Source organism: Theobroma cacao, chromosome 7, assembly GCF_053813885.1.
Source record: "Theobroma cacao isolate CCN51 chromosome 7, ASM5381388v1, whole genome shotgun sequence".
Classification (NCBI taxonomy): domain Eukaryota; kingdom Viridiplantae; phylum Streptophyta; class Magnoliopsida; order Malvales; family Malvaceae; genus Theobroma; species Theobroma cacao.
Genome location: NC_142645.1, coordinates 31,030,229 through 31,102,317, shown reverse-complemented (window position 1 = coordinate 31,102,317; position 72,089 = coordinate 31,030,229). Strand labels below are relative to the sequence as shown.

General features: G+C 33.8%; 1 protein-coding gene, 2 long non-coding RNA genes and 1 other non-coding gene across 4 annotated transcripts; 1 reads left to right on the top strand and 3 right to left on the bottom strand.

Annotated features, from left to right (window-relative positions):
• Positions 1-26,821: 26,821 nt before the first annotated feature.
• On the top strand, positions 26,822-26,928 carry LOC148761789 (small nucleolar RNA R71). Its single transcript, XR_016027782.1, has one exon. It is a non-coding gene; the product is annotated as a small nucleolar RNA R71 (small nucleolar RNA).
• A 10,345-nt stretch (positions 26,929-37,273) lies between these two features.
• On the bottom strand, positions 37,274-38,533 carry LOC148761788 (uncharacterized). The gene is made up of 2 exons (XR_016027563.1): positions 37,843-38,533; positions 37,274-37,522 (listed from the first exon to the last, which is right to left on the bottom strand). It is a non-coding gene; the product is annotated as an uncharacterized LOC148761788 (long non-coding RNA).
• Positions 38,534-41,941: 3,408 nt separating this feature from the next.
• On the bottom strand, positions 41,942-43,387 carry LOC18507243 (uncharacterized). Its single transcript, XM_007099625.3, has 3 exons — positions 43,192-43,387; positions 42,405-42,685; positions 41,942-42,314 (listed from the first exon to the last, which is right to left on the bottom strand). The coding sequence occupies exons 1-3, from the start codon at positions 43,228-43,230 to the stop codon at positions 42,269-42,271; spliced, it is 366 nt and encodes a 121-aa protein (XP_007099687.3). The 5' UTR covers positions 43,231-43,387; the 3' UTR covers positions 41,942-42,268.
• Positions 43,388-43,534: 147 nt separating this feature from the next.
• LOC148761787 (uncharacterized) lies at positions 43,535-44,186 on the bottom strand. The gene is made up of 2 exons (XR_016027564.1): positions 44,052-44,186; positions 43,535-43,834 (listed from the first exon to the last, which is right to left on the bottom strand). It is a non-coding gene; the product is annotated as an uncharacterized LOC148761787 (long non-coding RNA).
• Between the last annotated feature and the right edge of the window lie 27,903 nt (positions 44,187-72,089).

The following is a 72,089-nucleotide window of genomic DNA, read 5'->3' as shown; positions in this document are numbered from 1 at the left end:
GTAATTTACAAATTAAGTTCATTCTTTATGATCAATCATGGAAGGATTATGGTAGAATAGTACTTACTTAATGTATGGGAGCATTTCTTCGTAATTCATTAAAACATATAGCTCAGCAGCATAAAACTCATCCTTATTTAAAAATAAAGATTTATCTAGTGGACCAAAAGCTAGTCCAGAATGAGTGAAAATCGAAAGGCGACCACAAAAGTCCACGTCTCCTGCATCATCATTACGTGGCACTCGATTTAATATTGTTCATACAGTAGGTTCAAAATACAATGAGCAAAACAAGGAGATTTCCTTGATCATATAAGCCTCACATATAGATCCTTCAACAAATGTGCGATTTTTCACTTTCTTCTTCAAAGCATGCAAAAACCTAAACATCATAATATTCATGATACTTAATAAGTACCTAAAACTCTTCTAATAAACTATTAGATAATAAACAATAGATATAGTACCTTTCAAATGGATACATCCATCGATACTGGATGGGTCCTCCAACTTCTACCTCATAAGGTAAAGGAATTAGCAAATGCTCCATAGAGTCAAAGAAACCGAGAAGAAATATCTTTTCTAGTTTGTATATAGTTTCACATATTTTTCCTTCCCAAGCTTTCATTTGATGTACATGTAGTTCAATTGAGCATAAATCTCTAAAAAAATGAGATATCTCAGTAATCGCATCCCAAATTAAGTGAGGCACCATATCACAAAAGACAATAGGGAGTAATCGCTGAAAAAAAACATGACAATCATGACTTTTCATCCCATAAAATTTGCAATTGATCTCATTAACACACCGAGATATGTTCGATGCAAAACCATCAAGTAATCTTAATTGTTTCACCCAAGCACAAACAATTTTTCTTTCCTCCTTACTTAAAGTGTATGAAGCCTTAGGCATGAAAATATTTCCATTATTTTCCACTAATTCTAATTCTGGACGCTTGCAATACACCTTCAAATCTTGCTGTGCCTTTAAGTTGTCTTTCATCTTCCCCTTAACATCCATCATTGTGTCGAATATATTCTCAAATACATTACGTTTAATACGTATCACATCTAGATTGTGACGAATAAAAAGCGTATGTGAATAAGGTAATTCCCAGAATATACTTTTTTTCACCCAATTATTACTTACACCGTAATCCAGAATCTTTTGTTCACCACATTTTGTTCCAAATGGGATATCAAGAAGTGAATTCAATTGTGACAATATTTCTTCACCTGATAATCGAGGAATTGAGAGGTCATGCTCAACTCTTTTTCTAAGAAATTTATCTCTCTACCTCTTAAAGGGATGATTAAGTGGCAAAAATTGTCGATGACAATAAAAAAAAGCAAGGTTTCCTACCATGATCCAATATGAATGCCTTAGAGTGTTCCATGCAATAAGGACATGATAATCGTCCATGAGTGCTTCACCCTAACAACATACCATAAGCAGAAAAATCATTAATTGTCCATAATAATGCTGCCCTTAGTTGAAAATTTTGTTTCCTATAGGCATCATATGTGATAGCACCCTCAGTCCACAATACTTTCAACTCATCTATCAAAGGTCTCAAGAAAACATCTATGTTTTGGCTTGGACTTTTCTTCCCTAGAATAACCATATTAAGAAATATATATATGGTTGTTTCATACACATCCATGGGGGTAAATTGTACATAATGAGCATTATAGGCCAAACAGAGTAAGGTTTTGTAGTTGGTCTGAAAGGATTGAAACCATCAGTACATAACCCTAATATGACATTCTGAGGTTCCATTGCAAATAACTCATGTGTACGGTTGAAGTTTTGCTAAGCCTCACCATCAACAAGGTGTCTAAGTACTCCGTCATCACTTTGGTTCTACGCATGCCACGTCATATGTTCAGTAATTTTTCCTGACATATAAAGCCTTTGAAGCCTTGGTGTAAGTGGCAAGTAACGTAAAATCTTATAAGGAATTTTCTTCTGCCTTTTCACACTTGATTTCGCCATTTTATATCGAGGATGACCACATATCATACAATACTCCAAATCAACAGTTTCCTTATAAAACAAGATGCAATTGTTTCTACAAGAATAAATTTTGATATATCCAAGTCCAAGATCTGCCATCGTCTTTTTCATTCTATAGAAGTCACTAGGTAAAGTTTCATCTGATGGCAACATATTCTTTAGCATTTCTAACAAACAATCAAAACATGATTCACTCAAATTAAACTCTGATTTCACATTTAAAATTTGTGAAACAGTTGAAAGTAGTGTGTACTTTGTGCAACCTGACCACAAAGGTTCATCTGCGTTCCTTAACAAAGAGTAAAAGCTACCCGCATTCGGATTTAAATCTTCCTCCACAAATCTTGATTGATTATCATGACTAGAATTGAAAGCAACTTTCGAACCCATAGCATCCATAACGATTCTATCATATAGATTTTCTATTTCCTCTTCATATGTAGGTTCCTCATATTCCCCATATTCCCCATGACTAGCATATGGTTCTCCCTACATGTCATCTCCACTTCTAAATGATTGTCCAACATCATATTCCCTATGTAAACTCCATACTGTGTAGGCACCAGTAAAACCCTTTTTGAAGATGTGATCTGTCACCTTATCGGAATTTAAAAACTTGTTGTTGCTACATTAAGAGCAAGGACATCTAATCTTATTCTCCCACATAAATGTATGATTAGATAATGCAAATTCAATGAATTGTTGAACTCCAATTATAAATTCATCTCTAATGAATCCATTAGAAGTTAGTCGATTGTACATCCAAGATCGATCTCCTACCATTTTGTAACCCTAAGTTTCATAGAATACGACAATCAAGAGAAATTCCTATTGATGTTTACAATTAAAAAGCTGTAAAAACTATTTATCAAGCTAAGATCAAATTAATTTGGTAATTTTAAAGTAGAAAATATCTAACTTAAATGTAACATAAAACCAATCTCAATAAACCAAATAGTCCCATCTCACAATCCAAAAAAACATTATTATTTATATGAAGACCATCAATGTGTAACTGGCACTGATATTAACTTGTTCTCCCTAAATTTATACTAACCTGCAACCAAAGAAGCCTCTATTTGCAGACAAACTAGACAGATGTGTTGCTTTGAGTATGCGATGCTTTGTCTAATCAATCAGCCTGCGATAGATTAAGAGAAGTCTCAACCAAAGTTGTCAAAACATGTGGCCACATGTATGGCAGTTCACATAATTATAGTGAAATATTTAGAGATTTGATTTTAATAGTAATGAATCTTTTTCAATTTATTCAATACTAGTGAAAGATTTAAATATTTGATAAGGATTACAAGTACAATTCCAATTTTGGAAATTTTTTATCCTTAACAGTGATATGATATTTGTCTGAATCAACATTTAGGATGAATAGATAATGCAGAAATTCCAAATAGATCAATATTTAATTTTTGCCTTATATTAATAGTATGAAAAACAACTTGACTCAAAACATGTGGCATCATGTATGGCAGTTCACATGTAAAAAGAATAGACAATCCACATTGACCATATTCCTTATTTGTCAAAACTTTTTATCTTTTATTTAGTTATTATTAGATTTATATTAGTTTAGATAATATTTACACAACAATTTATAAATAAAAATTTTGATTATTTATAAACAATTTATAATTTGTTTGTGTTTGAAAATACATAAAATCATTTATTAATCCAACCGATCCCACCAAGCCTTAAATTTAATAAATCAATTGTTTGATCAAAAACGACAAAAGGGTAATTTTATTTTATTAATAAGTGTTTGAACAAATTTTTTGTCTCCTTTTTAATCATCTTCACCTTGCAGATTGGAAACTAAATTAATGTCCATGTGATTTAACCTGTAAATTCTATTTTTAGAGCGAGCACTACAGTTATTACTTCCCTGACTATATAATATATAATGTATATATATATAAAAAGTATAAAGCAAAAGAAATTTCATTTAATTGGTTGTGGTTATTCTAATTAGGATTAAATTTAAATTTAATTACCCTTTTAATAAAAATATGGAAAAAATTGGTAAAAGTGGGGAGTAAGTGCGGTTTTAAAGATTAGTCTTACCAATAATCATTGGGGAAGCATATATATAATTAAAATGAACAAGACTGTAAAAAAGACACTCTATCTCCCCTCACTGATTTATTTTAGCAGCGGAATATTTATCTTAAGGTCTAAATGCCTTGTTTGCCTAATATCCTTCCATCCATTATCAGTCTGGTTATTCAATGCAAGTAAGTCACCTGGCATTTGCAAATGATATTATTATATTTACTAATGGTGTGAAGTCTACCTTGAAGAGAATTTTATCCTTTCTGCAGGAATATGAGGAAGTTTCGGGGCATAAAATAAATCATCAAAAGAGTTGCTTCATCACTCACAAAAATGTGGCAAACTCAAGAAGACAAATTATCTTTCAGACTACTGGGTTCTCTCATAAATGCTTGCCGGTCACATATTTGGGGGCACTTCTCTACAAAGGGCGAAAAAGGTAATGTTGTTTGATGATCTTGTGGCCAAGATACATGATCGTATAGAAGAATGGGAAAATAAAATCCTATCCCTAGGTGGCCGAATTACTTTATTACGAAGTGTATTATCTTCTATGCCCATCTACTTACTTCAAGCTCTAAAGCCTCCTATTAGTGTAATTGAGAAAATTGAAAGACTATTCAATAATTTTTTATGGGGAGGTTCGATAAATACTCGAAAAATACACTAGGCAGCGTGGCATAAAATAGCTCTTCCATCATCTGAAGGTGGTTTGGATATCCGAGGCTTAGGTGAAGTGTTTGAAGCATTTAGCATGAAACTTTGGTGGAGATTTCAAACCTGTAACAGCATTTGGACAAAATTCATGAAGGCAAAATATTGTGCTGGTCATATTCCAAGGTATACTCAACCGAAACTCCATGATTCTCAAACTTGGAAACAGATGCAAGCTAGCTGCCCGGTTACAAAACAATACATTTTGTAGACGATTGGGAGAGGTGAGTTATTCTTTTGGCATGATTGTTGGATGGGTGATGAACCTTTGATAAATCGTTTGCCTTTCTTTGCCTCATCAATGATAAAAGTTTGTGAATTCTTTACTAATGATGATTAGAATGTGGATAAGTTACTAAATGTTCTGCCGAGGGATATTGTTGATGATATCTTGAATATTCCAATTGATGTAACTAGTGCGGATATGGCATATTGGGTTCCCACTTTGGATGGACAATTTTCTATTAAGTCTACTTGGGATTTAATTCGACAACGGCAGTCCGCAAATGTTATTTTTAGCTTTATCTGGCACAGAAGTATTCCGCTGACTACCTCTTTTTTTCTATGGAGACTTTTTAATGATTGGATTCCAGTAGATATGAGGTTGCAAGCCAAGGGTTCCAGCTAGCGTCTAAATGTCAATCTTGCCACTCAAAAGAATCACTAATTCATCTCTTTTGGAACTGCCCCATAGCTACATAGGTTTGGTCATACTTTGTAAACTTTTTCCAAATCTATATTATTAACCCACAGAATGTTCTTCAGATTTTTGGGCATGGGTAAACTCAGGGGATTATACCAAACAAGGACACATTCGCACGTTATTACCTCTATTCATTTTTTGGTTCCTATGGGTTGAACGAAATGATGCGAAACATAGGAACCTAGGCATGTATTCAAATAGAGTAGTGTGGAGGATTCTGAAACTTATTCATCAGCTATTTCAAGAGAGGCAATTTCAGAGATGGCAATGGAGGGGTGACTTACAGACTGCTCGAATGTGGGGAATGGAATTTCAGAAGGCTTTTTCACCTCCACCAAAGATATTCTCCTGGCAAAAACCACTAACAGGTGAGTTTAAATTAAATGTTGATGGTAGCTCAAAAAAATAATTTTCAGAATGTTACAGGTGGAGGTGAAATACCCCATACTTTGATATGGTGATAAATAAAGTTGATCGAATGCAAATTGAGGTCAATTAAAATGTTTAAAAGTGATAAAAGACGAAAGGAGTAGTTTAGGATAAAATATTCCGAAAGTGAAAAAATAATAATAAAATAATAATAATTTTATCGGAGGAGAATTTGCGAGATAAAAGGCGATTCGGAAGTCAAGTGAGGCATAATAAGGTATTTTGGGTATCAAGGAGACAAGATAAAATTTTTAGAATAAAATAATATTTTATTAATGAAATAATATTAAAATATTAATATTTAGCTGGATGTCAAAATCAGTCATCAAGAAGGATCATATGGTTGATCCAAGTGGGGGAGAAGATGACAAGCCCGACTCTATAAAAATATTTGTCATGACATACATGTGATGGATAGCATGTTTGCATGCTAGGAGAGTCTCGAAGAATTTACAAAAGTCGGTATTGTACCTAGAGGTACAACAAAGTTGATTTAAGCCTCGAACTAGATCAAATAGAGAATTTATGATGAAATTAAGAATTTTAAAGTCCTAGAATGGTTTAATATGGTAATTCGGAGTTCGAAGATCAATTTGGAGACAAACCGAAATTTTCGCTATCTAGGGGCAAAATGGTCATTTGCCACTTGGGACAAAATGGAAATTTTTAGAAAAGATTTTTTTTTGGTCCATTTGACTTATTGGAGTATAATTTGACTTATTGGAGTAAGATTTGAGGTTAAGAAGTGAAATTTTTTAATTTCGGTATAATTTGGAGTAAAAGGGTAAAATGGTAATTTTGCCACCTCCTAGGCAAAATTGTAATTTTCCACCATCAGGACATTTTTCCAGCACATGGTCATCTCTTATCCTCATTTTGACCATTGACTAATTGTGTGGTGGAGATAAAAAAGATTAAAATTTTAAAGTTTTAAAAACGGGCCAATGACATGATGCCACGTGTCATGCCTTTATTAATTTATTATTTTCCTTTTTAAAAGGCACAAAAATCAGTTCATCTTCCACCCCATGGCCGGCCAAACCAGCAAGAAGAAAGAGAAAATAAAAACAAAACCCTAGAGAGAGAAAATGAAAGAAAAAGTATGAATTTTCAAGGAAATTAAGTGAAAAAGGTATGATTTTTCAAGCTTAGCTTAAGATTTATCATTTCCATGCATTTCCCATCATTTTCCATGGTTGAATCATGTGATTTGAGGATGAATTCAATTCTGAAAAAATGGGTTAGGAGAGAGAAACTTGTTAGATTAATTTGATTCTAAGTTATGTTAGTGTTTTAAGTTAGTTTAGCATATTTAGGAACAAAACAATAAGAAAAGAATTTATTTTCCTCCATTACCATTATTGGCCGAATTTTCTAGGGGAATATTGGCTGATGATCTTGATGTTTATTTGAGGAATTATGATGAATAATGATGAATTATGAGTTTAGAAAAATAATGGGAATTTTCGGAGCAAAAATAAGAATTTTTACCCATTAGGGGTATTTTCGTAATTTGCTATCGGGACTGATAATTTGCACCACACTGAGGAACATTAAGTCAATTTGGGTGCAATTGAGATATAGAAACTGAAAAAAATTAATTTGAGATTAAATTGGACGCGTTAGTAATTTAATCGAGTAATAGGCCGAATTAGGTCAGCACCGCATTTAAGCTGTAGTCGGATAAGTTGCATGTCATATCATGCATATACACCAAGCCTGAATTGATTTTATAATGGTCAAGCATTAATGTGGTGAATTATGTATTGTACATTGTGGATAGGTGGTGAGCAAATTACACTGGTAAAAGTACAGAGATTGTGCTTGAAGACTGGGATTAAGAGTACATCGACTCCTAGAACTGTGAGTGGACAATTTATCATCTTAAATATCTGGAGTTATTATACTTGTTTGATGCTTTTATTGAATGGTGAGCTTAAATTATAAAATATTATGTTTTCCAATTCAAATGTTTTTTTTTAATAAAAATGAGATTTATACTAGTTTTGAAAACTAATATTGTTTTGGGAAAATTGAGTATGTGGAGACTGTGTTGAAATTTATGATTTTATATGTTATTGAAATTGTGGCTTATGACACTATGGTAGCATGATGGCTAAATTTTTGAGGTTGGCATGAAATATATGAATAGTTTTGGATTGGTCTCAGTAGACTGAATTACATTTTATTCGCCATATTATGCTACTGAAATTTTTATGGGTCTGGTGGTATATTAAACGGTCACTACAGTGGTGGGGGTTTCTGTGGACTACCTATGAGAGGGGCACGGTAACCCAATTATATATTTACTTTCGGGGGGAGATGTTGGATGAAGTATCTCTTGAGGTAAGATTTGAATGCACCTCACGGTCACTGCAGTGGTGGGGGTTTCCGTGGACTACCTATGAGAGGGGCACGGTAACTCAATTATGTCACGACCCGGTACTCCCTTCGAGCCCGTGACAACCGTCGCTGTGTCCCGGTAGACACTTATTGCTTGGAATGTCAACCCAAAACCCCGCAAGGCTTTACTATCAGTTTCTCTGTTCCCTTGTGAGCAACCATTGTCAAATATCGTGTTCTAAAAGATTTTAAGCTGTTTCCAACTTTAAACAAATAAAATATTAATTTTTCGTCTCACAGGGATATTTTGGTCATTTTTCTCAAAAATTTTGAAACTGGCTAAAACGTAATATACAAGTACAAAACACATAATTTATATTCAAAATGAGTTTTAAAGTCTAAAATCTTCATTTAAAACGAAATTATGGTTATTTGAATATAATAAGAAAATAAAAAAAATATTAAGTAAAATATTCTATTTTCTTATAAAACAATATTTATAGAGTTATGCGTGAATAATTTTGATAGCGTAAAAGCTAAATAAATTTATACATACTTAAATACAGTAAGCCAAAATATTTAATTTAATTTACAATAACAAGAGTGCCCCCGAATAAACAAAAGTAAAGAGGACTGTGAACCTACGGTTTGGAAAATGCAGATCCCACTGTAGTCCTCGATGAGATCAGCTATCTACAGTCTATATTGAACCTGAAATGGGTGGAAAGGAGGGTGGTGAGATTATAAAATCCCAATGAGTAAACAAACGTCATCATAAACATCTAGAGTTGAGTACATGGAGAAAATAAAGTAAATCATCATAAACTGGGTTATACAATTAGAACACGTCTCGTTCAAAATATGTAAAAAGGCTTATGAATCTCATAAAAATCTAGGCTTGTGCCATAAATCCATTCTCGGGGACACCTTGGCCGAGGCATCCTACCGAGACCGCCAAGGCTATTAAAATTCACATTTCACATAAATCATATTTTTGTTTTGAAAACATAGCCGTTCCTTGGCGTTGGCTGAGTTCCCCTTCACGTGGTGGTTTTGCGTGAAGTGAACCCTAAGCTTTACCCCAGGAGATACCCTACGCGCCTCTCCGTTCAAGGTAAGAATATAATGAGGTTTACCGTGCCCCTTTAAAAGGCTGGTCCACAGAAACCCCCTACTGCAGTGATTAATTAATATATAATCCACCATATAATAAAACTCAATAACATGATATGGCAATTTTGTAATTCGCAGTTTTTCAAGGCAACCAAACAATTTGTATTTCAATACAATTGCCAACTAGCCAATCATGCTCGATTTATCATAAGCCAGTCAATTTAAACAATCAAATTGTCACAATTAACAATCTCCTTGTACTCTATTTTTCAAAATCATTATTAATTCCAAAACAATTTATAAATTAATTTCATTAAAACTCATTTATTCATAAAACATGAAAATTTACCTTTTTAAATTCCTTTTTCCATAGAATTCATGAAAGCATCTAAAATCCACCCTAGATAATTAAAATGACAGTAAGTTTACTCACAATGTCTAGAATGCAGACTTTCGAAGCACTCTGTCTACTGGTCCTCGGATGCAATTTCCTTGCCTTTATCGGAGGACTCACCACCTTGACACAGTACAAAATCAAGAATTTCACCAAGTTGGTACTAAATCAAAATTAAACTAATTTAGACTACCAATGCATGATATGGAATGCAAAAATGCACTGGTAACTATCTAAACTTAGTATTGGCCTAATTCGTCTTATCACCCGATTAAATTCCTAACGCGTCCGTTTAAACTCCAATTTAATTCTTTTCAGTTTCTATACCTCAATTGCACCCAAATTAACTTAATGTCCCTCAGTGTGGTGCAAATTATTAGTCTCGATAGTAAATTACGAAAATACCCCTAGTGGGTAAAAATTCATATTTTTGCTCCGAAAATTCCCATTATTTTTCTAGGCTCATAATTCATTATTCCTTAACCAATTCTCCTAGAATAAAATCAAACTCATCCTCACTCACTACATGGTAAAATCAGCCATTAATGGTTGGGGGAGAAAATAAATTCTTTTCTTGTTGTTTTGTTTCTAAATATGCTAAACTAACTAAAAACACTAACATAAATTAAAATCAAATAAATCCAACAACTTTCTCTCTCCTAACCCATTTTTTCAGAATTGAATTCATCATGAAAACATGTAATTTAATCATGGAAAATAAAGAGAAATGCTTGGGAATAAGAAAACTCAAGCTTAATAGAAAAAATCTCACCTTTTTCACTTAATTTCCTTGAAAATTCACACTTTTTCTTTGATTTTCTCTCTCTAGGGTTTTGTTTTTGTTTTCTCTCTCTTCTTGCTGGTTTGGCCGGCCATGGGGTGAAAGATGAGCTGATTTTTGTGCCTTTTAAAAAGGAAAATAATAAATTAATAAAGGCATGACACGTGGCATCATGTCATTGGTCTGTTTTTAAAATTTAAAAAATTTAAACATTTTATCTCCACCACATGTTTAGTCAAGGGTCAAACATGAAGACAAAGGAAGACCATGTGCTGAAAAAATATCCTGGTGGTGGAAAATTACAATTTTGCCTCTGAGGTGGCAAAATTACCATTTTACCCCTATACTCCAAATTATACCGAAATTAAAATTTTTCACTTCTAAACCTCAAATCATACTCCAATAAGTCAAATTATACTCCAATAAGTCAAATGGGGTCAAAAAATCTTTTCTAAAATTCCCATTTTGTCCCTAGGTGGCAAATGACCATTTTGCCCCTAGTTAGTGAAAATTCTGATTTGACTCCAAATTGATCCTCAAACTCCAAATTACCATTTTAAGTCATTCATGAACTGTGAAACTCTTAATCTCACCTTAAAATTCCTATTTGATCTAGTTCGAGGATTAAATAAACTTTGTTGTACCTCTAGGTACAATACCGACTTTTGTAAATTTTTCGGGACTGTCCTAGCATGCAATCATGCTATCATCACATGTATGTCATGAATAGTATTTTATAAGGTCGGGCTTTACAAATTATATACTTACTTCCGGGGGGAGATGTTGGCTGAAGTATCTCCTGAGGTATGATTTGAGTGCACCTCACGTTTGGGCCACCACGTGAGAGTGAGACTCAACCAACGCCAAGGAACGACTGTGTGTCAGATGTGAAAACATGTTTATGGGTATGGGTCATTGAACAGCCTTGGCGGTCTCAGTGGGATACCTTGACGAAGGTACCTGCGAGAATGATTCTGGCAGGGGCCAAGTTTAAAAAATTCATAAGCCGAGAAATTTTGATGAAAAGAAATTATTTGGTATAGATTGAAACGAATTTTGTGTTATGAACATTATTGAGATATAACCTTTTTATATTGTCTCCATCTACTCTGCTTTAGATGTTTTTGATGGTAATTATTTACTCACTGGGATTATTTAATCTCACCCCTCTTCAGATCTATTTTTCAGGCTCAGGACAATTTGTTGATAGTTGATTAATACGAGAATTAATCTTAGAGTTGCATCTTAGAAAGTAAGGGTTCGTAGCCCTACATCTTCTTAGTCAGTTGGGGGCCCACGTGTCACTGTAAAAGTAATTTTATTCTTCAGTTATTTGATTTAAAGTATGTATGAATATATTTAGCTTTTACACCATGTTTTTGGCAAGTTTCGATATTTTTGAAGAAAAATGATGAAAATGTCCTTGTGAGCCAGAAAGTAATATTTTATTGTTTTGATTTGGAAATGACTTATGACTTTTTTGAAGTGTGAGATTTAATAACTGTCGCTCACTAGGGAGATGCAGAAGCTGATGCTAAGCCTTGCGAGGTTTCGATCGGCATTCGGGGTAATGAGTGCCTATCGGGACGTCTCGACGGTTGTCACGGGCTCGATGGGAGTTCCGGGTCGTGATAGGAGGTCTCTTACGAGACCATACAAGGACATTGGTGTTTGGGTTTTCTGAAAAATTTGGAGCAAAAAATTCTATTCTTGCGGAATTATTAGCCTTACATAGAGAACTTATTTTATGCCGAGATTATGGTATTTCGAGGTTTGGATTGACATGGATGCTATGGTAGTAAGTCAAATGCTGAAAAAGGGTCATCATGGATCCCATGATATTAGATATGTATTGGCCGCTATTAACAAACTACTTACACAATTCTCCTATCGGATATCCCATATCCCCTGGGAGGGTAATCAAGCGGCAAATCTTTTAGCCAACCTTGGGCATGATTATTAGAATCTTCATATTTTCGCTGAGGCTTTTAGGATCTTACGAGGTATCTTGAGATTACATAAACTTGGCTTACCATATGTTAGATTTAAATAAATGTAAAGGAGTAGTACTCCTGTTTATTATCATTGCTATTTATTGTTATTTTATTTTTCTCAAAAATTACCGTAGACCTTAGTAAACAGGAAAATTACTCATCAATTGCAACAGAAATCATAGCAAAGATGGTAATCCCTGTATTAGGAATTCTTTCTTTTTTGACTCATGTAATTTTGGAGGTAAGGTTTCAGTCCCCCTCCCTTCTGTACTTATTTTTTATTAATTATTAATAAAACAATTACAAGGTAGTTGGGCCCTGTGGGAATTTTCAGCATTAAAAAAAAAGACTATAAAAAAGACATTGTTTTGATTTATATGACCACTGCCTTCAAAAGATTTAATTTTGGCTTTATTCCACTATGGAATTCCCCTATGTTTATTCTCTGACAAATTTTTATGTCTTTTTTTTTTCCCTAGAACATATATAGAATCTGTACTGGTTTTAAGTACAAAAGGAATATGCTTTGGTTTAAAAAAAAATGGAAACAAAGTTCAGAAGAAGAAGAAGAAAAGAAAAAGATGTATATGCTGTAAATTAGGGCCTCCTGTACTCAGGCATGAATAATGAAAACAATGTGTTTGGGAAAACTTATTTTACTCTTAGATGGGAAAACATATTCCAATTATTCTTCACGTTCATTTGATATGATTTAAACTAAATGAACAAGCATATATTTCCAAGTTCACATTTGATTGAGCCAAGACTTGAATTGTATAATTCCTATGAGATGAATTAATTTTAACAACTATACATATTTTTCCCCCTTTTTTTTACGAATTTTTGTCCATCTCACATTCAAATCACACAATCATTTTTCCATTCAAGAATTTCAAAATCTAAGATAAAATACACTTATTACTAAAACATACATTGTCATCATTTAAAAATTTCTGGATTACTTATTTACTGCATTATTTCTTAATCGTTTCTCGATTTAAATACATTTTATTGTTAATTCTTATGAAGAGAGTAATAATCGATCAAATTCAATTCATTGATTTTTTTTATTTTCTCCATAAATAAAAAAGTTATCAAATATTTCATGTTTTTAACTAATAAATAATTTTTACACAAATAAAAAAGAAAAAAAATCGCAACCCGAAGTCTAAAATCCGCGTAATTCAATCAACAACTTGATTTTATTCAATGAATCATATTATTCACATTACTTAAAAAAAAAAGATAATAATAATTGTTCAAACTTTATATCCAACACACTTTATATGATATATGTGTGTATAAACTTCACAACATGTTATCTTTTCCAGTGCAAAGGGGTTGCTTCCTTTCAAAAATTTAAGTCACCCATAAACTCCAATTGTATGTAGTGGGAGAATTTAATTATTTCTTTGTATTTGTCATACCTTCTGATGATTTTGTAGCTTATAATGATTCGATTATGATGAATTCTGTTTGTAATTGTTTACTTGTATTTGAAATTATTCCAAGAATGAAACGATTGACTGTTTGTTGATTGTTCTATTTGTATCCAATCCTCATACTTTAGCAAAATCATGTTGCTAGTTGGATCTGTAGCTTCATCACCAACAAAATCTTTGCTGAATTAATAACTCCGAAAGACTGGCCTGATAAGCTTAAAACAAAGAGTTGTAATGGCTATTTTTTAGTACTCTTTGCAATTTGCAAAATAGAGGCGCCATTGGTTGAAACTTGGAATTGTTGATGTTGTCATTAACTATTTAAGAAATATGTCATCAAGTAAACAGAAAAGAACTGAGAACAAGTTCTTTAGAGCCAGTCATCATAAGGCAACGACCCTATGCGTTTCTTGTCATTACTAGAGGCTGACATTGTTTCACTATTTGATTTATGTTGGGGACTGTTTCTAAGGTTTAGCCAAGTTCCAAACTTTTTAATGTCGTGACTGGTTATGTCACAGCCCAAATTCCTGGCTATGACAGGCGCATGGGCCCAATGGGCATAGCCCACTAAGCCCAAGCAAGCCTATTTATGCAATCCCAATCATTAATCCCATCCATCATTTCTAAAATCCACATATTGAAATTCTCAACAAAAAATATTTCAGTAACATTTTATAGTGACTCAATACTCACCATTTTATTATGTCAAAATAATGTCACCCATTTGCCAACTCATAGTGGCATCAGTAATCAAATATACATATTCGACTTATAACATGGATTCTAGCGGATTACATTACATATACGTATTCACAGGTAACAGACTCTTGACCGTTAGCGGAGTAACCGTGGGTGAAGGTACAACTACTGAGATACCATAGTACCTACCAAGAAGGTGAGCATACATGGACAACTCAATCTAGGTCCCAATAACCTCCAAATCTAAAACCATGAAGTTTAAAAACGTGAGTATAAAACTCAGTGAGTGAACATAAGAAGGGAACAAGCAATCGATAAGGAGAACTTGGAAATCATGATGCACTTGTTTCAAAAACAATGCAATTGATTTAATTTCTTACTAAAAACCACTCATTTCAAACTTTGATTAATAACCTCATAGTGTTGCAAAAACCCATGATCAATCCATGAAGTTAAATGTGTGACAAATATGTCAAAATCAAGCAAGGTAGCAAGCATGGCAGCAAGTTTCTCACTGCAGCGAGAAATCGTCTCAGTTTGCATATGTTTCAGTTTTTCTAGCATATATCCCACTAAATAAGTCCAGTTTGATGTTTACCACTTTTCCCAATTTGGAAGGGAAGGTGGTCAAAATCTTCGTCGAAGTGAAAGCACTGCACCAAAGCCCGAGAGTTTCTCGCTGCAGCGAAAATGAATCTCGCTGCATCGAGAAACAGAGCATTTTAATTGAAATGGGTCTTGTTACATCAAAAGCCATTTTCTTGTTGAAATGAAAAGCAATTTGAGAGCAATTAACAATGCCAACATTCAACACAATCACAAATATTTTCATAACTTTCTATAACACACACATATATATACATATGCATTCATCATCATGTGTTCACTCTCTACTCGCACACTCTAACATCATCATGTGTGCACTCCCTACTCACACACTTCAACATCCTCACACAACATTATTCATCAATGCACAATGTATATTCATATACATACATACCAACATAATATAGGAGCACATGGATTCATCCTTTTACACATTTCACATTTTCACAACATCAAAACATTTTATCAAGGGCTTGTTCCCATGCATAATCTAATGAAAACCAAGTAAAATCATTTAAATGCTTCATCCCAACACATATGTATTTCCCAAAAACACTTTGATGCAAGTTCACTCACCGGTCTTGTTGATTCTTTTGCTTGACTCTAACCTCAACTAATGCTCCAAATGGACATGTGAGGCCTTGTTGGAACCTATACACACACAACATCACAACCCAATCCAAATTGGCATTAATATAATTCCGAAAGCTCTTTCCTAATCAAGTTTTACTAGTTATTCCTAACTAGCTTCCAATTGCTATTAAGTGGCTAGTTATTCACACTACTTTAGTCACCCTAAGAGTGAATAAACAACCTCAATGATAAAACACTCACAAACCCCATTGTTAGCCATTATCAACAACTAAAGAAATTTAACCTTAACTTATACTCACCTTGATGGTCTTTGTAGTTGAATTCTCTTTCAAAATTCTTTAAGATAACAAGAAGAATCACTCACACACACATTCTCTCTCTCTCTACATGTCTAACTAGTGAGAGGAAGATGGAAGTAAGACCTTTTAAGGGTTTTAAGGTGAGAGAGTGAAAGAGCACAAAAGGTTTTATGAAAAGTGCTCAAAAGCATGAAAATTGAAGCTAGATAGAGAAAGTTATGGAAGGTTTAAGGGAGGCTCCCATGGAGATGAAGAAACGTGAGATGGGAAGGGAAGAAGAAATGGCTGGAAGCTGTTGGAAATTGCTGGAGCTTTAGATATTTATATCTAAAGTTTATCCATTTCTCACATAAATTACCAAAATGCCCTTAACATGGTGACTTTGTCTTCCTCCCATCCTTTGTGTAACCTTTTACTCTTTTGACACTGGGGCAAGGTCCATAATAGTTTGAAAATACTCGAGTTCACAAAAACATAAAAATTTAGACCCAAGATGCAAAATGACCATTTTGCCCTTACCGTGGAAATTATCATTATTTTTATCTTCTTCATTTATTTTACCATCATAAACATTATTCATTCATTCCTTAGGCCTATTTAGACCTTAATAGCATAAAAAAAAACCCACTCGTAAGAGCTCATCAAGAGAAATTACGAAACTACCCCTGGTCCGCATTATTGCGTTTACTTTTAGTTATGTGTTTATGGAGATCGAGATTTCACAGGTTCACTTTCGAATTACCCTTTTTAACTCGGTAATTAACCTCAATTGGCATCCGTAAACTTTATTAGCCATCGTATCAAAATACGAGGTACTACAAGTTATGTTTCTTTTCTTCTGTTTGATTAGCTTAAGTCATTAAGTTGACTGTTGCTTTAGTTTCAACCTTTAACACTTAAGCATAAAGATTAGAAACACTGATGAACCAGATTATAAGTATTTAGTTTCAAAATGACCGACATGATGATATTAGTAACAACATCTTACCTTTGATGATAGTTGATAGATGATATATATATAGTAACATCTTCATTTCATTAAGTAGAAAAGATGCTGAAGATTAATGTGGTATTTCTCTCATGTATTCTCTTTTATATATCTTTGTAATTTTGTACTCTGTTTTCTACTCTTTACTTTTTCTACACTCATTTTAAATTTATATTGTATTGGATTTGGTTTTCCTTTTTTCAAGAATAAACTTAACAAATTTATTGCAGTTTTTGTCACAAGGTATGCAGTTTGACTGTTTATAAGCTAATGAAAAAAGATGCTTCAATGCTTCTCAAGAAAAAGCTCAAAACAGACCAAGTTTTCTGATATAGTTTATTCCTTTTATAGGCTTAGACCGACTTAAAGCATGCATGTTCGAACTAAAGCTTAAAACTCAACTAATCCCACATCTTGTAAACTAAAAAATCATGGAATTCTAGTTGCCCATCAACATAGATATGTTATATAGAACACTGTTGAGCAGGAACACTGGCAACTTAGGACCCATACAATCATCAATAATAAAAAAAAGGAACAAAAAAAAAACAGTATGCAGCTGACCTTGGTAAAGACTTGTAAGGCATTATACATTGATAGCGGCAACCATCACATTTTAGTGGACATGTACTTTGCTTTTTTTTCCCTTGGCTTCAGAATTTGGAAAGAACACATCAGGTTTTCATTGACACTTATCATTGCACCAACATTATCAAATTCACGACAATAGTTATCAAAACATAAATGCACTGTTAGCAGAGTGTCTTATTTAATGTGTTTCACACAATTTTTTGGTTGACCTTAACTCAATGAAATGATTAGGCCCAATATAGAAAATCCAGTGAGACACATTAACCACCTAAATGCATTGAACTTTTTCAATTAGTGTAACTTTTTGAAATTTTCCTTCGGATAGCCAAAGGCCATTAAGTATAGAAGCATTAATCAGATAACTGGTTTAAATGGAATAGCTGTAAATATTCAAACCATTATGTTTGGAAACATGGGAAATACTTCAAGGACGGGAAGAGTTTTCATACAATGCCACCTTCAAGAATAGCAATCATCCGGTCATCACACTTCTGTCCCAAAATCAAAGTCACACCAGACAATGTCCAAATCGAAGGGAGACAAATCCCTATGAAAAGAAAAAGCAAGACACAAGATCACAAACCCTAGAAAACTATGTAATTCAAACCAAAGTAAGCCAAAAAAAAAAGAAAAAATTGAAGCAAAACAATCATACAAAAACAAAATGAAAAAGTTTCAGCCTAGAGTTTGGATGGTTCACAATCGAGCTCGGCTTCAGCTTTTCTTTGGGAGTTGTTGGCTTTGGGTTTTAGCCTCTTTTAGAGCTTCTTTAGACCTCGATCCAAAGAAAATGAGAGGTGAAGGGAGGCCGTTGAAAGGCTGGTGGCAGATAGGGACAACATCAGAGGAGAAGCAATTTGTTTCTAGGTTTTGGAGAGAAGGAAGAGGAATTGATAAACAAAAGAACAAAAGGAAAGGATGAAAGAGAAAGCCAAACACCGTTTAGTATACAAAATGTCCTCTAAAAAAGAAGTAGGCCTCTAGCCCATGAATGCCCAAGGTGGAAAGTCCAAGGGTGTTGGGCTTAAATCCAGCCTATTGAATAAGTTTTTGGATCTTTTTTATATTTTACAGCCCATTTCATTTTCATCCATATAGAAATTTTAGTCCCTATAGTCTCTATATCAATTGAAGTTTAAATAATTTATATTTCATCAAAAATTAAATTAAATTTAAATATAAATAAATGTTAATATATTTATATTAAACTTATTATGTAATGAATAATTACATTACATAATAAGTATTTCTAGAAGCTAACCATTTACAGCCCACAGTCATTTAAAGTATTTCTTTACTGCCTGTGTTCTATTCAATCATAAACTCTAGTGATCCACTTAACATAAAACTTTTTCTTATTAAACCAGAGAGTCATAGTCAAGACTTTACTCAAGATAATTAAACTTGACCTGAATTCTGATACCTACAGTCCTTATCCATCACTAATCACTAATATGTTAATTTTTATAATATATATTTATATGTATTACTTTATTATTATATATATGTTATAAAAAATAAGATAATAATTACTAATCAAGTTAATAAAATATAATCATATGAATAAAGTTAGTAAAGTTACTAATAAAGGTTATAATTACTAATAAACTATTATTAGTTTTTATTTAATATATTATTGAATTTATCACCTATTTTTATGGAAGAAAACATATTTATATTTTTTTATTATACAATCTAGTATGTATATATTTTATTTTATTAATATATTTCCTATAAAAAATTAATAAATTTTTTAAAAAATCTTAATATATTTTAAATAAAAAATTTAAAGAATAGTATTACCGACAGAATCTTCCAACGAAAAATCCCGTTGAAAAATCTAGCGTGGCTTTAAATTTATTTTCTCCTAAAACTTTCCAACGGATTTCCAACGAATTATTTTTCGTTGAAAATTTCTAACAGAAATCCGTTAGAACTTTTGGAGGAAACAAATTTTTTTTGTGCCAAAAAATTTTCCGACGGATTTCTAACGGAATTTATCCGTTGGAAATCTGTCGGTAAAGGTCACATGGAAATTCCGTTGGAAATCCATTGGAACTTTCCAACGAAAATTTTCCAACGGAATTTTTTTCGTCAGAAAAAACAAATTTTCTTGTAGTGATTGTAGCACCCCTTTATGCAATTTTTCATCCCCGAAATATGGCCTAAGCCTTAGTCCATTAAGCATGAATGTGTCTGTATTATCACTATCAATCTCAATTATTCCACAAGGATAAATTTTGGCCACAATGAAAGGACCCAACCATCTTTCTTTATGTTTTGATGAAACAAGCTGGAAGTATGATTGAGAAGGTAAGATTACTTGTTGTCCAACCTCAAAGGACAATTAGATGGTGGTGGAGGATTCTCCTTCAACAACTGTTTGGGTCTAACATGTCAAGGTGGTGGCTTAAACTCAAAGATTGGTGCTTGCTCACTAATAGGTGGAGAAACAGGCTTACCCTTGTCTTCATGAACTAAATCCACTTTATAGCAACAATTTGTATATGGATACTTGATTGCATTGAAAATATTAAACTCGGCTACCTTTTTTCCAACTTTAAAAGTTGTCTTGCCTTTTCTTCCATCAATGATTGTGCTTGCAGTAGCCAAAAATGATCATCCCAAGATCAAAGAAATTTTAACGTCCACTTCCATTTCAAGCACAATGAAGTCCACTGGAATGTAGGGATGCTCAACTTTATCAACACATCCTCAATAATTCCAATAGGGTACCTGATCGTTCTATCTACTAATTGTAAAGAAATAGTTTAAGGTTGTATCTCATCAAGTCCAACTTTCTTAGCAATTGACAAAGCCATAATTGAAACACCAACCCCCAAATCACACAAAGCTTTAGAAATACAAGGGATAGAAAAACTTCTTGAGTCCTTAAGCATTGGTGGAAGCTTATTTTGAATTATCGCACTTCACTCTGCAGTAAGAGCATTTGTTTCAAAGGTTCTAGTTTCTTCTTCTTGGTTAGGATGTCTTTCAAGAACTTAGCATAGCTTGGTATGTTTTCCAAAGCTTCAGTAAAAGGAATATTTATGTGGAGTTTCTTGAAGACATTGAGAAATTTCTTAAACTGGTTATCAAGCTTTTGCTGATAAAACCCTCGTGGGAATGGTGGTAGAGGATAATTTGCTTAAGACTTCACCTGATTTTTAGCTTTCCTATCGTCTTTCTTTTTTGCTACATCTTTTTTTATCAACAATTACCTTTTCATCATCCTCATGCTCTTTTGAAGATTTAGTTGATTTTTCGCGATCCCCTTCAACTTCTTTTCCACTCTTGAGGATAATTGCATTACATTGTTCCTTAACTTTAAGATTGACTTGAGTGCCACTTGGCAAGGCACCTTGTGATAACTCTATTATATAAAGTTATTTTAACACATTTTGGAGGCTTAAGTAGCTAGATCTTTGAGATTTTAGGTTTGGATTGTAGCATTTTAGGTGTCTTTTTTGTTAAAGTTTGATTACATGTTAAGTAGTTAAGTTAAGTTATTTTAGTTAAATTTTATGTTATTTTGCTTTAAATTACTTTAAGAGCAATTATTGCTGGTTTCTTTTATTGCTTTTGTAGGAAATTTGATGAAAAAGGCTTACTTGATGAAAATCCGTGCAAGTATGGTGATGGTTTGATTCGTATATGTTGTAGTATTTTGACCATATCTCTCTCTAACAAACTTCAAATGAAGTGATTCTTAGACCACTAGGCTACAACTTTTATGTTGGCCACTTTTCCTAGTTCGGAGTGGATCGTGGTCAAAATATTTGTCTAAGTTGGAGCACTATAGTAGTATGCATGGACTAAACATGATACGGTATTTGGATTTATCTTTCAATCCCGAAGTCTAATTGACATAATTCTTAAGCCATTGGAAATTTAAGAGACAAGGCTAAAATTTTCATGTTTATCACTTTGCCCAGTTCATACCAGATAAAGGTGAAAATCATATTTGAATTTGATAGACCACCACAGCATTGGGAGAACTAGGCTGCAATGCTGGTGAAAGGAAGCACACCACATTTTCCAGATGGCTTAGTGTTACAGCACTAGGCGATTTTCCAAAAATAAAAGTTGACAAGATTTTGGAAATTTGGTTATTTGGAGCCCATTTAAGAGACCTTTTTCAAAGGTTTTAAGGAAGAGGCAGAAAGTAACTACTCTAGAGATTTGGAGCCAAGAACAAATCAAGAAAAAAAGAGAATTTGAGAGAGAATGGAGATCATAAAGCTTCAATAATTAGTTTCTTTCTCTACTTTTATGCTTTTCTTATTTTCTTGGACTTGGATTCATGGCTAAATTTCTTTGAATGTTGTTTTTATTTGTAATTTTGAGCTAAATTATCTTTCTAGGATTGTGGTGGATTTCGACATGTAGTTTGAATATTAGTTTCTCTTTTATTTATCATGAATGGGTATTGTTTTGCTTATTCAATTATGTTCTTAATGCTTTTGATTGCTTGGCCAGCAATTAACTAATTTGTGAATCTAATTGAGACTCAACAGAGAGACTTTAGATTGGAGTAAGGTTTCAATAGTGTATGTTCACGTCACTTAGGTGATCTGATTCACGATTCAAGTAAACATACGCCAATTGCCATACATAGCCACATTAGGACACTTGTTTAATGAACTTAATTTAATTAATTCCTATAGACATATAGTGAACTAATTAAGTTAGGTATTTGTACAAGCAACTCAATGGAGACTTGTCCATAGCTTTGGATTCTAGGTTAGTAAAACCACCTAGGAAAGATAAATAACAAGAAAAACTGGTCTCAGATGAAATGTTGAATGAACTCATAATCTTAGGTCTTTAATATACTATTGTTCTCAACTTATTTAGTTTGTTAGTTAATTTAGTGTTCATTTTAATTTTGTTTTAATTAATTTTTGTAAATTTTGATTACTTAAATAATAGTGATTTGTTATAAGATTTTAGTACTTAGTAAAAAATTTAAGAACTAATCTTTGTGGAAACAATACTCTACTTCATCACTATATTACTTGTTCGATACGTATACTTGCATGTGCAAATTTGACAACACCTTGGGGTCCATTATTTATGGAACTAGCAATTTGTTCTATTTGAATCTCAAGATTACGAATTTGTGCTGTTTAATTTTGAATGATGGCGTCATTTTTTGTCATAATTGCATGAACATCTCCTCTATAGTAGTCTTTTTCTCAAGGATGTGAGGTATTGCTCATGATATGAAGCTAGGACAATGATTTGTCCTTGGATTCGAAGGTCTTGGGTTATTATTCTATGAGAAGTTTGGATGATTCCTCCAACTAGAATTATAAGTATTGGAGTATGGGTTATTTTCTACCTATTGAAGTTCCCAAAAAACTAAATTGATTTAGGATTAGATGGACATTGATCACTTGAATGGCAATCTTCACACAAATCACAAGTTATAAAGGAGTTTTGGACAAGCATTAACTCCCATTGTGTATAATCTTTTGTCAATACAGCTATTTGTGCAGTGAAGGTGAAATACCCCATACTTTGATATAGTGATAAATAAAGTTGATCGAATGCAAATTGAGGTCAATTAAAATGTTTAAAAGTGATAAAAAACGAAAGGAGTAGTTTAGGGTAAAATATTTCGCAAGTGAGAAAATAATAATAAAATAATAATAATTTTATCAGAGGAGAATTTGTGAGATAAAAGGCGATTTGGAAGTCAAGTGAGGCATAATAAGGTATTTTGGGTACCAAGGAGACAAGATAAAATTTTTAGAATAAAATAATATTTTATTAATAAAATATTATTAAAATATTAATATTTAGCCGGATGTCGAAGTCAATCAAGAAGAAAGATCATATGGTTGATCCAAGTGGGGGAGAAGATGACAAGCTCGACTCTATAAAAATATTTATCATGACATACATGTGATGGATAGTTTGTTTGCATGCTAGGAGAGTTCCGAAAAATTTACAAAAGTCGGTATTGCACCTAGAGGTATAATAAAGTTGATTTAAGCCTCGACTAGATCAAATAGAGAATTTACGATGAAATTAAGAATTTTCAAGTCTCAGAATGGTTTAATATGGTGATTCGGAGTTCGAGGATCAATTTGGAGTCAAACCGGAATTTTCGCTATCTAGGGGTAAAATGGTCATTTGCCACTTCGGGACAAAATGGGAATTTTAGAAAAGATTTTTTTGGCCCCATTTGACTTATTGGAGTATAATTTGACTCATTGGAGTAAGATTTGAGGTTTAAAAGTGAAAAATTTTAATTACGGTATAATTTGGAGTAAAAGGGTAAAATGGTAATTTTACCACCCCAGGGGTAAAATTGTAATTTTGCACCACCAGGACATTTTCCAGCACATGGTCTTCATTTATCCTCATTTTGACCATTGACTAATTGTGTGGTTGAGATAAAAAGGATTAAAATTTTAAAATTTTAAAAACGGGCCAATGACATGATGCCATGTGTCATACCTTTATTAATTTATTATTTTCCTTTTTAAAAGGCATAAAATCAGCCCATCTTCCACCCCATGGCCGGCCAAAGCAGCAAGAAGAGAGAGAAAATAAAAACAAAACCCTAGAGAGAGAAAATCAAAGAAAAAGTGTGAATTTTCAAGGAAATTAGGTGAAAAAGGTGAGATTTTTCTATTAAGCTTGAGTTTTCTTATTCCCAAGCATTTCTCTTTATTTTTCATGATTAAATTACATGTTTTCATGATGAATTCAATTCTGAAAAAATGGGTTAGGAGAGAGAAAGTTGTTAGATTAATTTGATTTTAAGTTATGTTAGTGTTTTAAGTTAGTTTAGCATATTTAGAAACAAAACAACAAGAAAAGAATTTATTTTCTCCCACAACGATTAATGGCTGAATTTATCATGTGTTGAGTGAGGATGAATTTGATTTTCATTTTAGGAGAATTGGTTAAGAAATGATGAATTATGAGCCTAGAAAGTTAATGGAAATTTTCGGAGCAAAAATACGATTTTTACCCACTAAGGGTATTTTTGTAATTTGCTACCGAGACTGATAAATTGAATCTCATTCACAGTCATGGAGGTAATTTAGGTATAATTGGAGTGTAGAAAGTGAGAAGAATTGATTTGGAGTTAAATTGGAGATAATAGGCCGAATTAGGTCAGCACCGTATTTAAGCGGTAGTTTGATAAGTTGTATATCATATCATGCATATATACCGAGCCTGAATTGATTTTATAATGGTCAAGCATTGATGTGATGAATTATGTATTGTACATTGTGGATAGGTGGTGAGCAAAGTACACTGGTAAAAGTACAGAGATTGTGCTTGGAGACTGGGATTAGGAGTACATCGACTCCTAGAATAGTGAGTAAACTTATTATCGTCTTAATTATCTAGAGTAGTTTTATACAACTGTGTGATTTTATGGAAAATGGGTTTAAATGGTAAATTGCTATGTTTTAAGAGAAATTGTGATTTTATAAAATGATTTTATAAATTTTCTGGAAAATCGAATACTGATTTTCAAAATAGAGTAATTGGAGACTGTCTGCTTGTGTTGTAAATTTATGGTTTTAAATTGAATGGCTTATGACAATATATGGGCATGAATGGCTAAACTGATTTTGGTGTTAGAATTATTTGCACTGAGTATTCAGCCTTGAGAGGCTACGTTGCGATAAATTGCCATGTCATGCTAGAATGAATTTTATTGATTGGTGGATTATATATTAATTATTTACTGCAGAGGGGGTTCCGTGGACCAGCCTATTAGAGGGGCACGGTAAACTCCATTATATTATTACCTCGAACGGAGAGGCGCGTAGGATATCTCCTGGGGTAAAGCTTAGGGTTCACTTCACGCCAAACCACCACGTGAAGGGGAACTCAGCCAACGCTAAGGAACGGCTGTATTTTTCTCAAACTAAAAATATATTTTAAGTGTATACAAAATTTTAACAGCCTTGTCGGACTCGGTTTGATGCCCTGCGCAAGGTATCACCGAGTATGAGTTTTGGCACGAGCCAAAGTTTTAAGAAATTCATAAGCCAAGTTGATTACTCGATTTATATGGATTGATTTTATTTGGTTGAAATGAACTGAAAGGTAATGAAATTATAGTATGATGACTTATTTTAATTGTCTCCATTTACTCGGCTTTAGATACTTTAGATGGTATCTGTTTACTCACTGGGATTATAAAATCTCACCCCTTCTTCCTATACATTTTTCAGGCTCAGGACAGTTTGTAGATAGTCGAGTAGGACGAGAACTAAGCTCGGAACTGCATTATAGAAAGTAAGAGTTCACAGTCTTACATCCTCTTGGTCAATTGGAGCCCACGTGTCATTGCAGATCAAAACTTATATTTTGGTTATCTGTTTTCTATTCATACAATTTTTACTTTACTTTCATGTGCGAAAAAATTATTTATGAATATTTCTATAAAAATTTATTTTATGGGAAAATAGAATATTTTATTGATTATTTTTGAATAGTACTAGTTGTTAACAATTTGCTTTCAAATGAATGTTTTAGATACTTATTTTGTTTTTAAATCATTAAATATATATTTTCTACTTACCTACTACATTTTTAGCAAGTTTTGAGATTTTTGACGAAAAATTACGAAAATGCCCCTGAGCCAGAAAATAATATTTTATTATTCTTATTTGAAAATGACTTATGATTTTTTTAAATGCGAGATTTAATAATTGTTGCTCACCGGGGAGATGCGGAAGTTGATGCTAAGCCTTGCGGGGTTTCGATCGGCATTCGGGGTGAAGAATGTCTGTCGAGGCCTCGCGGCGGTTGTCACGGGCTCGATGGGGAGTTCCGGGTCGTGACAGAAGGCATTCAATGCATCAATTTGATAAACATCTGTAACTTTTCTAGAACCAAACCTTTCGAAAGGCCATCGATAATTATTGGATGCCATATCTTCCAACAAATTATAAGCTTCGTCAGGATTTTTACCCATCAATGCTCCACCAGTAATGGCATCAATTGTAGATAAAATTAAACTAACCAACCCATTGTAAAATGTCTAAATTTGAAGCCATTGAGGAAGCCCATGGTGCAAACATCTTTTAAGCAAACCTTTAAATTGTTCCCAAGCCTCATATAAGGATTCACCATCAAATTGTGTGAATGAAGTTGTATCATTCCTCAACTTTCTAGTCTTTGCAGGTGCAAAGAATTTTGCTGAGAATTTTTGAGCTAAGTCTTCTCATGTAGTAATAGATTTAGTGGGTAGTGAATTCAACCAACTCTTTGCCTTATCCCTCAATGAAAACGAAAAGAGTCTAAGTCTAATAGTATCATCAGTCACCCCATTATATTTGAAAGTATTGTAGAATTCCAAGAAATTAACCAAGTGAGAATTAGGATCATTATTAGGTAACTCACCAAACTGAACAGTAAACTGAATCATCTGAATGTAAGTAGGCTTAATCTCAATATTGTTTGCATTGATAAAAGGTCTTCTAATGCTTTGGTATAAGCCTTACAAGAAGGGCACATCATAATTCCACAAAGCTTTGTTCTCTTCAAGAATCTGAATGCCAACTTTGTTACAATGATTATTATTATTATCTTCAGCCATTTTTTGATTTAGAGTTTGAACTTGCAAATTTTCCCCTCGAAGTCTTTTAAAAGGTATTTCTATCTCTGGATCAAAAGGAATATGATTCAAGTTCCTCTTTCACATACGATGACCAAAGATGCCTGAAAACAAGAAAAATAAATAAATAAATAAAATAAGGTTTGAATTAAAACAAAATTTTCTTGGTATTAGTATTAGAAAAAATTCTATAAAACAAATCCTCGACAACGGTGCCAAAAACTTCTCAGTTAAAATTCTATCTACGCAAGTATACGTATGGAACAAATAATATATTGGTAAGTAAAGTATTAATCCCACAAAGAATTCATCTAGAATATTACTAAGTTCTAAAATAAAAACAATTTAATTTTGTTCAAACAATAAAATATTTAATAACTAATTTAACTAAAAACTAATCAACTAAAACTAAACTAATTAACACTAATTAAAGATCTAAGCAAAGATATAATGGAATATAAATCGAATTAGAAAAGCCTAGGATTACAATATCCCTCACACTTCATTTAAATCTTACCTCTCTTTCTTACTTTTACTCTAATGGGTTGAATTGCTAACCTAGAGTCCTCAATTATTTATAATGCTCTCCCGAGTCTCTTATAAAAATATCTACTTTAACCAAAACACTTAGAAATTATAAGCTTAATGGATATTTTTGGAGCTTTTAATATAAAGCGTTGGTGGTCATTTCGTAGTTCCAATAGTCTTTGGGCTAGATTCATGAAACAAAAATATTGTGGTGGACAAGTGCCTATGCAGGTGAATGAAAAAATTCATGATTCTTAGATTTGGAAAAGCTTATAACATGGTTGTCGAATTGCAAAGGAGGATATACATTGGAAAATTGGCAAAGGAGACTTAATTTTTTGGCATGATTGTTGGATGGGAAATACGCCTTTGGTAAATTCTTTCTCTTCCCATTTGCATTTTTCTATTAAAGTTCATTACTTTTATAAAGATGACAAGTGGGATGTGGAGAAATTAAAATGCTATTTACCTAATTGCATGGTAGCAAATCTTATTGAAATCCCAATAGAATATGACAACAATGATGTAGCATACTGGATCCATACTTTTAATGGGATCTTTTCTACTAAAATTACGTGGGAATTAATTTGTCAGAAACAACTTCAAAATAATGCCTATGATTTAATTCAGCATATAAGTATTCCTTTGACTATTTCATTTTCTTTTGAAGAGTTATACATAACTAGTTCCCTATTGATATAAGATTAAAGGCAAATGGCTTCCAAATGGCTTCAAAATGTCAGTGTTGTAGATTTGAAGAGACACCATTACGTGTGCTTTGGGAAAGTCCTGCAGCAAGGCATGTGTGGAAATAATTTTCATAATTTTTTCAAGTGTCGATTGAATGACCACGTAATATTTTGCACATTTTATGGGCTTGGTATTACTCACGAGACTATACAAAGCAGAGACATTTTCGTGTTTTATTACAAACATTTATATGTTGGTTTTTATGGGTTGAAAGGAATGACTCTAAGCATAGGTAATTAGGTGATTATCAACAGCGAGTTATATGGCGGATCATGAAGTTGTTGATGCAACTTTATAAAGGAGATCTTATACGCAGGCACAATGGAAAGGGACATGCAGATTGCGAAGTAGTGGAGTGTTTCCTTGTTGAATTAACCTATCCTTATTCCGCCATAAATAATCACATGGTTGAAACCAGGTAGGTGTGAAATTGAATTAAATATAGATGGGAGTTTGAGAGATAATTGTCAAAATGCAACAGGAGATGGTGTAGTGAGACATAACACAAGTAAACTTAATTTTGCCTTCTCTAAAAATTTTGGTACAAACATTAAATGAAAGCTAAAGTACTTGCTCTTCAAAAAGTTTCTTGTGTCGAGATTATAATGATCATACGTTATGGATTGAAATGGACGCAAAGGTGATTGTCCATATGATAGCCCAAGGTACTCATTGATCTTATGATATTCGGTATATTCTTGCCTCCATTAGAAAATGTTTATAACACTTCAACTACCGAATCACTCATATCCATCATAAGGGTAACGAAGCAGTAGATTTCTTATCTAATCAAGGCCACTCACATAGCGGACACAACGTTTTTCATCAAGCTGAAGGTGAGCTAAATGGCATCTTAAAATTAGATAAAATGAACTTACCATATGTTAGGTTCAAATAAATGTAAGGGAGTAGTTCTCCTTATTTATTTTTTAATGTTGGCTTATTGTAAAAGAGTAATATTATTTCCCATAGCATTATTAAAATTTGCAAGGAAAATAATATCTCTCTTTGGAATTTTATTTTACTTTTGCACATTAGATCATTGTAAAAGAAATGTATCGCTTCTCCTATGCACAAGGAAAATAAATGATAAGAGAGTAATATGTTCTTAGGTTTTTTATACTTCAATTTATTTTCGGAGGTAAGGTTTATGTCCCCCTCCATAATGTACTTTATTTTCTGAATATTAATCAAAGTTAAATAGGGAGCTGGGCTAGAGAGTTATTCTAGCTTTTTTGAAAAAAAAAAAACAAAACACTATATTCTTATGCGAATTAAAATTAAAATAGTCTAACTAAGTTCAGGCTTTAATCAGGCTACATACGACATATAAGTATATTCCTATCCTATACGCAAATCAATTTATTCACCTAATCAAATAAATATGATCATGTGCTATTCCAATTTTAGTCCACACTACACTCCATTTCCCAAGTTTGCTTAGGTTTCTAGATCGATTTAATTAGTGATCAGGCAATTAAAAGGGTTAAAAATAAATTGGAATAAACAATTCTCTCCGACTGGAAATAATCTAGAAAGAGATTAAAAATTTAAATTACATGTGAGTTCAATTGAAATCCTAGAAAAATAAATTTAGCTAGACATAGTTGCAAAAGTAAATAAAAACATATGAAGTTTCGCCATCAAGAGTAACAAGAAAATAAAAGCTAAAGAAGAAGAAAATAAATATTTTTGTAGCCTTGATCTTCAATCTTCACTCTTAACTTCTAACTTCTTGAATCTCTCTCAGGATTTCTCCTCAATGTGTGTGTGATTAACTTCTCCTTAAGCTAACTATTTTTATAGCCTAAATTAACCTAATTATACCAAAACTAAACTATTTTAGCCTAAAACTCCTAATATGGGCTTAGAATAAGTGTAAGGCCCAATATAGACTTAGTCAGCCCGCAGAGCGCTCTTTTTCGCCTTGTTTCTTCAAGTTTTCTAGCTCAACACCGCGGCATACCCCATCTAAGCCCCGATGCTCCATTTGCTTCATGCCTTCTCTTGCTAACTATTACACTCTATCAAATTCAACTGTGGTTTTATCCATCCTCGAGGTAGAAATGGGCAAAGTGATTTTCAAAAAAGTTGTAGCTTTATCTCTTAGCTTTCCAATGGTCGAAGAATAACATTATTTTGAGTTCTGGAATGAGAGTTATGGTTAAAATACCGCGACATGTACATATAGGGCCCAAACTCCTTAAACACCTTTCTTCACCCAATTAATCCTTATTCTTCTAGAATCCTACAAAAATATAAAAACTAATAAATAATAACTAAATTGAGGCAAATAAATATAAAATTAGCATAAAATAAAATAATTTAATAAAAATAAACTAATTACAAAAATAACTAAATGTAACTAAATCCTAACCTAAAGAACTTAGCTAACTTTTAAGAACAATTTGGGATTGGTGATTTAATCTAGGTCTAGTAGATTGATGAATTAGCTACTCATCATATCTTAATACTTAAAAGATTAAATCTCGAGTATTGGATCACCAATTGGATGAAATCTGAGATTAGGGGACAAAATTGACATTAAAGTTAAAACGGTGAAGTCATTTTTTGTCATTAGATGACTATGAAGGTTCATAACATAACGTTTGTAATTAGACAAACCAATATTAAATTTTACATTTTGGATACTTCTCGTAACTTTAGATAATACAAGAGTACAACCATGAATCTATGGTGGATTGATTCCATGGTTAATAAACTAGAATTATTATTAATGAGATTAAAAGATTACTCTATGTTTATTGGAGTTTGAAATATCTACATCTAATGTGATTCCCCACTTAGCTTCGTAGAGTTCAACTCGTTCAAGATGGAATGCATGTGTAATTATTTATGAAAATTAATTTTCAAATTTGGTAACTAAGTGTTGTCTTAATTTAGACAAGGTGCATATAATGTTTTTAATTATAAACATGAGTATATGCGAGTTAATTGAGACAAGAGTTGTCTTAATTATATTATTTTTAGTAAGTCAAAATTATCTTAATATAGAAATATTTTTGTATAGAAAAACATTTATTAACATAATTATTGACTTATAAATAAAATTAATAATGGAATATATTTAATTATAAATATAAGAATTAAAATTGTTAATTCTTTATTTATAATTAATTATAATTATGACATAATTATATTACTCCATGTGTGTTTAGGATTTCCTTATATTATTATTAATTCTTTTTAATTAAAGATTGATAATAATAAATTAGAATAATCCGAATTTGACATGGGCTAGCAATTATAATTAAATAAATAAATGATTATTTAATTATAATTGTAGGTGGAAAATATTAACTTAATTCGAATTAGTCAATTAATTAAATTAAAAGGAGTTTTAAGAGAGAAATATCTCTTTTAATTTTATAGGGTCGAAAATCATACTATAAATATGTGATTTTGGCCAAAACCCTAACCACCCTATTTTGAGATAGCCAAATTCCTCTATCTTTCTCTCTAGGTTTTTTCTTGCTCTAACAATTTTCTACAAGTGTAAAGAAAAATTGCATAGAAGAAATAGAGAGAAAACTTTCTAGTTACCATCTTGAAAAGTATTCCATACCTAGCCCACTTTAAGTTCGAAATTGAAAGATTCTTAAAGAATAAGTGGTAATTCAAACCGGTCAAGAATTCCAACAATTGGTGTGGTGGTGAATTTACTACAATTCACTATGAAAACATAATAAAATATATCCCTATCACAGAGTAGGTAACATCTCTTACTTTTCATTATTTTATATTGATGTGATTATTATTTAATTTTGATGATCTACGATTGTGAATTTCCACTTGTGTAACTTGGATAAATTGCTTCCATAGATAGAAAATTTTTGAAATCCATAAGTTACACAATCACAAGCATACACTACAATCCAAATCTAACACATTATGAGTATGTATCGATATATGTTCATCAAAAACCCTTTCTAGGCTAAATGTATCAATACATCATAAACATGTATCCATACATTTGAGACAAAATACAGTTTCTGAGGTAGATTGCCTATAAAAACCTACACAGCTTATTTATATTAAATACTATTTAAGTAAATGTCCTCATTTTTACTTCTTTTCTTTTTACTCTCCATTTACTTAAGATATTTAATGTATGTAAGTAAACACCCCCTATTTCAATTCAATAAAAATGTAAAAAAAATTCAAAATCCAAAAGAATAAAAATCGAAATTTTGGTTTCAAGAACAAAATCGAAAAAGTTTGATTGAAATTAAATTTGCAGCTCCCATTTACCATAGCAAACATACTCCAAAAATTATGAAAAAATATTTTTGGTCATCTAAATATTGAGGGAATAATTACCACCATTGTTTATTTCTAAAATATTGTCATATAAAAATCACATATTTTGGCCCCTTACAAATTTAGAAAAATTTCTACTTTAGCAGTGACAGCCAACCAAGGCGACAATGAATTCTTTTTTAAGGTCAAAACTAAGTTTAACGTTAACAACATGAAATCTACATGCTCACCTAAGGATTTCCTAACCCATCCTCTTGCTTAATGTATGATTTCACATTTCTTATCTTTCCTTTCCTTTAACAATATTCTTTAGTCTCTTAATTTCTTCTTCTAAACATTCATAATTCCTTTGAAGTGTCTCAACATCAATTTTCAATTGAATGTTTTCTTCCATTAATGATTCATTTTTTATCTTAAGCTTAGAGATTTCTTCTTTTTGGTTAAAGCTAAGATCTTGAAATGTGAGGGTTAAGTCTTCAAACATACTTGCCAATTCACCACCTGTAAAGACATGTGGTTCATAAGAAGAAGAACTTACCTCATAGTTTGGTCTTGAAGTCCAAATTTTGATACTCTCTTCATCATCACTTGATGAGCTCTCATCCAATAGATCATCCTCATCTAGTTCTCTTTCGAGTGGTTGCCTATATAGCTCGTCTAGTTTGTCCCATATCTGTTAGCTTTAAAATTATTATAGTTTTGATTATGACGAAATGATCAAATTTTCTTGAACATTATTAGAGTGATCCTTGATAAGTTCTTGATATGATTTAACTTCCATGCATTTGTTCTTACATAGTTACAAGCTTAACTCTTGAAATTATTAAAGAAAATGTCAAACCCTGCTTTGTAAAATAATTATAATGTCATTTACATGCTCGATAGAATGTTTGTATATTTAGCAAGTTCGAGAAATCGTTAAATGATGATATTGCCCCTAATGGTACCATTGAGTCGATTAAGCCTCGAACTAGTTCAAATAGGAATTTTAAGGTGAAATTAAGAGTTTCACAGTTCAGGGATGACTCAAAATGGTAATTCGGAGTTCGAGGATCAATTCGGAGTCAAATCAGAATTTTCACTATCTAGGGGCAAAATCGTAATTTTTCCACCCGTAGACAAAATTTGAGATTTTGAGAGAATTTAGATCACATTTGAGAAATTGGAGAATGGTATGAGTATAAGGGATGAAAAATATGTCTATGGGCAATTTTTCAGTTTTTGAGGCAAAAATGTAATTTTTCACTTTACGGGGGTAAAAGTGTAATTTTTAAAAATTTACTCCACCAAAACTTTGGAAAAGTCTAGAAATTTCATGGAAGATATGGATAAGTGAAGAGGATTGAGTGGTAGAAAAAGAAAGTCAAAAAGATGGCTAGAAAAAAATAAAATAATAAAATATTCAAAAGGTAAATAAAATAATAATATTTTATTAAGCCTATTAAAAGGCTTGAAAATTCCAGAATTCTTCATTTGGAGGGTCAGCCAAAAGCAGCAGGAGAGAGAGAGAAATAAGAACAAACCTTAGAGTGAGAAAATTCAAAGAAGAAGTGTGATTTTTCAAGGAATCAAGTGTTTAAAGGTATGATTTTTCAAGCTTAGCTTAAGATTTATCATTTCCATGCATTTCTCCTTATTTTCCATGGTTAAATTATGTGTTTTGATGATGCATTCAAATCTGATCATATGGGTTTAGAGAGAGAAAGTTGTTAGATTAATTTGATTTTGAACTATGTTAGTGTTTAGTGTTAGTTTAGCATGTTTATGAGTAAAACAACAAGAAAAATATTCATTTTCTCCATGAATTTCTCTAGGTCGAATCTAGCCAATGGTGTGTGAGGATGAGGTTGACTTTATTTTAAGAGAATTAGATGGAAAAATGATGAATTATGAGGTTGGAAATTAAATGGGAATTTTCGGTGCAAAAAAATTAAAATTTTTACCCACTAGGGGTAAAAGCGTAATTTGTGATCCGAACTGATAAATTGGACCACATTCACAGTCATTGAGGTATTGTGGATATAATTGGATAATTGAAATTGAAATGGATGGGATTGGAGTTGAATTGGAGATTTTAGAAATTTACACCGTGTATAGGCGAGTTAGGTCGGACACTGTGATTAAGCGATTGTCCAAACATTTCACACCCTATCTAGTGCATACGCATGGATAAGAGCCTGAAATAATATATATTGATTTGACACAAATTATTGAATTTTTTGTGTCATGTATTGTGGATAGGTGGTGAGCTATCTGATACGGGGTAAAAGACTACACCCGAGGATCGAGAATAGGAGTATATCTACTCCTAGTACAGTGAGTAAACTTACTATCGTCTTAATTATCTAGAGTAGATTTATTTAATTGTGTGATTTTATGAAAAAATGGTTTAATTGGAAAATTATTGTGTTTTATGGGAAAATGGGATTTTATAAAATAATTTTATAATATTTTTTAAAATTTAATAATGATTTCAAAAATAGAGTAATTGGAGACCTATACTATGATTGTGTTGTTTATTCATGATTTTACATTAAATGGCTTATGATAAATGTGGGTATGACTGGTTATTTTTATGATTTAAAGAATATGTGAACTGCTTTGATTTGCCTTGAATGTGTTAAGTGAGCCATGTCATACTATTGTGATTTTATTAGTTGGTGGATTATAAAGTGGGCACTGTAGTAACGGGGGTTCCGTGGGCCAGCCTAATTAGAGGGGCACGGTTCCCAATTATTGAGCTTACCTCGATTGGAGAGGCGCGTACGATAACTCCGGAGGTAGGATTTGAGTACACTTCACGCTGCCCACCACGTGAAACTAGGACTCAGCCAACGCCAAGGAACGGCTGTGTTGTTAGAGGTGAAATGTGTTTGTGTGTGTGACAATAAATAGCCTTGGCGGTCTTGGTAAGATGCCTCCGCGGGGTATCCCCGAGAATGGATTTTTGGCAAGGGCCAAGTTTTTGAAAAGTGCATAAGCCATGTTGAGTAATTAGATGAAATCCAATTATTTATATGGGTTGGGATGAATTATTTTAATTGTCTCCTATTACTCGGCTTTAGATTATTTTGATGATGTCTGTCTACTCACTGGGATTTTATAATCTCACCCCTTCTTCCTATACATTTTTCAGGCTCAGGACAATTTGTTGATAGTTGATTAAGACGAGAATTAATCTCAGAGTTGCATCTTAGAAAGTAAGGGTTCGTAGCCCTACATCTTCTTAGTTAGTTGAGGGCCCACGTGTCACTGTAAAAGTAATTTTATTCTTCAGTTATTTAATTTAAAATATGTATGAATATATTTAGCTTTTACACCATGTTTTTGGCGAGTTTTGGTATTTTCGAAGAAAAATGACAAAAATGCCCCTGTGAGCCAGAAAGTAATATTTTATTGTTTTGATTTGGAAATGACTTATGATTTTTTTTGAAATGTGAGATTTAATAACTGTCGCTCACTGGGGAGATGCAAAAGCTGATGCTAAGCCTTGCGAGATTTCGATCGGCATTCGGGGTAATGAGTGCCTATCGGGACGTCGCGGCGGTTGTCACGGGATTGATGGGAGTTCCGGGTCGTGACAGAAAATATCCTAATATAAGAACTTTTCAGATATTTTGACCAATCTTAATTCCACCATTTCTTCAATTTAGTGACTGCTTAAACTGAAGGTGTAAATCAAGCTCTCTAACCCTGTTCGATAGCCCATATCATATCCATCCATCCATCAACTCGATAAAAGTCAGCAGATTCTCCACACTTGAGGCAAAATTTATCTACAATCCCAATATGGTGAAAATGAACTCGATCCACAAAATTCATGAAACTATAAATATCCGATTTCCTCCTTTTACAATAATCATGGAAGTTAAGATCAGATATCAAAGAAAAAATCTTACTTCACCAGGTCGATAAAATGGAGGTTCCAACTGTTTTCTTTGTCGAAAGGAATGATAGGATGTGACTTAAAATTGTGTCAGGTAAATTACTTATCTTGTCTACACCTTCCATTCTCGGTTGCTCATGAAGGCCAGAGGAAGTTACTGGAAGCTACACAGGGAAGAATATGAGATTTTTTAAAAGTTGGCAATGATAAATTGTTTTTTCACCTTTAAATAATAGCATGCAGAAGTTGAAGTGGGTTTGTTTTCCAAGTGAATTTGGTGCCTTGACTCTTAGGAGTTTCAGCCATTACGTAACTGCCAGCTCTGGAACCCAAGCGTCCAGAGTCTTCTAATGGGGACTGTTCTGTCACTTTATCAATTAGGAGCTCCTAATTGAGCCATTAAATCTCTTCTTCTTGGAAACTGCCACACAGGGCACCCATAATTCAAGCAGCTTTTATCAATTACTAGATCATATTCATCAATCACCTACATATAGAGAAATTTAGGAAAAGATAAAGCAAATCAATGATCAGCCATTGACATGCCACATTCTGCTTTTATAAGCCCAGCTTAATACAAAAGGGACTTCAAATTTGCTTTAAAAATGTTTGGCTCCATTACTTCAAATGCTGTTCAAGACTTGGGTAGAAGCACGAGGTCAAAATCAATTGGACAGTCCAATTGCTGGCCATTGTTCGTATCTGGAAGAGAAGATAACCCTTTATTTAACATACCATGAAAAGAAGATATAGAAAGAATAATTGTCATAAGCACTGTCAAATATGGAAAATAGATTAACTAATTCCTGTTCAAGTTCAATACATTGTATCAATAAATGAACATCCAAAGATGGAAACCAGAATACTTTGTCAAAACTTTGAAGCTCTTTTATCTATTTTTTTTTTTTTTGAAAGATAGTTTTTATTAATTCCATCAACTGTATGCCATTTTAAATCTCTAACTCGAAAGGCAGAAGACTCTAATGACATAAATAATACAGTGAGTGTGAGAGAATCAGTACATTTGTCAAAAGGACCCAGCCACTTCCAAAATATTTCCATAGCATCAAAAGCTAAACGGTCAAGACTGCATACCTACATCAAAAGATAAAAACGAGAGTTTGCTCATGATCCATCACTATAAGAAAGAAAACAAAAGCTCAGCCTCTCAAAAAAACAGAAAAAAAAAAAAAAAACCACTAGAAGCAGTCCAAGAACCCTTCTATCGAAGAACCAAACTCGCCCAAGCTGCACTTAAAAACCGTACAACAAGGCTAACCCCATGGCGCAAAGAATGATATCAATCACCCGTAAGAAACCTTCAGCAGGAGACCGAGAGCAACAGCGTTCCAAGCAGAAATCATCTCCAGCTCTTTGTCAGCTAGAAAACACATGAAAATCATCCCCGCTACAAGAAGGTGGCAGCACAAGAGACAGGAAAAGGGGAAAACACCACAACATTTTGCAAAAAAAAAAAATAATAATAACCTTCCTGTCACAAGAAGTCCGGACTACAATCCACCCATTCAAAATGAAAAGCAACCTCCCTAACCTCAAAGCGGTTCCAAAATGAAAGAGGAACCATGACCCTTGACACAACCTCCCTTTCTCCATCACCCACATCCTTTCGGCCTGAAAACAGATAAAAAACACTATTCTCAAGCCAAACACCTGCTTAACAAAAGGAAAGAGAGCTTCCCCCTAACCTCCAGACCCCACCAAAACCATCCCCCAAAGCATACAACCACGAGTGAAAGCAGCACTACACCCATCATAAAAAGAGACATTAGAAGTCTCATTTCACATATTCCATATTTTTTTCTTTTTTCCTTTTTTTTTATTCTCCTTTTGTTATGTTTTTTACTTCAAACTCTTTAAATTTCTCTATCTCGAGCGTTGAAAAGTTTTTATTTTTTTTTTACTTGGCATGACGGCTGCAAAGGCTTTTTTAGTTTTTCCATTCCAGCATCAATAAAGATGTGATGTACCATGTGATATCATAAAGATGTGATGTATGACAGAAGCCAGTTTTATGAAAAACTATTGGCAAAATCTATGGTTAACCTAAACTCGCAAAAGTTTCATTGCATTTGAAGCAGGAGAAAATTATAAAATACAAAGGCTTGTCATGCAGGTATTTAGGTAGCAAAAACAGTAAGCGACAACAAAATATTTCTAATGGTAGCCATGGCCCCTTGGCTTTTCCAAATCCTATTTTATAGCCCCTAGATGTTTTTTTTTTTTAATTCAGCCATATGAAAGTTTTCTTAGTTATTTTTATTTGCCTCTTGATTTCCTCACAAGCTTTTTATCTAATCATTACCATTTTAAATCTATTGTACTTAATTCTTGATTGATTACTTAATTATCAACTTTCTATTAGATAATTATATAGTGAATTTTTTACTTCGACAAAATTCTTTTCTACAGGTGCTATGTGATGCATTTTATTTTTTTCCAAATACACGCATACAACATTTAACTTCTCAATGTTGACATTTTTCAACAATAGTGTAAATAAATAAAATAAAATTTTTAATCATAAGTTTGTTGCCAAGAAATTGACAAAAAATTAAAAGCATAAACTCTAATGTTATACAAAAACTTCAATAAAATTTGGTTTAAAATTATTAAAAACAATTAAGTATAGAAAGTTTGTATTTAAACAATATAATGCTATCATATCAAATCAAGCAGTAGACTATCTATCAAATCAGGGCCATTTACACCAAAGACTAAAGGTATTCACTAATGCAGAAGGTGAGTTAAAGGGTATCCCAAAGCTAGATAGATTGACTAAGCATATGTAAGAGAGTAGTACTTCTTATTTATTTATTTTTCTTCTTTAAGCGAATTACTTTCTTTACTTCTTGTTTTCATTGGCCCGACACAAAGAAAGTAGTACTTCCAATGGGTCTTACTTCTTTATTCCATCTTTAGTAAAATCTTAACCGGTGTTCCCTGAGAGTTTATTCTAACATTAAATAATAATAATAATATTAATAATGTATCATTTTTATTCACAATTTTATATAAAGATTTATATGGATCCGCACAGCTTTGGAATCCTGGCTCAATACCTGGAAGGAGGTAAAAAGAATAAAACAAAAATTGATTTGGCAAGTCACTGATGCCTTTGGTAAAGTCAACAAATCATTGTTGAGCTTGAATTGCTCTTTGTGCGTGCATGACTTTGTCATCATAGAATTTTATTACTATTTTGCATTTTCTATAAATTCAATCACACAAATATAAAGATGACACTTGGAACAACCCTCTAGATGTAGGTAATTTTGAGAAGTTTCTGAATAGTATTATTCAATTTTGATTAAAATAACATCGAAAATTGTGGCCCAAGCATATTGGGCTTACATTTTGAGCCTTGTAGACTAATACAATTGAATTTATCTACTTAGAAAGGAAAGTTGGAATTTGACCTTTGAACTAGTGCACGGATGCTTCACTTTGGCCATTATGTCACGAGCTCGGAACTTTAGTCAAGTTCCGTGCGGCACTATAGTCTCGTGTTTGTAACACTAAGCAAGCCTAAACGAGGTTTCTCGATGATCAGGGTAAAAACGTAAAGTAAGCAAATATTAAAAAATAGATTGGTGAGAATAAATAAGTATTATTGCTCAACGAGAGAAGAACAAAGTACCTAAGATCTAAGCACAAAGTAAATTGGTTGATTCGGCAAACTTGATTTGATTGGAAGAATAAAATTCTAAAACTATGCCTCCTTGATGAGCAAGTAATCAACAAGGAAGACTTTATTTTTGGAAAGTATTCTAGTTGCCCTATAATATTTTGCTTGGCTGCCAAGGTGACAGCTGATGGACCTTTGCATGTGGATTGGCTCGGCAGTCCATATGGGCTAAACTAGTCACTGATTTGCAAATCGAGACATTCTCCCCCACTTGCCTTACAATGACTTGATTTATAATAGCCTACTAAACCTAAACTTAGTGTGCAAGTAAAAGTAAATATGGAAGTATCTAGCCTATACTTTCTTGGAGTACAAGAAAAGTAAAGTCCTAAAACTATGCCTCCTTGATGAGCAAGTAATCAACAAGGAAGACTTTATTTTTGGAAAATATTCTAGTTGCCCTAGAATATTTTGCTTTGCTGCTAAGGTGACAGCTAATGGACTTTTGCATGTGGATTGGCTCGGCAGTCCATATGGGCTAAACTAGTCACCGATCTGCAAATCGAGACATTCTCCCCCACTTGATTTAGGCAATGCCCTCGTTGCCTCGTGGTCTCTTTCGACCACAACTCTTCATCAGGTTCCCCACAAGTCCCATGGGTGTGTTTGAGGCAGTTTTTCTCCAACTGTCTTAAGAACACTTCCAAGTTGGGATGTGTTTTGCCATATGGATTACTGGCTTGTGGTTGGCCAGTTTCATCCAAGCACACGGCTCCTATGTGTGCAATGTCTCCATTTGCTACACATACAGGATTTAAGCTTAACGCGTAAGTAGTATCAAAACTCAGTGAATCAAATCTCCTTTGCTCTATAAGGAAGTCGTGGAACATGTCTTTCCAGTACTTGTTTGCCATCAATTCATCTAGCCCCACATCGTGGCAAATTAATGAATCCACCATGTTGTGCCATCCTTTGCGAAGCTCATCGCTATTGGACCCCAACTGCTCGATGATGTCTTCAACCTGTTCAAAGTTGCTCCACACCTCGTGATTGATAACCGTCTCATGACAAGATACACGATTATCCAATGCTTGCAAGATGTCCTCAAACTCATAACGCTTCGCAACACTTGCGTGCATAGTTTCCCTATTTGCAACGCTCACACTATCTTGAACCAAGGCGTTCAAGCGAGATGTGGTCTAATCACCAATTGATGTCATTCTCTTTCTCAATCTTCAAACTGTATGATACTTAACTTTGGAAAGTGTTGCTCTGATATCAACTGTCATGAGTTTGAAACTTTAGCCAAGTTTCGTGCGGTGCTATAGTCTCGTGTTTGTAAGATTAAGCAATCCTAAACGAGGTTTTTGGATGATTGGCGCTGAAACGTAAAGTAAGTAGATATGAAGAAAAAGATTGGAGAGAATAAATAAGTAGTATTGCTCCAATAAGAGAAAAACAAAGTACCTAAGATCTAAGCACAAAGTAAATTGCTTGATTCGAAAAACTTGATTTGATTGCCTTACAATGACTCCTAAAGGTACTATTTATAATAGCTTACTTAACCTAAACTTAGTGTGCAAGTAAAAATAAATATGGAAGTATCTAGCTAGACTTTTTTAGAGTACAAGAAAAGTAAAGTCCTAAAACTATGCCTCTTTGATGAGCAAGTAATCAATAAGGAAAACTTTATTTTTGTAAAGTATTCTAGCTGCCCTAGAATACTTTGCTTCGCTACCAAGGCGACAGCTGATGGACCCTTGCATGTGGATTAGCTCAATAATCCATAGGGGCTGGATTAGTCATGGATCTGTGGACTGTGACACATTATCTCTGGCTATTATTTCACTGTAGAAAAAAGTTAATAACATAAGGAAAAATTGTATAAAATTATGAATTTAATTAAAAGAAAAAGTAATGGAAAGAATTGGGGTTTACCGAAGCAGTTGAGTTAAGTTAGTAGCTTTGGAGAAATCGCCTTGTTCTCGTGCCTTGAGGATATTTAACATCAAGATGAGGCGAATTTGAGTTTTGGCACTTTGTCGAATAATCTGGTGAGTCTCCTTCCTCAGTTGCTCACATTCTTCTTCGATTGCCTTGAATTTTGCTGCAACTTGCCTTTGCCCTTCCCTAATGCTTTGCTGCTCCCTGCAGATCTCTTTCATCTCTTCTTTCAACTTCTTAAATCTCCTCCTCATGTATTTTGCTGAACTCTTTCCCTGCATGCCCACATAATTAAACACTCCATATGAATAAGAAATTTGAAAGACACTTTTGTCAGAATTCTAAAAGTTTTATGGAGTAATGTTTTCTAATTCTACTCCCTCACTTCCTCAGTCATATATATATATATATATAAATATATCATTAAAGTGAATAGAACTAAATAAAATATTTGAGCATTTGACTTGTTGATTGGTATATAATATTTTATTAAAAAAGAGTAAGATTTGAATTCTTCATTCCAAATATAAAAAAAATACAAAAATTTTAGTCTTTCAACTCATACAGGGCATAAGATAAGCAAGTATAGTGTAAGATTTACTCCTAATGCATATATTTATTGTTTTGTAGCATAGAAAGTATATAACTGTCCTCCATTGATTACACCATGGATAGATATACTTAGAAACGAGGCAGAGCATACGTGAAAGAAAAGTGGAAGAAAATAAAAAGATAACATAAGGAGCAACATTGGTTATGAAAGGAAGAATAGGTTACCCACCTTTCGACCCGAAATGAAGCGTCTTCTGCTTGTTTTCATTGAATGAACAATTTATGTTTTGCTTTGGGGAGGAAAGCAATGCCAACATTCAACAAAACCCAGCATGCAAGCTATTTATAGTACAAGTTTTTTAAATAAACAAATAAATAAGTTACTCAGCCTGCTTAACCGCGTAAAACAACCGCCATACTCATCGCGCGATGGGCCGACATTGCCCCTTTATTTCTTTTCACACGTAGTATTCAATAATAAATATTGTTTTTGAATTCTTTAGTGGACCCTAGAAGATCAAAGAAATTCGCTTCAAGAAACCCCCAGTCTCTTCTTCATTTTCTACTTCATCTTTTAATTCTTTCTTTGACAAAAATTTCTTCGAACAAAAGAAAAACCTTCCAAATTAACTTCCAGCATCTTCTCTCTTTAATTTCCCTGAAACTCTTCATCTTTCTTTTTTCTTATTTCTTCTTTCATTTTCTACTGAATTTACAGCAACTTTACAGAGCACAAGAGGATAAACAAAGATTACAAGTAATTTGGGAGCAGCCTTGTTGATCGCAATCGGCGTATCCATTGGATTGTAAATTGCGTGTGAGAATCGGGCTCTCCCGCTCTTACTCTGATCGCGATAGGCAGCAGATCAAGCCTGAAAAGAAAATAGAGAAGAACATCAAATTGAGATAAGAAACAGAGAGAGAAGGAATTCTTCCCAGCGTTCTTATCTCTTTTGTATGCTGGAAGGCGTTTTCCATAGGCGGAAGACTCTTTTGCTTTTTTGTTCTAATTAATGAAACGAACTTTGATTTAGGAAAAAAAAAAAAAACAGAGAGGGGAGGAAATTAGCTGGAGAAGAGAAAACTGACAGAAGAGAGAAACAGAGACAAAGAGAAACGCCGTAGCCTATAAGCCAAGCAGCGTATAATTGCCAAGTCCTCATTTTAGGACAAAAATCACCGACAACTCTTTGTGGGAGCTTCACTAACAAAAAATTGAAAAAAAAAACAAAAATACAAAGTAAAATATTTGGATCAAATATTAAAAAATGGCTGTTGCAAAATTTTGGAAACGGTAATATAAAAAAAAATGACACATCAACAGTTTAATATCATCAAAAATTAAAAATTATACTATACTTTGCTAGTCTTTTTGTCTGAATTGCTTTAACTAAATTATTGAATAGTACAATGAGAATGCAAATAAATCCATTAAGAAGTTTTTACTGCGTGTTATACTTTTGAATAATCTCTGATTTATAATTTCTTTTAAAAACCCAATTAAATAAAATTTCTACATAAGTTATATATTTTAAAATTTTGAAAGTCAAAAACTTTGATTCTAGTTACTTTGGGTCAAACGTCCATTTACTGTGAAATTATTGGGTTTCAATTCAGCATCATATTCCAGTTTGCAACTCCTATATTCCTAAATCCTAACTTTAGTTTAAAATTTTGTAAAGTATGTATCTAGCCCTCAGTAGAAAATGCAGATTAATCAATAATTTAAAATGCAGATTACTAATTTTGTTCAAGGCGTGTTGCTTTTCATTTCTGTACTTGAAATGGAGGGCTACCAGCTAGAGCTAGTTAGAAAACTAAGACATTTAGTTCACATAAAATTTTATATTGTTGTATTGTCTAAAGTAAAGGTTTGTTTTTATGGATGTTGTAATTTATAAGGTTAGTTTTGGTCTTGTTTGAATTAATGTAAGTAATAAAAAAGAAGGAAATGTGGCCCTTTTTACAGCTATATAGATGATTTGTTGGTTAGCCAAGGGGGCATGATAGATAGATAACAAAATTGAAAGACACGGAAACAAAATACATATGGACATTAAGAGAGGAGGGGAAAAAAGGAAGAGTGGGGAGGGGAAGTTATGATAAAAGAAAAAGAAAGAATAGCCAATTCACCAAAAAGGGGCAAGACAGCAGGATTATAGCAAAGAGAGCCCATTGAGGATAATAGCAATGGGAAGCTGACTTTTGAAAAGATATGAGGAGCAGGGCCTGGCAGCAGTAGCCCAAGGGGCGACAATCCGACCACCCACCGACAGTAATTGCCCACCGCAAAGCTTGAATTAACCAGGTGTCAACTCTTTATGTAAATGGAAAGAAAAGAAAAAGGGATAAGGTCTAAATTCATCACTGTATTTAATGTTTTTTGAAAGGAAAAAAATATTTTCATTGAAGAAGATTTACGAAAGCTATCCTGTAGATATGGTAGTGGAACACGATAGGATAAGGAGATATATAAAAAGCCTTTGTTTCCTTCCCCAAAACCAAAAAGCGTATCCTGCCTGTACACCAGAAGCCACCGGTGCAAAAATCAACACCAACATTCACAAACTGGATCCCGCATTCAGCCTCTATTCCATCAAAGCCAATAACACTTAAGTCAGACACCAAAAGGATCATGGAGGCCCAAAAGAAGAATCAACAACACTGCATCACCCATCTTTGCACCTGAGTCTTATTGGACCTACATATAGTAATATGACATAATGTGATGTATGGGCATTATGAAGATAGATAAAAACAATTAATACGTTAGATAGCAATTGGCTTTGAGCTAGTGGGAGCTATTGGAATGAGCCTTGCAACCAATTGGGATTGGTTAAGGCTTGATTCCAATCGTGCAATAATATCATTTATATTGAATGATTAGAGGTTTTTCTTCATCAATAAGACGCTAATTATAATGAGTTATAAGTCTAATTGGATGAAGTCCATAAGATTAATATGCGTAAAGGAACTATAATGTGTTACAATTATGAGATCCCTATACATCAAAGCATAATCTCTAAATGCTCTTAGTCAATATATCATTAAGACTAGACATTAATTATACCTAGAGACTGGTACATTCTATGTTTTTTACTTGAGAAGTAAGCAACCGATCTCATAGGTTGAAGTATAGAGATACTTAAAACTAGAATGTAGGTGCCTGCCTAGGAGAGCAAGTTTACTAAACATAACTTTGTTGGAGTAGGATCTTAGTGGATTGATGTGATTGTGTAAAGCATGGATTTCAAAAAAAAAAAAATTTATAAAGGAAGCAAGCAATCCAATTACACAAGTGGAAACACACATCATTCTTATTGCAAGTAACATAATCACATCCTAAAAAAATAAGAATCTATTAAGTAAGAAAAAAACATACCTTTTATTTTGAGATTTTTATTTTTGGACACCAACATGTTGGTCCCAAAGAAGTGTGCTAGAATGGGGGTTAATAGCACTTTGTGAATGTCATTAAACTTGACTTCTAATTGGGGGCTAGTTAAAGGTCAATGATGAAAAGTTAAATGCTAGATGAAAGAATGATTTAAAGAAGAAAGAAGTGAAAAATAAAATAGGGTAGACAATGCATAAAGATTTAGAGTGGTTCGGTCTCCTTGACCAACATCCACTACCTTAATCTTCCAATCAAAGATTTTCAAACCACATCACTATAATCAATGGAATTCCCAAGCTTCCACCAAGCTTTTACAATGACTTTTCATAAGCTCAGCCACAACCATAACAATGGTTTTTCTTGGGATAAACCAAAACCCAAATCTAACTTTTCCTAGGCTGAGTTAGAACTATAAAACCAATCAAGCTAACCCAAGCTTGATTAATCCCCTTAGAATGACTCGCACACTCTAAGTAATCAAGAAGTACAAATATAAAGAAGTACTTATGATCACTAACCTGATCTGAATGGTACAAGATGAAGTGCTAAACTCTATTACGAAGATTGAAGTGAAATGCAAGAAGGATTGGGAGAGTTTTTGCTATTTTTAAGCTCTTTTTGATCTTGGAAGCATCTAATGTTCTTCTTAGCAGTTGAGGATGTGTTTTATACTTGAAAAACCAACTTTGATGGATGTTGACAGCTTTAGACTGTTGGAAACAGTTTAGAGACAATTTTAGTCGTTAGTCTGTCTTCAAGCATTCAAATTCAAATTTTTAAATAGTGTGCTCTTTAGTTGACTAACCATGCTTCGTAGTCGATTAAGTTTTCTCTGTCTTGTAATTAAATTCTCTGGTAGTGAGCTCTTAGCTGGCTAACAATACTTCTTAGTTGACTAAGTCTTCTCTGTTTCGCAATCTGCTTTACTCTCTTAATCGATTAAGAGCTATTGTCTTTGAACCAGCCAGCTTCACTTTTGAATTTTAGCTTACTAACTCCCTTAGTTATTCGACTAACATGCACATCGCCAAAGTAACTAGCGAAGAATTAAATCATCGACCAAAGTAATCTTTCGAGGTCGGCATCACCTAAAGTAATCTCAATGGATGGCATTAAAGCACTGTAGGCGAGAATCATTGATGGGATTAGTGCCATCGTCCTTGCTTACCACCATTCTTACAGACACACACAATCACAAGGTGTGAGACTACACTCCACCTCAAGTCAAATCAACGTCCAGAATTCACCCCTCGGACGAAACACATATCCACAAATCAGGCCATCATGCTTGTGATATTCCATATGTTCACAGCAAATCACATTCAAATTCATCGAGCCTCAATCATCTCTAAGCTAAGTATAGTTTTAAATGCCTTTAAATCTCTAAGGCATCATCAAACAAAACATAATCAATCTCAAGACCTTCATGCCCATAACCTCACATAGGTATTCATCATATGCAGTCATATCAATCATGGCTTAACAACTTTATACTTATCCTCAATCAACCACAAATATGTGGACATTCACACACAAATCCTGTCCATAAGCAATCATGGCCCTTTGTTCCCACATATTCAATATCATTCAGCCGCTGTGCCATTAATCTAAATATATATCATGCCCATATACCTAATCGGGCAATCCATTCATCATAATTTGGCACAGTCTTAATTCATAATTCATATCACACCATGTGTAGGCCTTCTACTCTAGGTCCTACATACCATGGATGCCAACACAATGCCACAATGTGGCTTACCACAATTCCTACAGACACAGATTTACTCTTCCAAATAACTAGTTAGCCTAGGCATTCTAATCTAGGCACACAATGATAATTATTATCTAGCCTACGCACATACCTCTATGCAAACATACATATACACATACACACAAATATATATTATATAGATATTAATTCTCTAGCGTAGGCATTCTCATCTAGGCATACACACAACGTTTAAGTACCATGGCAGTGCATACATTATGCGAAATGCATCACATGCATTTAATTAAATCCCACTCACCTTGACAATCGGAGGCATACCGCAATCAAGTTCAACCTTTAGCCTCCAGCCATCCTTTAGCTCACCAATGCATCAATAGCCTCTATTCTCCCTTTAGACACATCAAAACATCAAAACCATGATTATTTCTTGGCTTTCAAAAATATCCCAACCTTTCAAAAATACCAAAATCCAATATATAAGCTCAATCTTCCAACAAATGAGCTAAACCCTTACCTTAAAAGCTAGGTTGCCCAAATCTAGGCTCCAAATCTCTAATAAACTCAAGGGGAGAGAGTTTGGCCAAATCTGAAAATATTTAGATCCAAAGTTTTTAACTGATTAAATTTAAAATCAATCGGTGAAAATGCATAATCTTATCTCCAGATCATTTTCCAAATTTAGATCTAGCTCAAATGGGCTCCAAATGCCATTTGGGGGCTTAGGGTTTCGTATAGGGTAGAGAGAGAATGAGAGAAAGAGTTGACAGAGAAAGGGGCAGAAATGGCCCCGAAACCTCTTTTTATTTTTGATTTTTCTCTCTGATGTATCGATACATTTGGCAATGTATCAATACATCTACCCTAATTTTGAGCAAATGTACCAGTACATTACGGCAATGTATTAATACATTTCAAGCAAACTGGTCCCAAGTGCTCTCTGCTTCAAAATTATCAATACATTAAGGCAATGTATCAATACATGTTCATCCTTTGCCAAATCTATCGATACATCCTTAAATGTATTGATAGAATTCCTCTAGAACACCTCATATTGTTCTTCCTGCCCAGGATGTATTGATACATAAGGGGATGTATCGATACATTTTCCCTTGTAAATAGTCTTAAGTCTTCCAAAAATCCAACTTAACACCCAAAAATCCATTCTTTGTTAATCTTAGACCTCAAATAACTGATATAATTCAAATTCCTCATACATATATCCTCAAACATGCATCAAATTGAATCAAATCCTTAATCTATAGGATTAATTCATCATTTCCATTGATATTTACCTTAATGGCATACTTAGATGTCAAAGTGCCAAACATCTAGACAATTTCATTAAGGATATTAATTTACACCTACATTTATAGTCATTACTCGTTAAACATATTCATGTTCATATTCATCAAAACTTAAATAACTCCTAAAATCACTTGGCCAACATCACGTATAGGCTATGTCAAAAAATCAGTGATGTCACATTCTCCCCTCTTTATAGAAAATTCATCCTCGAATTTTACTCAATCCAAGTAATGAGTTGTAATGTATTTGCAAGCATTTCCAATGCTGAATAATTCAAGCATCATATAAAATCAAGCTTAACCCGAGCATACTACATCATCCCATGAGTATGCATTATCAATTAGAACCTCGAGCTCCAATCATATTCATTGATATACATTAGGTCATATCAAATAGTCCGCAAGTATACATAACAATTATGACAATAATTCAAAAGGAAATCATTATGCTTATGCATCTCCACATTAGATAAAAATTGGTTTATATTTCAAACATGTCTTGCTTTGCGATCAAAAAACATTAATTTCAGTCCTCAAAATTTTTGCACCTCAAAACACATCAAAATATCACATGGCTCCACAGACCTTTAGACTTAAGATCATCAGTCTAGTCAAATTTTGTTAGATCTAAATATCAATCTCCAAGAGATTCCACAATCCAGCACATCAGCTTTTAACACAACTTTGAGCATCCACCTAGTGAGCTCGAATAGACCATCCACTTATGGATGTTACTCCATACTTAAAATCGTAATCTAACACATAAGGTGCTCCTTGCAACCCTTTCAAGATCACTTAATAATTGTTGTCCCTTTTTTTTTTTAGTCAGCACATACATAAATGAAGCATTCAAGTGGAGTTGCAATCAAATCATCAGAGTAGTTGGCCAATCTCTAAGTAATTCACATGTCTCATTAATTAGTAAGTGCCTTAGCTGTTTCTCCACTGTTTCCAGTTACTAGGGTCTACTTGTACCCCACCTTTTGACATCATATATTTTCAAGAGCCAATATTGCTTATCAAACTCATATTGGGGACTTAACACACAATCAATGCTTTTTAAGCACAAAATGTCAGTCATAAGCATGATTGCAAACTTATTTAGTTATCTCTTCTAACTCACAAATCAAAACACCAAATGCTATGGATCGTAATCCAACTTGTGCCTTATCATTATTAGGCAATCATTTGCCTTCATATACTCCACATCCACAAGCACATTAAAACAGGAAAATCGTCGAGACTATATAGTGGCAAGAAATCATTGCCCCAAAACCACATTCTTATGTATTCTTATCCTCTTAGCAAATCCATATATTACGCGACAAGTTAGTCCCACGTTCCAACATTGATACGTATCCCTTAGCCCCTTAAGCTTTATCATTTTCCATTTCAAAAAGAACTTCTCAAACTACCTCACCAAGGACATTCACATAATGGACACAAGTCCATGACGTGTGGTCCAATGCCTAAAGTAGTAGGGACCATACAATTCCAAAGTTCCACCATCATCCACTAATTACAGTTTTCATTGCGGGTATATACTTATATAGTACCCTGATTTGCTCATAAGCCACTCATGGCCATCTGGATTCTTCCTCTTGATTAGGCTCCATATTATCTTATCAAATATATCTTTTGTTGGCTCCATTAGTTTTTGATGATAATAAAACATTCCCATTTATTTGTGTCTAATACCTTTACTTGAGTGTGCAGGAAATTAATATATGAAATTAATTTATTGACTCTTCAAAGAGTACTTTTGAAAGAAAAAGAGGGTTAAAATCAACAAGATGAAACTAAAAAACAAGGAGGAAGCTTATTGGTGAAACAAGGAAGAACATTGGTTGACCAAATTTCAAATTAGAGAAATGGCGGGCTGAAGAGTTTAAGAAACAGAATCAATTTAGTCAACCAAGTTAGTCGACTAAGTGCTCTTTGCCAGAATCTGCAAACCAAAAACAGAACCAACTTAGTCAACCAAGTCAGTCGACTAAGAGCTCTTTGTCTGTAAATTGAACCAGAGCACTACAAGACAGATTAACGGCTAGAACTCATCCTCAACTGTTTCTAACGGCCATAAATTGTCAAACTACCATCAGAGTTGCATCTCCAAGTATAAAAGGGTCTTCCAACAATGAGAAACAAGTTTTGAGAAGCCCTGAATGAAATTTGAGCTATAGAAAGTAGAAAACCAGAAAAACTTGTCTGTACTTAAACGTCTACTCTTTGCATTTGTATTTAGCACTCAATCTTGTACCAATCAGATCATCCAGTGATCATAGGTACTTTCTTTTACTACTTCTCTTGTATTCTTAGAGTGAGGAAGTTACTCTAAGGGGTTGTTCAAGCTTGGGATAGCTTGATTGTTAAAGGTTGTGGTTGAGCCTTGGAAAACCACTTTGGGTTTTAGTTGAGCCTGTGAAAAACTAGTGTAAAAAGTTATGGCTGAGTCTGGTAAAAGCCATTGTAAAAGCTTGGTGGAAGCTTGTGAATTTCACCGATTTTTAGTGAGTTTGTGAGAAAATCCTTGGTTGGATAATCAAAGTAGTGGATGTAGGTCTTGGATCGAACCACTCTAAATTGTTGTGCATTTTATACTCTGTTTTATTTTTCTTAAGTTCTAGAACTTAGTTTCCAATCTTGTCAAGAGCCAAATTGTGCTATTCACCCCCCCTCTAACACATATTATAGGGACCGACAATTGGTATCAAAGCTAGTTCCCTACTATTAAGGCTTAACATCCTTTGTGAGGATCCAAATGGCTCAACAAAAATCAGTAGTGGTTGAGGGACAATCAACAAACAGACCACCTCTATTTGATGGCTCTAATTACCCTTGTTGGAGCACTAGAATGTCAATTTACATTAGAGCTATAGACTATGAAATGTGGGATGTCATAATTGATGGACCCTTTATGCCCTCAATCGTAAATGTAGTGACAAATGAGTTGATGCCCAAGCCAAGATCTGAATGGACTGAGGCTGAAACTAAGAAAGTTTAAATAAACTTTAAGGCCATCAACAAATTACATTGTGCCTTGACCCCCACTGAATTTAACAAAGTCTCAAGCTGTACAATAGCTAAACAAGTGTGGGAAAAACTTAGAATAATCCATGAAGGGACTTCTCAAGTAAAGGAGTCTAAAATTGCTTTCTTAACATATAGTTATGAAATGTTCAAAATGGAGCCTTGTGAAGACATCAATAGCATGTTTGATAGATTTACAAACATCACAAATAAATTAAGTCAGCTAGGTAAACCTATCCCTGAACATGAATTAGTTAAGAGACTACTTAGATGCCTACCAAAATCTTGGAAGCCAAAAGTGACTGCCATTAGAGAGGCTAAAGATCTGAACATCATCACACTTGATGAGATTTGTGGTTCTCTTCTTACTCATGAACTAGAGCTTAAGGAAGAAGAATAAGAAGATCGAAAGGAAGCAAAGGAAAAGAAAAAGAGTATTGCACTTAAAGCCAACATCCTTGAAGAAGAGTTAGAAGAGCTTTCCTGTGATGGTGATGAAGAATTAGCTTTAGTTGCAAGAAAATTCAGAAAGCTAATGAGCAGAAGAAATCAAAGGCTAACTAGTAGAGGTTTCAGGAAAGACCAAGGTGCTTCGTGGAAAATAAGGAACAAAAATGACTCCAACAAAAAGAAGGAGATGATTTGCTACGAATGCAAGAAACCTAGTCACTTCAAGTCCGAATGTCCATTGCTGAAATATGAAACCCCCATGAAAAATAAGAAGTCCAAGAAAGCAATGGTGGCTGCTTCATGGTCGGACAGTGACACATCAAGCTCTGAAACTGATGATGGAAAATCTGAGAAAAGAGCAAACATCTGTTTAATGGCATAAGTGGAAACAAAGGTACCCTCATCCCTTTGCATTAATTCTTATGATGATCTACATGATGAGTATGAGTGCCTTTATGATGAATTTGAAAAACTTTTTCAAAATACAAATCATTAAAGAAAAATGCTGCATTTCTTAAAAAAGATTTGCAACAAATCAAACAAGAGTTTACTTCTGTTTTTTAGCAAAGAAATATTTTGCAAATCAAGTTAGAACACTCAAAAACAGACTTTGAGGTTTTAAAACAAGAGCTGGAAAACAAGTCTAAAGCTTTGCAAATAACTCTTGATGAATATACAACTCTTAAATGTTTGAAAAATGAATCCTCAAAAAGAGATGTATACCACAATAATAATTCAGCTAAAGCATTACTTAGATGTTATAATTGTGGTAAACATGGTCATTTATCATATGAATGTTTTAAGAAAAGAACAGGGTAGAAAGTTAAGAAAATATGGGTTCCTAAGGGATCCTTTGTTGCAACTAACACTCAAGGACCTATCAAAGTATGGGTACCTATAAAGAAAAACTGAAATTCTATTTTGTAGGTTGAGTTGGACTTAAAAGAGACATGTTTAAAAGCTCAACTCAAGAAGAAACAGCCTTGGTACTTGGACAGTGGCTGTTCACGGCACATGATAGGACATGAAATGCTTTTGCTCAGCTGGATAAGAGAAAGGGAGGAACCGTATCCTCTGGAGATGATTCAAAAGGAAGAATTCATGGTATAAGTATGATTGGTAAGAATTCCCAAACTCAAATTAGTCATGTGTTGCTGGTTAAAGGCTTAAAGCATAATTTACTAAGTATTAGTCAATTATGTGATAAAGGATTTAGAGTGTGCTTTGATTCAACTAAGTGTGAAGTGATAGATATGAGTACAAATAAAATCTCATTTATAGGAAATAGATTGAAGAATATGTATGTAATTTTTCTTGAAGATCTTGAAGTAAATAGTGAAGTATGTCTTGTTGCAAATACTGAAAATGATAATTGGCTATGGCATAGGAGATTAAGACATGTGAGCATGCATACTATGTCAAAATTAATTAAGAAAAGTTTTGTTGCTGGACTGCCTGAGTTAAAATTCGAAAATGATAGGATATGTGATGCTTGCCAACTAGGAAAACAAGTTAGGACATCTTTCAAGTCCAAGAAAATTGTGTCAACATCTAGACATCTTGAATTGCTTCATCTTGATCTATTTGGTCCAATAAGCACAACTAGCTTAGGAGAAAAATCTTATGGCTTTGTTATAGTTGATGACTATTCTAGATATACTTGGATGTATTTTCTTGCTCATAAGAATGATGCTCTACAAGCATTCTTAAGTCATTGTAAGAAAGTAGAAAATGAAAAAGGACTAGCCATAGTTAGCATAAGGAGTGATCATGGAGGAAAATTTGAAAATGATGAGTTTGAAAAGTTTTGCAATGAAAAAGGGTTGGATCATAATTTTTCTGCACTTAGAACACCCCAGCAAAATGAAGTTGTAGAGAGGAAAAATCGAACCTTGAAAGAAATGGCTAGGACCATGCTATGTGAGAAAAACCTACCTAAATATCTTTAGGCTGAGGTAGTAAATACAACAGCTTATATTCTTAATAGAGTCTCAATAAGACCCTTGATTTCAAAGACTCCATATGAACTTTATAAAGATAGGAAACTAAATATCTCTCACCTTAGGAGCTTTGGCTGTAAATGCTTTGTATTGAACAATGGAAAACAACCCCTAGGGAAGTTTGATGCAAAGAGTGATGAAGCAATATTTTTAGGATATGTTTTGAACTCAAAGGCCTATAGAGTTTTTAACAAAAGGACCTTGACTGTTGAAGAATCAATTCATGTATTTTTTTATGAGTCAAATGCATTGCAAAAAGAAGTTCATGATGATGATGATGATGTAAAAGTCCTAGAAAAACAAATAGAGGAAACGAGCTTAGAAAACAACAAAAATAATGAAGAAAGCTCACCTAGAAGAGAAGATGAAACTCCACCTCTAGAAAATCTACAAAAAGCAAAAAATCAGCATGATGATCTACCAAGGAGTTGGAGATTTGTGAGAGATCACCCACAAGACCAAATAATTGGTGAGATTTCTCAAAGAGTTAAAACTAGGAAAGCAACTAGAGAAGCTTGTGAGTTTTCAACTTTTATATCTCAAATTGAATCTAAAAACTTTGAAGAAGCTGAAAAAGAGGAAAGTTAGATAATGGCCACGTAAGAAGAACTTGATCAATTCACAAGGAGTCATGTATGGTCCTTGGTATCTAAACCTTCAAATCACCCTATTGTTGGTACAAAATGGGTGTTTAGAAATAAGGTAGATGAGCAAGGAAATATAGTTAGAAATAAAGCTAGGTTGGTAGCAAAAGGATACAACCAAGAAGAAGGAATAGATTATGATGAAACTTTTGCCCCGGTTGCTAGGATTGAAGCTATAAGGTTGTTGCTAGCTTTTGTATGTTTCATGAATTTTAAATTGTTCCAAATGGATGTCAAAAGTGCATTCTTAAATGGATTAATTCAAGAAGAAGTATATGTACAACAACCACCTAGTTTTGAAGACTTTGAAAAATCAGATCATGTTTTCAAACTTCATAAAGCCTTGTATGGATTGAAACAAGCTCCTAGAGCTTGGTATGAAAGGCTTTCAAAATTTCTAGTTGAGAAAAGGTATGATAGAGGCAGCATCGATACTACATTGTTCATTAAGAGATATCTAAATGATTTAATTGTTGTGCAAATATATGTGGATGATATCGTATTTGGTGCAACTAAAGAGGCTTTGTGCAAGAACTTTGCTAAGAAAATGCAGGGTGAATTTGAAATGAGCATGATGGGAGAGTTGAAGTACTTCCTTGGTCTTCAAATCAAACAAAGTGAGGAAGGAATCTTCATCAACCAAGAAAGATACACTCATGATATGCTCAAGAAATTTGATATGCTGAAGCTGAAATCAATTTCTACACCAATGAGTCCATCTACCAAACTTGACTTAGATGAAAAAGGTAAAGATGTGGATCAAAAGCTCTATAGAGGTATGATCGGCTCTCTTCTCTACTTAACAGCAAGTAGACTAGATATTCAGTTTAGTGTGTGCTTGTGTGCTAGATTTCAGTCACATCCTAAAGAATCACACCTAACAGCTATTAAGAGAATTTTTAGATACCTCATAGACACTCAAGAACTAGGAATATGGTACTCTAGAGACTCAACTCTTAGCTTAGTTGGATATTCAGATGCTGACTTTGCTGGCAGCAAAACTGATAGGAAAAGCACTAGTGGAACATGCCAATTTTTAGGAAGGATGCTTGTGTCTTGGTCTAGCAAAAAGTAGAACTCAGTGGCCCTGTCTACAGTAGAGGCTGAATATGTATCATTAGGTAGCTGCTGTGCACAAATCCTTTGGATCAAGCAACAATTAAAAGACTATGGAATAACTATGCATAATGTACCAATATACTGTGATAACACAAGTGTAATCAATATATCAAAAAATCTTATGCAGCACTCTAGGACAAAGCACATTGAAATTGGACACCATTTTATTAGAGACCATTTGGTGAAACATGATATTAAGATAGAATTTGTGAATACTTTACATCAATTAGTAAACATTTTTACCAAACCTCATAGTGAAGGAAATTTAAGGATGATTAGTGTGAAGGAATTATAAGAAAACCTTAAGCTCTCACATAGAAAGCAGACTGCTTTCAGTCGACTAAGGATTTCTCAGTCAACTAAGAGTGGTATGACACCTTTAAATAATAAGACTTAGTGAGTTTTAGAGAAAAAAGAGTAAAATGTAGTAAAAATTTTGGTTTACCGAGTGTAAAAGGAATGAAGAAAAAAAACTGTCAAAGGTAAATAACCAAATTTTAGAGGGAAGTTTAAAAAAATAAAGAAATAAAATAGGGCAGCACCTAAAAGGAAGGTGAGGAGTTTTTTTTTTTGGTAATAACTGATAACTACCTCTCATCCTCTCTCCTCTGAAACCCATTGCTTTAAAAACAAAAACCTAAATCTCCCTATTTGCCTCTGAAATTGACTCAAACCCTCAAAAATTTCTGCAACCAACATGGCTAGAACACCTCAAAGCAAAGAGATATCAGAAAAGAAGAAAGGGAAAAGGCCAATGGAGGAAGAAACAAGAACTGAAAGTGTGAAGAAGAAACTGAAAATCACGCCTGGTTCAGTGGAAGATATATTCGAGAAACTTAGAGAAAAGAAGCAAAAAACTAGCAAGAAGAAAGAAATAGAGCCCTCACTCCACAAAGGTACCAGTTTTTCTTTTTCGAAATTTAGGAAGAAGTTACATAAGTATAGATCCAAAAATATCGAGAATGCACCAATCTCTTTTGGAAAATTCATTGACTGGGAGAGTTTGAAGGAAAATGTAGAAATCCAAACCAATCTATCTAAGTACTTTGATGAATTAAAACTAAAAGGCTACAGCACCTTTAAGAATAGATCTTACAGTCCAAGTCTGGTCAAAGAGTTTTATTCTGGAATTGCTTTGAAAGGAAATGAATTAATAGATTCTGATGATTATGTAGAAGATGGCTTGAATGTTTATGTAAATGGAAAAAAGTTTGTCATGACTGTTGAGGATTTAGGGAACCTGTTGAAAACAGAGTATGAAGAAGGTGAATTTGAACTGCCTAAAAAATATGATCCGTCCTCATTATGGGAGATTATCACTGGAAAGAAAGAAAAATACTCTTCGAAAAGTAATTTTGGTTTGATAACCAGCCCTCAGATTAAAATTCTTCATTATTTCATAGCAGCAAATATACAAGGCAAAAGTGGAAGCCTTAGCTACATCAACCTCCAAGACCTTTGGCTGATGGAGCATACTTTCAATGGAATGTCTCTGAATTTGGGAAGATTTATGATTAAGAAAATGAGAAGTGCCTACAGACTTGATAAGGTAAATCTGTCGTATGGGAATGTGATTACATCCCTTGTGTAGAAGAAGGGAATATGGGCAAAGAGGTATAATATAGACTTGGTAAAAACCAGAGATCAAGCTATTCAGTATGGCAGCTTGGTTAAAATGGGGTATGTACTTGATGGAGAAAGGTTCATTAAAACCTCCATGACTGGTCCAAGAAAAGAACACAACCTACCTTCTCAACCTGAAGAAGCCCCCTCCAGATTTTCAAATGAGGTGATTTTTAATTTGCTCATGAAGATTAATGGTAAGTTGACTGACCAAGGAATGAAGCTACAGAAAATGGAAGATAAAATCGCTAAGTTGGAAAATAAGCTGAACGAAAAGGAAAAGTTTCCATCTAAACCTATGGCTGCAGACAGTTCTGCCACATCCAGCACTTCACCTATACAACAAGATGCTGAAAGTTCAGCTAAGTCAGCAGAAAAATCAGCTCCTCTTGTTGGAAGTTTTGGCATTCAGGCTGAAGGTTCCACCTACAAATCTGTCAGTCTTGCTCTGCAGACTGAAGACTCACCCCAAGTGGTTGATCAACCAGCCAAGACAACCTCCCTTGAACCTCAAAGCAAAAATGATTCAGAGACAGAAAAACACCAAGCCTTTCCTCCAAACTCAGAGGAAGTCTCCATCATGGATATCTTCCACCAAATGGTTAAGGAGGGAAAAGTTGAAAAGGACACTGCCATGACAAAAACTCAAAAAGCTGGTGAAGGTGTAGGAAAAGGAAAGAAATCTGCATCAACTGCTAGAGTAAAGACAAAAACAGGGAAAGCCAAAGCCACTACAGCACCACCAACTGAGGCAAAACTACCAACCAAAGGCAAGAAGACTATGGCCACCAAGATAGCTTTTCTCAAAAGAAGAAAGTATTCCAGGTTGGCAGAGAAATCCATACCAGTTTCAGCCTCTTCTCCAATCCCTGTCTCAGACAAGTCCTCCCTAGAACCTTCCTCAAGACAGTCATCACCTCTCTGAGAGCCCTCTCTTTTTCTTCTCAACCCTTTTTACAATACTGAATCCTCACCCTCTGATGCATCAGATGAATAAAAGCCCCTCCTTTTGATACTGACAAAAAGTGGGAGTAGAATAGAATGGGTGTAGGAACCAGGAACTAGAAGAATAAAATTTAAAAAAAAAATGTTAGGGTAGAGGAACTAGAAAGGAAAGAAGACAAATCAAAGAGGAATGAACTTAGAAAAATAGGAGACAGGAAGCAAAAATAGTCCAGGGCCAGTTTCGAAATACTTGTTGGTTAACTGTTATTTGTGCCATGGTGGCACTTGAACACTTGGTTTTAATCTTGTTATCTATATGGTTATTTGACAAATGGATGCTGATATGATTATCATGTTTGATTGCTGGAAATTGAAATCTGCTGATATTTTGCTATCTTTGGCATTTTTACTGCTGTTGACAAAATTTGCTACTGCATTAATATTGAATTATATGCTGATAATTGATTTTTGCTGTGGCATGGTGAATAATTTCTATTTGAAAATAGATATAGATGGTGTATATAATATTTCAATTGAAACATGATAATGTATACAAAATCTAAAATCAATAAGCTGATTGACAGCTACGGGAATAATGATTAAAATCTGTTAACACTTATAGCTGAAAGTTTAATGATGATCTGCTAATACATACATGTTGCAAATCACTCCATGTTGCTGAACATATGTCTACTCTAAATATACAATATCATTTTCTATATGACGAGAATAAAATTGGCTGAAATAAAATAAGCAAAATATGCACACACTAAGACGGAGCTTATACTTAGGGGGAGTAATCCTCAATTCTTGCAAAAAACCAAAAAGAATTTAAAATGACACTATGTTGTTAATCAAGGAGTGTTTTGTCATCATCAAAAAGGGGGAGATTATTGGCTTCATTAGTTTTTGATGATGATAAAACATTCCCATTTATTTGTGTTTAATACCTTTACTTGAGTGTGCAGGAAATTAATTTATTGACTCTTCAAAGTGTACTTTTGAAAGAAAAAAAGGGATAAAATTAACAAGATGTAACTAAATAACAAGGAGGAAGCTTATTGGTGAAACAAGGAAGAACATTGGTTGACCAAATTTCAAATTGAAGAAATGGCGGGTTGAAGAGTTTAAGAAACATAATCAATTTAGTCAACCAAGTCAGTCAACTAAGTGCTCTTTGCCAAAATCTGCAAACCAAAAACAGAACCAACTTAGTCAACCAAGTCAGTCGACTAAGAGCTCTTTGGTTGCAAATTGAACTAGAGCACTACATGACAGATTAACGGCTAGAACTCATCCTCAACTATTTCCAATGGCCATAAACTGTCAAACTGCCATCAGAGTTGCATCTCCAAGTATGAAAGGGTCTTCCAACAATGAGAAACAAGTTTTGAGAAGCCTTGAATGAGATTTGAGCTATAGCAAGTAGAAAAACCAAAAAAGCTTCACTGCACTTGTTTACACTTAAACGCCTACTCTTTGCATTTATATTTAGCACTCAATCTTGTACCAATTAGATCATCCAGTGATCATAGGTACTTTTTTTTACTATTTTTCTTGTATTTTTAGAGTGAGGGAGTCACTTTAAGGGGTTGTTCAAGCTTGGGATGGCTTGATTGTTAAAGGTTGTGGTTGAGCTTTGGAAAAACACTTTGGGTTTTAGTTGAGCTCGTGAAAAACTAGTGTAAAAGGTTGTGGCTGAGCTTGGTAAAAGCCATTATAAAAGCTTGGTGGAAGCTTATGAATTTCACCGGTTGTTAGTGAGTTTGTGAGAAAATCCTTAGTTGGATAATCAAGGTAGTGGATGTAGGTCTTGGACCGAACCACTCTAAATTGCTATGCATTTTATACTCTATTTTTGTTTTCTTAAGTTTTGGAAATTAGTTTCCAATCTTCTCAAGAGCCAAATTGTGCTATTCACCCCCCTCTAGCACATATTATAGCGACCAACATCTTTCACCCTGTTAGCTAGCCTCATTACCTATGCTCATATCTGAGATTTTAATCAGATTGATTGATTAAGCAAATCTCGAGAAGCTCATTCAAATCAAAGTTGCCCATATAACACATACAAAATAGCGATCCTCCCTAGATAGTGTCAAATACTTACTTCATCATAACAAACATGTCCAATGATAATTCACTTATGCCACATCAAAGTCATTGTCTAATGCCGAAGCCATTTGTCAAGCCTGACTTTATAAATATTAGCCATGTCATTCATGTGATTGACAGAATGTTTGCATATCTGGAAAGCCCCGAAAAATCGTCAAAAGACGGTAGTGTACTGAATGGTACAATTAAGTTGAATTAAGCCTCGAACTAGTTCGAATAGAGATTTTAAGATGAAATTGAGAATTTTAAAACCCCAGAATGACTTAAAATGGAGATTCGGAGCTCGAGGACCGATTTGGAGTCAAATTAGAATTTTCATGACCTAGGGGCAAAATGATCATTTTGCCACCCGAGGTTAAAAATTGGAAAGTTGGAAGAAGTTTTTGATCAAGATTGACTATTTAGAACATAATTTGAGTTTGAAAAGTGAAGAATTTTAATTTCGACATTTTTCCAATCATATGGGTAAAATAGTCATTTTGCTGCCCAAGGGCAAAATTATAATTTTACACCACCCAACACTTATCCAACATATGAAATTTACCCAATATTATCATGGATAATTGAAGGAATTTATATGGTGGAGAGAGAAAGCTTAATAGTTAAGAAATTAAAAATGGACTAATGGTAAGGTGACACATGGCAAATTTTTGTCTATTTAATATTTTCCTTAAAAATCAACATAAAATCAGCCCATTTCTCTTCATATGGCCGGCCAAAGAAAGACCAAAGGAAGAACAAAGGGAGAAAAGAAAAAACAAGAACCCTAGGGTGAAAATTCAAGAGAAAATTGGTGGATTTCAAGTAATCAAGGAATCAAAGGTAAAATTTCTTGATTTTGACTTGTGATCTACCTTTCCCATGCATTTCTCCTTATTTTCCATGGTTAAATTACATGTTTTCATGGTGAATTCATGGCTAACCGAATGGGTATGGAGAGAAAATGATGTTGGATTGATTTGATTTCAAGTTATGTTAGTGTTTTTAGTTAGTTTACCATGTCTAGAAGCAAAACAACAAGAAAAGAATTCATTTTTCCCATCACCTATCAATGGCCGAACCTACCTTGTATTGGGTGAGGATGAATTTGATTTTTATTTTAAGAGAATTGGTTAGAAAATAATGAATTTTGGTGTGGAAAAGTAGTAAGAAAAATCACGGTGTTAATGCACCATTATTGACCGAAAATTCTAAGAAAAAAAGTGAAGATGGTTTTGCCAAATTTTAGGTTATTTGACTTGTGTTTGGTGAATTAAGGTATTGAAAAAGAAATGGAGCAATTTGGAGCTAAATTGAACACGTTGGCCAATTAATCGGTTGATAAGACGAATTAGGCCAATACCGGGTTTAGATGGTTACCCGTGCATTTTGCATTCCATATCATGCATTAGCAGTCTAAATTAGTTTAATTTTGATTTAGTACCAATGTAGTAAGTTTCTTGATTATGTACTATGCCAAGGTGGTGAGTCCTCCGATAAAGGCAAGGAAATTGCATCCGAGGACCAGTAGTCAGAGTACTTCAGAAATCCGCACTCTAGACATTGTGAGTAACCTTACTATCGTCTTAATTATCTAAAGTGGTTTTTATCTGATTTTGTGATTTTATGGAAAATGAGTTTAAATGGTAAATCTTTATGTTTTATAAGCAAAATGTGATTAAATGAAAATGATTTTATAAAATATCTTGAAACTGAATGATGGCTTTGAAAATAAAGTAATTGGAGACCATTTGATGTATTACAAATTTATGGTTCTAATTGAATGGCTTATGATAATATTGGCATGAATGGTTGAATTGGTAAATGTGCTGAAAATGTATAAATTGTTGATTTGCCTTGAAAGGCTGTAAAATAAAATAAAATAATTGTCATGTCATGCTATTGCAAATTTTATTGTATGGTGGGGTGAGCTTGCTGCAGTGGGCGGGTTTCCGTGGACTAGCCTATTAGAGAGGCATGGTAAACCCCGTTATATCTTACCTCAATGAGAGGCGCGGATGGATAACTCCTAAGGCTAACACTTTTAGAGTTCACTTCATGTCAAACCTTCACTTGAGGGGGAATTCAGGCAATGCCAAGGAGCTGCTATGTTTGCAAAATAAAAACATGATTTATGCGTACATAACTTTTTAACAACCTTGGCGAACTCAGTTTGGGATAGCCTTCGGCCAAGGTATCCCTGATAATTGAGTATGATAATGATTTTGACACGAGCCAAAGTTTTAAGAAATTCATAAGCCATGTTGATTACTCGATTTATATGATTTGATTTTATTTGGTTGAAACGAATTGAAAGTTGATGAATTACAGTATGTTAAACTATTTTATCTGTCTCTATTTATTCAGCTTTAGATATTTTTGTTTACTCACTTGGATTATATAATCTCACCACCCTCCTTTCCATCCCTTTCAAGCTTAGGATAATCGGTAGATAGCTCATTTCGTTGAGGGCTACAGTTGGACTTGCATCCTCCAAACTGTAGGTTCACGATCTTTCTTACTTTTGCTTATTTTAGAGCCCACTTGTTACTGTAAATTAAATTAAATACTCTAGCTTACTATATTACAGTATATATGAATTTATTTTGCTTTTACGCTAAAAAATTTATTTGCTCAGTGTTCTAAAAATATTGTTTTATGAAAAAATTGAATATTTTTTTCCATATTTTTATTTTATTCTAATAGTCATAATTTTATTTTAAATGAATGTTTTAGACATCTAAATTTATTTTTGATTATGAATTATGTGTTTTGTACTCACCTACTACATTTTTAGCTGGTTTTGAGATTTTTGAGAAAAAATAACCAAAATACCCCTGTGAGATGAAAATTATTATTTTATTTGTTTTAAGTTAGAAACAGCTTAAAATCTTTTAGAACATGATATTTGGCAACGGTTATTCACAGGGGAAATGAGAAATTGATATTAAGCCTTACAAGGTTCCGGTTGGCATTCTGGGCAGTGAATGTCTATCAAGACGTCGCGACGGTTGTCGAGGGCTCGAGGGGAGTACCGGGTCGTGACACAATTGACGAAATATCAAAGTCATAGGGTAGGAATTTCCACTCTACCAAACGTGCGCTATATGCAATCATTCTTCCCACAAAGCCAACACTTAGTTTGTTATGGTGGGGTCAAAAGTTTGGGCATAAGGTCACGCTTATGGCCACAACTGTCAATACTTTACCCGAGATTTGTTCATTCAAACCACAATCACTAAACCAGGGAATTTCTAAACATATTTCAAATTTGAGCCATGATCTTTAAAATCATTGTCTCCCAAAATTTAAAATCGTTTTGAGTATGTCAGTCATTGACAATATCATCCACAATTCACATTTTGATCAGGCCACTCAACCTGAGCGTATCTTTCCATTAAATCACCACTCCGTGGCTCACATCTTTAATGAAAAATCCATTTAAGGATTAAAAAATCAAAAGCTTATTCTCAAAGCCATTCATAACTTCAACAACTTGACTCATGCTCAAGACCATTTCAGCTCATTGGTCTCAATGGACATTGTTATCGAATCCCCTAAAGCATCCTTGTCCTCAATCAGGACCATACAGGACTAGCTTAGCATATTTGCAACCGATTACCCTTAAACTCTTCATGATCGTCGTAACAAACATCCATATTCTTCCATAATCTAGGGCTCACACCATATTCAATGGCATCTTATCCATTTACCTCGATAATCGATATCATCAAATATGCCAAAGTATCCTGATCTTAATCTAAAACTGTACAAGACTTATGTAAACATTCCACCAATTAAAAATCCCTCTATAGGATGTTTTCTTCCATATCATACACATCAATTCATAACTTTTAAAGCTCCACAAATACACTCATATATTCAGTAAGCCTCCAATAGTTCATGATCATGTATATGACAATTTACAAGGCTTGCTTTCCTTTGCAGATACATACTCCAAAATCTCAACTCAGATGTACGTTCTCCATGTTCAGATGGTATGCTGAAATCATCTTCTAGGCATATTTTGAAGCTAAATAATCATACTCCAAATATTTATCATTCTCGAATCATCAAACTGTAGATCCTTCAATTGCTAAATTTCACAATCCCATGGCAACCTTCATTTATTCAATGTCCCCAACAATTTGAAAAAGGGTGTTCGGTGATAGGTCCTCTTATGGCCTACACCATAACCTCTCTCTCTCGCTACATTGACTTTTATACATTGTTTAATGCAGTCAATCATGTCCACTTGGTGAAATTTAAGCTCATCTTTGGAGTTAATTCGCTTACTAGCCTTATCAAGTCATGGCCATATGTCATTTATGATAAACATCGAGGCTTGCCCTTTTGGCTAATTGACGTACCTATAGCTTTAGGTCAATCGTCCATAATCCTAAACACAGAACGTCCAAGCATTAACACAGTGCACTTTTCTCAATGTATATCTAAATATTCAAATTGCTGTCAAAGGCATTCAAACCATATCCTTTAACATGTCATCCAATTCTAGTGGCCCTAATAGTCCTACTTCATCCATCATGACCAAAAGTCGTAGGAGTACATTCCCAATAACATCTCGTTAAAAGCATCTTGCCCCAAAATCCTCTTAACAATGGCTCATCCATTCAGGGTGGCATCCTCGCTTGGACCAAAGCATCCCATGTCCAACATTCATATCCCAATGTTCAAAAGGTAGGCTTTACTAAGGACTTGGGAATTCGTGCAGCTTCCTACTCATAATTAGTGCTGCAGTCACGAACCATGAACAAGACTCTACACTAATTCCAACACTTCGCTGACACACATAGAAAAACCTAGGAATCTCTAACCTAGGTGCTTTGATACGAACTTTGTCACAACCCAAACCCGGGGGTCATGATCGGCACATAAACCTAGCAAGCAAGTCCACAAGACCTAAGCAAGCCTCAAAGTTCACACCCATATAACTCAAATGCCAAGGGATTTATTGTCACAACCCAAATTTCGGGCCATGATCGGCGCATGGGCCCAATGGACGTAGTCCACTAAGCCCAAGCAAGCCTATTATTTATCCTGCTCATTACTCCATCAAATATTGCTAAGTCACATTTTATAACTTTGGATCAAAATGGTGATGGACATTGCCAACTCATACAGGCGCTACTCATTTAAAATACACATACATTATCTACATCATGTATTCTAATAATTTACATTAAGTTTGTCTATACATATCAAAAGGAGACTCGATGTCCAGCAAAAAAACTCGACGAACATACAGCTACTGAATGTCGAGACACCTACCAATAGTCAAGTATGCAAAGGCACCTCGACCTAGTTACCAACTGCCTCGTAATCTAAAAACATGAAGTTTAAAATGGTAAGTATAAACCCAATGAGTGAACAAGGAAGGGAACAAGCAATTGATAAGGAAGAATTTGGAAATCGTGATGCACTTGTTTTGAAAACAATGCAGTTTTGTATAATTTCTTTCTTAAACCCCCTTGTTTTGGACATTGATTAGTGGACTCTTAGTATTGCAAAGACCCATGCTCAATCATGAAGATAAAAGAGTGGAGGAAATTATATCAGAACCCGAGCAAGGTAGCAACGTGACAGCACATTTCTCACTGTAGAAAAAAGCATTCTCGGTTTGCATATGGTTTGGTTTTTCAAGCATATCTTCCACTACATGGGTCCAATTGACATGCTTGTGGATCATTAGAAAGCTAAGAGGCAGGGCTACGACTTTACCATTTACCACTTTACCCAGTTCTGATCGAAAGGTGGTCAAATCGCTGTCAAAGTGACAGTACTGTACCACCATCGAGAATTTTTGGCGGCAACAAGAATCCATTTCGCTGCAGCCAAATTCCTTGTTGCAATGAACACCAATTTGACAATACTTAGCAACTTTCAATGTTGAACATGCAAGATTCACATATGCAAAACCATATACCATACTCATGAACTTTGATTTCATAAAAATAGATGTCTATATATATAAATGCATAGATAAACACCAATATCAGTACAATCACACCCGGCTCATGCACATCCCCCTCACATCGTGCACATAGCCGGCGCCATCATGTGCATCCCCCCATATCGTGCACAATCAGTGCCATCGTGTACATCCCCCCACATCGTGCATACGGGCATTATCATTATCTATCACGACCCGGTACTCCCTTCGAGCCCATGACAATCGCCGCGGTGTCTCGATCGACACTCATTACCCGAAATGTCAACCGGAACCCCGCAAGGCTTTAATATCAGTTTCTCATTTCCCCTATGAGTAACCGTTGCCAAATATCATGTTCTAAAAGATTTGAAGCTATTTCCAACTTAAATCAATACAAAAAATGATTTCTGTCTCACAGGGGCATTTTGGTTATTTTTTCCCAAAATTCTCGAAACCAGCTAAAAATGTAGTATGCGAGTATAAAACACATAATTCATAATCAAAAATAAGTTTAGATGTCTAAAACTTTCATTTAAAATGACATTATAACTATTTGAATATAATAAAAATATTTAATAAAATATTCTATTTTCTTATAAAACAATATTTATAGAGTTACCGGTAAATAATTTTTATAGCGTAAAAGCTAAATAAATTCATACATATTGTAATACAGATAACCAAAGCATAAGATTTAATTTACAGTGACACGCGATCCCACGAAAGACCAGAAGTATTAAAAGCGGTAAAACTACAGTTTTTGAGGATGCAAGTCCAATTGTAGCCTTTAACAAAGTGAGCTATCTATCGACTATCCTGAGCCTAAAATGGGTAGAAAAGAGGGTGGTGAGATTATATAATCCTAGTGAGTAAACAAATACCATCTAAAATATCTAAAGCTGAGTAAATGGAGACAGATAAAATAAACCATCATACTGTAATTTATCATCTTTCAACTCATTTCAACCAAACAAAATCAATTCATATAAATCGAGCAATCAACATGGCTTATGAATTTCTTAAAACTTTGGCTCGTGCCAAAACCATTCTCATACCTAGTTATCTGGGATACCTTGATCGAGGGCTATCCCAACCGAGTCCGCCAAGGCTATTAAAAATTTATGTACGCATAAATCATGTTTTTATTTTGAAAACGTAGTCGTTCCTTGGCGTTGGCTGAGTTCTCCCTCACGTGGTGGTTTAGCATGAAGTGAACTCTAAAGTTATACCTCGGGAGTTACCCTACTCGCCTCTCTAACCGAGGTAAAATATATCGGGATTTTGTGCCGCTCTAATAGGCTGGTCCACAGAAAACCCGCCCCTTGCAACAAGTTAAACCCACCATATAATAAAATTTGCAATCGCATGACATAACAATTATTTTATTTTACAGCCTTCCAAGGAAAATCAACAATTCATACATTTTCAGCACATTTGCCATTTCAACCATTCATGCCAATATTATCATAAGCCAATCAATTAGAAACATAAATTCACAATACATCAAATAGTCTCCAATTACTCTATTTTCAAAGCCATCATTCAATTTCAAAATGATTTATAAAATCATTTCGTTTAAACACATTTTGTTTATAAAACATAAAGATTTACCATTTAAACTCATTTTTCCATAAAATCACAAAATCGGATAAAAACCACTTTAGATAATTAAGACGATAGTAATGTTACTCACTATTTCAGGAGTCGAATTTTTTAGAGTACTCCGACTATCGATCCTCGGGTACAATTTCTTTGCCTTTATCGGAGGATTCACCACCTAGACATAATGCACAATCAAGCAATTTACCACATTGGTGCTAAACCGTTATAAACTATATGGATGCATGAAATGAAATGCACATTGTTTGTGTCACGACTCGGAACCTCCATCAGGCCCACAACAACAGCCGCGACGTCCCTATTGACACTCATTGCCCGAAATGCTAATCGAAACCTCGCAAGGCTTACATATCAGTTTCTTACCTTTTCTGTGAGCAATTTTTAAACATTCCGTTTTAAACAATTACCAGTTGTTTTCGGCTCAAGTAAATCAAAAGACAAAATTATTTTAAAAGGATTTATAGACAAATATTACTATTCAAAATATTGATTAAAATATAACATTTTTATATAAAACAATATTTATAGAAACACGTGTAAAAATCTTTTGTAATGTGGAAGTAAAATAAATTCATACATACAATAATTTACAAAGTTATAATGTACAATAATAATTACAATGACAAGTGGCCCCTAAATACACCAGGTGTTGGTGATAGTAACCTACTGTCTGTGAGATAGAGGAGTCAACTAAAATCCTCGACAAAATCGGCATCTACCAGCTACCACAGGCCTGAAATATTTAGAAAGGAGGTGGGTGAGATTTCGCAATCCCAATGAGTAAACAGACATTATCATAAATATCTAAAGGCGAGTAAAATGGAGGCAAGTTTAAACAACAAATTACAAACCATTTCATAAGGTTTTCAATTTATTTCTTAAACCATAAAATATTTGTAATTTACCAAAACAATTGTTAAGGCTTATGACTTTTATTAAAAACAAGGCTCAAGCCAAAAACAAATCCTCAAGGATACCTTGGCCGAGGCATCTAACCGAGTCCACCAAGGTTGTTAAGATATATACATGTGAAACACATTTTTATTTTTAAAACAAGTCGTTCCTTGGCGTTGGCCGAGTTACACATTCACGTGGGGGTTCGACGTGAAGTGAGCTCTAACACTACCCTGGGAGTTACCTTCCTCGCCTCTACTACCAGAGTAACTATATAACCGGGTTTACCGTACCCCTCTAATAGGCAGTCCACGAAAACTCGTCACTGCAGTGACTAAACCCACCAATTTTAATAAAATTTCGACAGTATAACGTGGCTTTTATTTATTTATCCAGCCTGCATAGTAAAAAACAGCTTACATTCTATTCCCAATACAATTATAAAATATAGCCACATATATTCATATATCAATAGCCATTCATAAGAAAATATATTTTTCAAGACAATTGGTAGCCTTTAATTACTCAATTTCATAATCAACACAATATATTTTTATTTGTCACATTTATTTCTAAAACATCAGAAATCCCGTTTTAATCTCATTTTCATTTCATAAAATACATAAAGAGCATTTAAAAATAAACTCTAGATAATTTACAATAATAATAGGTTTACTCACCGTTTGTACAAACTAATTGCTTTTTAGGTGCCCCAATCACTATTCGTCGGGTACGGCTTCCTGGCCTTTACCGGAAGGCTCTCCTCTTAGACACATTGCAAAAATTACACAATTCACCACATTGATGCTAAATCACTATATAATTGACTTAAATTTTATACTAATGCATGGTATGAAATGCAATAGCCTAAAACGGCTTAAACGCAGTATTAACCTATTTTTGGCACTTTACTTGTTAAATTGCTAACACGTTCCATTTTAGCTCTAAATTGTCCCATTTTCTCTCCAACATTTCTAACCATTAAATATCAGCCAATAACCTTCTAAAATCATCAAAATCAGCTCACTTTCCTCCTTGAAAAATTTGGCCAAAAATGGGACATTAACTAGGTAAATTTTTCACTTTGTTTTTCTATCAAATTTAACCATTTTTCATCATTTTCTCTTCATTTCTCTTAGAATAAAAATCAGTTCATCATCATTGTACATCATTGAACATTCAGCCAAGGGTGGGTATTGTGAAAATTTAATGCTTTCTTGCCCAATTTGATTTCTATACACATTTAACTAACTAAAACTATCAATTTAACTAAAAATCAAAACATAAAAATTTCAAATTCCTCCCCCTTGAATTTCGTCCAGCCCTTGATATCACTTTTCGATCTCTCTCCTCAATCATGCTAAACGGAAACAAAGGCACAAGAAATGTAGAAATCAAGCTAAAGTAAAAATCTTATCGTTAGACACGTAAACGGTCGAAAAACGCGATTTCCCTTTTGAATTTTCTTGTTTCTCTTTTGTTTTTCTTTTTTTCTTCCTTTCCTCTCTATTTTCTCTCTTGTTCTCCCTTATGGCCAGCCATCACTTAAAATGGGTTGACTTTTCATTAAAATAATATTAAATCATTAAAAAGTGCCATGTGTCACTTTCCCATTGGCCCATTTTTAAAATTTCATCTTTTAAACTTCAATTTTTCACCACTTAACATACCATAGTTGTTCATACCAAAAATAAATAAATCCTATGATTTTGAAGAGTTTGGGGAGGTGAAAATTACGGTTTTTACCTCGAGACGACAAAATTACCGTTTTACCCCTATGTTTCGAAAATTGCCAAAATTGAAATTTTTCACTTCCTATCATTAAATTATACTCCAAATAGTTAATCTTGATCAAAAATTTCACTCCATGATCAAATTATTATCTTAGGTGGCAAAATGACAATTTTAACCCTGAACATCAAAATTTCTAATTTTACCCCTAATGAACTCTCAAACTCTGAACAATCATTTTGAGTCATTCCTGGACTATAAAAATTAAGTTTCATCCTACAATTCCTATTTGAACTACTTCGAGGTCAAATCAACTCAAGTGTACGGTTAGGTACGATACCGGGTTTCGTCTATTCTTAGGAACGTTCCTAGCGTAATAACATGCTACTCAGTGCATGTATGTCATGACATATGTTTATAGGGTCGGGTTTTATAGTTCGAATTTCGTCTAAATACGGTGTTGGCCTAATTCGATCTATCACTTGATTAATTGGCCAATATGTCCAATTCAACTCCAATTTACTTCATTTTTCTTCCAATTCTCCAAACCACCAAACACAAGTCAAATAGCATAAAATTTTAAAAAAATCATCT

Coding starts and splice junctions, on each gene's coding strand:
- LOC18507243 (XM_007099625.3), bottom strand. CDS start 43,230: ATGAAAACAAGCAGAAGACGCTTCATTTCGGGTCGAAAG. Junction 42,686..43,191: donor GCTTCATTTCGGGTCGAAAG/GTGGGTAACCTA, acceptor GTGGGCATGCAG/GGAAAGAGTTCAGCAAAATA. Junction 42,315..42,404: donor AACTTAACTCAACTGCTTCG/GTAAACCCCAAT, acceptor TTTTTTCTACAG/TGAAATAATAGCCAGAGATA.